The sequence below is a fragment of the Peromyscus leucopus genome, chromosome 2 (assembly GCF_004664715.2).
Source record: "Peromyscus leucopus breed LL Stock chromosome 2, UCI_PerLeu_2.1, whole genome shotgun sequence".
NCBI classification, from domain to species: domain Eukaryota; kingdom Metazoa; phylum Chordata; class Mammalia; order Rodentia; family Cricetidae; genus Peromyscus; species Peromyscus leucopus.
The window spans coordinates 15,646,524-15,718,612 of NC_051064.1; the positions used below are offsets into that span (position 1 = coordinate 15,646,524).

The 72,089-nt window shown below is 41.0% G+C and overlaps 1 protein-coding gene across 2 annotated transcripts; it reads right to left on the reverse strand.

The window, feature by feature from the left end:
- Positions 1-7,990: 7,990 nt before the first annotated feature.
- Positions 7,991-57,595, reverse strand: Tmem64 (transmembrane protein 64). 2 transcript variants are annotated; one of them, XM_037202387.1, is made up of 4 exons: positions 56,642-57,595; positions 41,822-41,977; positions 39,178-39,349; positions 7,991-8,106 (listed from the first exon to the last, which is right to left on the reverse strand). In XM_037202387.1, the coding sequence occupies exons 1-4, from the start codon at positions 57,431-57,433 to the stop codon at positions 8,060-8,062; spliced, it is 1,167 nt and encodes a 388-aa protein (XP_037058282.1). In that variant the 5' UTR covers positions 57,434-57,595; the 3' UTR covers positions 7,991-8,059. The 2 variants fall into 2 exon arrangements, with proteins under 2 accessions (XP_037058282.1, XP_028727454.1); XM_028871621.2 differs by lacking the exon at positions 7,991-8,106 and having other exon boundaries at positions 35,306-39,349.
- Between the last annotated feature and the right edge of the window lie 14,494 nt (positions 57,596-72,089).

A 72,089-nucleotide genomic window follows, 5' to 3' on the forward strand; every position in this document is an offset into this window, starting at 1 on the left:
ACTAGTTCATATTTAATTCCTGGCCAAATCTCTTATTACCCACTCATTAGTAAAAAAGTCTTACTACTAAAAGCTCATGAGTTAGACTCTATGTGAGACACACAATTATTTCCCTATCCAAACTGTGCCTCAATATCTCACAGCTGCTTGGAAACTTCTCAATGTACTGGATGTTATCAGATGTCTGCCACTAGACCATGTGAATGATCAACACAGCTATACCCATGCGCAGGCGGTGACTCCACCTCATGACCCACTATGCATGTCTGCAGGAAGAAACCAAGGTACTGCGGTGGGGGAAAAAGATTATCTGTTCCCTTCAGGGATTCTAGGGTTTTCCTTTCAGATGGAAAGTTGTTGTTTTTGTTTTTTTTGTTTTTTAAATGATGTGTGACTTCTGAAACAATTCTAAAACTAGAAAAAACATGACATAACAAGTGACAACTAAATAATAAATAAACATCCAACTAATGGGCAGATACATATAAGTGAAAAGGTGCATATCCCACAGTGGAGTGGCCAGCATCCCCAGAAGTGTGAAGCTATGGTGGCAACTCAAAGCCAGGCTGCTACCAGCTTCAGATGTTGCTTTCACACTGCTGCTGCTAATCTCAGTCCCACCATCATCACAGTCAACAAAGTGATCTTATTTTCATGGTCCAAAGATCTGCCTTGTAAAGACTGTGTTCATAGGAAGCCAGGTACTCCCTCGACCCGTCTGTACATCTGGTTAACCATTCAGACTCGGAATTTAAATAGGCCTTCAGTGAATCCTGCATCTACCACTTATTGATTCTGTGATTCTGTTAAAGTGTTTCCTGTGGTTCATTGCTGAATAACGATCCAAATAAGGTATCAACCAATTCATACCATCCTTAGATTCATGTCAGATTCATAGTGAACACCAGCATATTTCAAGAATTATTGCTTTAATCAGTAAAGGTGAAAGAATTATGCTAAGAAATCAATTTGTTAGAGAATTCTTTGGAACCTCTTAAATTTTAGTGTGTGTATGTGTGCATACATGCACACATATGTAAGTGTATGCTTGTTCGTATTAGTACACAGCTGTGCAGGCTTGTACCTGCATGTGGAAGCCAGAAGAGAACATCAGATATTCTTCTATGTCACTTTTTGCCTATCTTTTTGAGACAGAGTCTTTCCCTGAACCTGAAACTCACGGTTTCTAGGCTAAGCACCTGTCTCTGCCACTCTCAGATCTAGGGTTACAGGTATTCATGGACAAATGTTAGTTCTCGCGATTGTACAGTGAGTACTGTTAACAGCAGAGCCACCATTCTGGACAGTGTATTTTTTCTTTATATACATTTTTATTTTATGCCTGTATTTGTATGTGTGCTCAGGTGTATGTGCAGTGTGTGCAAGCATATGTGTTCAGGTACATTGTGAGTATGCACATGTGTGCCCATGTGTGCATGGAGGCCCAAAGTTGATGTTAGGTATCTTCTTCAATTGCTGTCCACTTTATTGTGGCAGGATCTCTTGCTGAATCTGAATCTCATCGATTTCAGCTGATCTAGCTAGCTAGCTTTTCGAGGGATCCCATGTCTCTGGCTCCCAAGTACTAGGATCACAGAAGGTCATCACATCTGCAGCTTTTATATGAGTGCTGAGGATCTGACCTAGTCTTCACACTTGTGTGGCAAATGTTGACCCATTGAGTCATCTCCTAGCCCTCATTAGGGAATTCTTTATTGGTATGAACTATTCTGACTTATTATAATAATGCCTCACTTTTAAAATAAATAAAAACAATTCTTGTATATATAATGAGAAAATTACATAGATGTCAGAATATTATATAAAAAGTAATATTAAAGTTTTGTGCACAATACTTCTAAATGGCAATGTGTTACATTAAGGTACTGTGTTTCTCTGGGGTGCTAGAGTGGAGTAGTACAGAGAATTTTAATGTGACATCTGTGCTCTGTTCCTACTGTCCTCACTTGTCTATCCTGGGCTGACAGTGGAGTTGAACTCTGACAGGGATTCTCAAGGCTGGAGATCACAGTCTGTGAACACAGCTTTCCCTATTTGCCTTGGCACCTCTGAAAGTTTCATCAAAAGAATATTTTTAACTTGACTTTGACTAATAATTTACAGTCATATGTTCTTTATCCAAAGACCAAATTATTGAACCCCGACAGAAGCTAATTTAGAAGAGAATCCTAAAGTTAATCCTCAAAGAGATATTCTTTTGTTACCTAAAAGTCCCTCAATTTGAAGCATTTACGCCACTGCCTTTCTTATCTGTGATTGATGCTTCTGTCTTTAGAAATGGCTTGAATAAACTGGCTAGTACTGAAAGTTTGTGGAAGAAATTGGGGGGAAGTGATATGATAAGGATAAGGAAAGATAAGAACTTGTTAATGGCTTCTCATAGAAGTTTTGAAGGTTCAAGATATAATTAGCTAAACATATGAGAACAAATAGGACAAGGCTAATGCTCAACCCCAAAAATATTAAAAAGGTTGAAGAAAAGACTAATTCCCTTGGCCTAATTTATTTCAAAGTGTGTTTCGATTATCAATAGGATCTTCATTGGTGCTCTTTGCAAAACCAAGTATAGCCTATTTTAGGTCAGCTTTATCCATTAATAGTCCTTTCATCCCAGACCATTTCTATCAGGAGAATGGTATTTGAGGCAGGAAAATTATTATTGAAGGCGTTCTAGAGCTTCATAATTAAAATGTTGTGACAGAAATGAAGACTAGAAATGCTTTTATATGGCTATGGAGATAGTTGGTGTGTGCTGTACAAGCATGGGGACCTGAGTTTGCTCTCTATTACCCAAGAACAAAGGCAGGACATGGTGGCACACGCTTGAAATCCCAGCTCTGGGGAGGTGGAGACAGGCAGATCTGTGACTCACTGGCTATTGAGCAATAACTAGTGAAGGAGCTCCAGGCTCACTGAGACACTCTGTCTTAAAAAACACAGAGAGAGATTAAAGAACACAAGAGGTCAACCTCTGGCTTCCATACACAAGTGCACTCACATGTACACACACACACACACACACACACACACACACACACACACACACGCTTGAAATCCCAGCTCTGGGGAGGTGGAGACAGGCAGATCTGTGACTCACTGGCTATTGAGCAATAACTAGTGAAGGAGCTCCAGGCTCACTGAGACACTCTGTCTTAAAAAACACAGAGAGAGATTAAAGAACACAAGAGGTCAACCTCTGGCTTCCATACACAAGTGCACTCACATGTACACACACACACACACACACACACACACGCACACACACACGCGCGCGCACTTACATGCACACACAGAAACACATACCCACACACACTTTTTAAAATAGTCTAGATTCTAAAACTCACTAGAACATGTGACTCCTTATCAACATCAAGTTGAAGTACCAGTGGAAGAAAGACAATCCGTTGAATGGAGACTGTAAAACTGGAAATGGCCTACTATAATTATATAGTTGGTTTCATTGATGGCATGGCTGCTCAGCATGAGGTCTCAGAGAAGCAAAGATAAAGCAAATACAAATGAGGAACTAAGTGAAACTTTCACTGACCATGACAGGAAGGCAATTATTGAAATTGCCTGGCGAGGTGCCTGGGTGCAGCCATGCATTGCTGTCATCAGACGCAAGTGCATGGCCCTGTGATCAAGTGGGTTAAAGGCAAAAGAGAACGCTTCATAGTGAGCCGCACCCTACAGCAGGCAGCACTGAGTAGTGCAGTTTGCACTGGCACAGCCGTCAGGGACTCTACGCCTGAGACCTGGAAGATTATACCATGCACACAAGTCACTTAACTGCAGTGAGCCTCAGGGTTGTCACCGAAGTGCCAGGAAGTCTGTGTTCTCAATTCACAGGACTTCCTACCGGGATTGAAGAACACTGAATATGTAAAAAGAGCACCGTAAACTATAAGACTCTGTAAAATTGTACTAAATACGTGTTTATTAGAGTTCATTTATAAATGAGCTTTGATATTTACCATCTTTTGTGTAATCCAGCAATGCTGTAATGCTATAGATAAAATGCAGTCCACCAATCCAATTTGCTTGTCAATTAACTTTTAAACTCCTCCTCAATAAAATGCCGACTCATGCTTCACACATGTTGTATCTTGCAGAATCAAATTTCACTTTTCTTCAGGGCTCTGAACCGGGCACTGCTGGCCCTTTGAGAATGTAATGCCAACTTCCTAATTTACTTTCAATTAGTGCTTAATTTACTTTAAAATGTGTTACCAATACTTCCCAGTCCTAAGAGTTTCCCAGAGCCACCGAGAGTATTGGGAACCCACCTCGTTTCTCTTTTGTGGAGCAGTAATAGGTCACATAAAATATTATCCTATTCTGAACAAACTATCAGAGAGAAAGCTCGAGGCTGCTGAAACCTCAACATCCTTCCGTGGCCAACCAAAAGCACTGATCATTTCCTCCTCGGCAACCTCGAGAAGGAGGAACTGAAGTATGTTTCAAAGCACTCAGGCTGGTTAGATAGGTAGCACTTTCTCACAACTGAATGTAAGCAATGAACTGTAAACAAACAAAAGATGCTTCCGCTTATATTCCCCCATCAGTCATTTGTACCTCAATTAAAGTAAATTATTAACATTTCCAGTAACATAACCAGTAGGATACTTACTTCTTCATTTAGAAATCCTTAAAAGGCATGTGATACCTTTAAATAAAAAAATCCACATTTTGGGCTGGAGAGATGGCTCTACAGTTAAGAGCACTGGCCACCCTGGCAGCTCTTTGAAAGGACCCAGGTTCAATTTCCAGCACCCACATGGCAGTTCACAATTGTCTGTAACTCCAGTTTGGGAAAATGTGGTATATTCTCACACAGACATACATGCAGGCAACCCCCCCCCTAACATTAAAAAAAAAAAAAATTATTTCCAGCCAGAATATTTTTCCTATTTGTTGCAAATCTAAACTAAATATCTGAATATTAAGAAGGTGCTGAACCTACTGTGCTTTGCTTTGTAAGGCACATTCCTAAGAAGACATTAAAGACAATAACAGCACTAGAGGCAACAGAAAAATGATGATAAAAATAAATCTTGAAGACGGTGCCTCTTTTAAGGCCTTCTGTCTGTTTTGTTTGAGTCTGTATGGGCAAAGAGAGTCACAGAAGGTCTGTAATACAGACCCACAAAAGAATCAGACATATCCAAGTATGCTTGAGTCAACTAACTGGAATAAGATGTGAATATGAATTTGCAATATAGAAAAATGGACAATGACTGGTTATAATACACGACCTGTTTTTGCAATTAAACAAAGTCAAGGCATAAACAAATAAGTTAGTAGTATTTTTGCATTTATAATCAAATGTTCTATTGAGAGCAGAATGTCTCTATCCCTTCTCTGGAATAAATGTAAAGACAGAGGCTTAGGTGTGAGGAAAGAGATCAGGAGCCAGGGAGAGGAGAGATAGGGAGCTGCCTCAGCGGTTAGGAGGACCTGCCGTGCAAGCCCGACACATCTCTAGAGAAGGACAAAGAGGAGAGGGTGGGATCCTGCAAGGTTACTATGGTCAGTGGCCAATGTACAATAACTATATGCCAATCACAAAATAATGGTAATGAATCAAGAATCCTGAGGGCCGGGGAGAAGGCTCAGTGCATAAGAGCACTGGCTACTTTTCCAAAAGACATCAGTTTGATTCCCAGCACCCACATGGCAGCTCATAAAGCTTGTAACTCCAGTTCCAGATGATCTAATGCCCTCTTCTGGCTTCCACAGGCACCAGGACCATGTGTATTATACAGACTTACATGCTGGCCAAACACTCAAACAATATGATAATAAAATAAGTATTTAAAAAGCACCAAATATCCTACCAAATCCTGTCTTAGCTAAAATTTGTTGGCCTTGCACAAGTCTCCCAGTGCCTTCCCACCCTGTGTTCAGTAGCACTCCCAGCTGCCACTTACTAGGTCAGTTTTGTGACGGTGCTCAGAAAACCAGTATTAGCAAGGCTAACAAACAGAAAAGATGGAAAGAGAAGGGGAAAGAAAAATAGGGTGAGAAAACAGTTAATTTAAGTGGTAATAGTGAAGTGCTTAAAATGGGCCACAGAGCTCCAAGTGTTGACAAGGGGAGGGGACAGAGCTACATAGATACCGCTGCGGCCGCCTCTACATAACCCACAAGGGAAGCCAGGCTGCAGTCATTCATTATTTCTCCACCTAAACATGGGTCTAGGGAATGGATATCAGCTATGACAAACTGGGGCTGGAAGACAGACATCAAAACAAGCAAGCGACATGGTGAAGGTTGAAAGAAAAGAGGCCAGGCTTCCATAAAGGGCACTGAGAAGCAGCTCTTACGAGCTGGAGGGAGCTAAACTACATCAGCTGAGACAGAACGTGTGCGTGAGGGAACGAGCGGGCCAGGCGAAGACTGGGGAATGAGCTCATCGGACAGAGTAAGTGGATTGGGTAACCATCTGTGGGGAAGAAGAGTGTTAGCACAGAAGTGAGGTACCTCAACCTTCGAGGAGGCAGTGGATGAAGAGGAGGGTGAACGGGACCCTCTGGACACTGGCAGGCCTAAGGGGTCTATGCATAGGCAGCAGGAGCCACTGAAATGATAACTAATTGAAACCACTTACCAATGACTGTCATTTACGTATACATTTACTTCTAAATGAGAAGCAATTGAGATAATTAGGACTAGAAGATAATTTAGACGTTTGCAAGGAGCCATGGACCCAGTTGTGGCTTCTAATCATCATTACCTTTCCGTGGAGATGAATCCAGCCTGTCCTGAAAAATGCTCTTTGAACTTAGTGACCTGGCAATGGTTCTATGGCTTAACCTTTCCTCATGGAAATGGCCTTCTAAAAAAAATTCTGAGCTGGGCAGCGGTGGCACCTGCCTTCAATCCCAGCACTCAGGAGGCAGAGCCCGGCGGATCTCTGTGAGTTCGAGGCCAGTCTGGTCTACAGAGCGAGATCCAGGACAGGCACCAAAACTACACAAAGAACTCCCCCCTCCAAAAAAAAACTTTTTGCAGGCTGGAGAATGGCAGATGTTGGGAGTGCTTATTGATCTTCCAAAGGACCCAAGTTCAGTTCCCATCACCCATATCCCATGATAACAACCTCCTGTAACTCCAGCTCCAGGGAACTGATGCCCACTTCTAGACTCCTGAGGCAGCCAAACACACATGGCATGCAGTCACACAAACACATAAATGAAATTAAAAATAAGCCTATTTTAGAAGGCTATTTTCAGCAGGTAACATGTGTGTGTGTGTATATACACAGGTATACATATATTTTATATGTATACAATGTTACAATACATAAATATATTATAGGCATAGTATTCTATATAAGTAATACCTTTTACTCATTTTAGAATATTTATGAATAGTTTATTTTATTGTATATGTATGGGTGTTTTGCCTGCATGTACATCTGTGAATCATTTGCATGCCGTGTGCCCTCTGAGGGCAGAAGAATACATCAGATTTCCTGGAACTGGAGTTACAAATGGTTGTGAGCTGAGATATGGGTGCTGGGAATTGAACCCAGGTCCTCTGGAAGAACAGCCAGTGCTCTTACTCACTGAACCATCTCTTAATTTTATATATATATATAAAGAATAATTAACAGTAGGGTTATTAAAATCAAAATTTTACCAGAACAGCAGCTTCTTAAAAGCTGCATGTTTACTCTTGGGACCATAGTGATGAGACTCATGGTATCTTCTAACAGGTGATCCCTATTGATTTCTTTTTCATTGTCAAGCTCTACATAGGAGGCATTTCATTTTTGATATGGAGAAATTAACACTGGGTGTGTTTTGTGTGTATGGTGCTGAGAATTTAACTTAGGGCCTCATGTGTACACTCCATCATTGAGTTATACAACCAGTTCTTTATCTCTTTATAGGTACATCTTCATATGGAGTTAATCAAATGTCCTTACTATATAGATCACAAAAGAAAAATCCCAATCACACAATTCACAGAGTCACCATTTATTCCTGCATGGATTCAACAGGTTATGCCGCTGTGTCCTTCACAAGGAATTTCAAACGTGTACAGTGGTGTGGCTTTCCCGAAGCCTTATGTTTCTCGCTGCAAGGAACACAAAAGAACAGGTAAGTTAGTATTTTAAAATTAACCCCAAGGGCTTTGGTGAGAGCAAAATTAAAAGGTTAAGAGGTTAAGATGTACAAGAAAAATAACCATCACTTTTACAGCACTCTGAACACCTCTGTAAAGGAATCCCACACTGTCATCTTTCCCAGATTGGGTAACTGTACCTGCACAGACCACTGAAGACCTTGTGTGGGAGGCTGAGTGTGGATGCTCAGGTTGGACAGGTTTTGACCTAGCTCTATCATTTACTGGAAGATGCTAGGTAATTACTCAACTTGGTTTTTATAAAATGTTTATGAACAGCATCAACAGTCTAGGATTCTTGGGCAAATTAAAAATGCATATATTGTTAATATTTAAATCTTTTTTTTTTGTTTGTTTTGTTTTTTTGTTTTTTCGAGACAGGGTTTCTCTGTGTAGCTTTGTGCCTCTCCTGGAACTCACTTGATAGCCCAGGCTGGCCTCGAACTCACAGAGATCCACCTGGCTCTGCCTCCCGAGTGCTGGGATTAAAGGTGTGCGCCACCATCACCCGGCTAATATTTAAATCTTATAAATACATTTAAATATAATGTATTTAGATTCCGATTTCTATGGTTCTCCATTGTCAGTATAGATGAACCCACCGTAAATACTCAAAGGAATAGAAGTGTGCAGGACCTTAATATCCCATCTTGTTGCAGAAAAGTGTAGATTAGAGCACAGCTTTTTCTTTCCCCCCCTTGTTGTATGTCTTATAGAATGTTTGTCTTCCCTGTTGACTACAGTTTCCTTTCAAGGTCTTTTTGAAGAGTCCTTGTCATTTCTCTTAAGAGTCAAAGCTGGTAAGAAGAGCTCTCAAACCTGCTCTGCAGTAGGAGGCAGAATCCGAAGGGCCAAGGATGAGGTTAAAAAAGCACAAATGAGTTGTGAGGTACTGGTTTCTACCAAAAGGTTTTGCTTAGGCCAGGCAGTGTGCTTGAGTCTGGTCTGGCCTTGCGAGCTGACAGTCTTTATCAGGAGGAGAGATCAGTTTCCTACTACAGAACCAACAAGTTGTGAAAGACATAAGCAGCCGTCTGAAGGGTGGAGAAGGTGGGAGAAAGAACAGCAACCCGCTCACACACTTCTTGGCTGAACTCAGTACAGGCCTGTCTGCCTTTCTTGCAGGCCACCCACCGTGCAGGCAGGCGCTTTTCGTCACATCCCTTTATCCTCATATTTTACAGATGAAGCTGTCAAGGTTCAGAAATCATAAACTGCTTATCTACGATTGCTGAAAGCACCACCATATAAGAGAACATTTGTTATTTTTGGTGAATTATCACAATCTGAGTCATGAGCACCAAAGAGAGGAGGTGCCAAGAAGTGAGCTAAGGGGAGAGTCGGACCCTGGATTTTTAAATGGCACATGCAGGACACTCCACTTGACCCATAGAGCCACGCTTGAGTTGAAAGTTCATTGTAATAAAGAAGTGAAAACCCTGAGGTGTTATGCAGGTGATCCATTACCACACAAACAAGTTCCACTGGTAGGTACTGGATTATTATCTGATCACTGTCCTTGCTTTGGTCCAGGACCTAACAGCACTGTGTGGTGCTGAGGAAACTTTCAGGGAAACAGCTCTCCGAGCTCAGATGCATGACAAAAAGAAACATTATACAATTATTATACATCTGCTAGAAGTTTATTTTAAACGGAGCTTTTCCTGAATAATCAATTCAATCTCTTGATTTTGTTTTCATAGCACACAAGAAACATTTGTGCCTCGTTGGCAGCAACTTTGTTTGCTTCCTGACCAAAAACTGTCTGGCACTTCGGGAGAGCAGAAAAGAGACTTAAGTAGGAAAAGCTGCTGTACTCAGACGGGGAATGCTGTCTTCATCCACAGTACAAGCACTGCAGACTTTAAGTTGTCTTCCCGAAAGGTTTTCTGACCATCTCTGCTCTCCTAAGAAACAAGCCAATAACACCAAAATACCACTTCAGGCTGACGGGTGGCTCATCCGGGGACGGTGCTTGCCTTACAGATGTGATAGCAGAGTGTGGCCTCCAGAACTGACTCCTGGAACTTCTCCTCCGACCTCCACACATGCTCCTCGGCATACGCATGCCTGCACTCACACATATCCACACACAAAATAAATACATATAAAACATAAACAACGAAGGAGGAGTAAATGTATTCTCTTTCCCTGTTGTTCGCTGTCATGCTACTTTAAGCACTGGATGGCATTTTTTAAAATGATCTCGAGACTGAACTTCCATTACAGTTTTGGGTTTGCCCCTGTGCCATATCCTGCTTCAGAAATTATGTGCTGTTCTCCCAAGTTGTCCCATGAGTGATCTACTCCTCTGGTAAGCAGAGGGCCCACCATGGACAAAATCACTCTGGAAGCGTGAAGATCAAATCTCTTGCCACCAAGGGAAAGCTTGCTTGACTAGGATTCCAGTTCCTGAAAAATCAGAGCCAAGACACAGACAGAGCTTCTGACCTTAAGAATGTTGGTCTTTGTTCTGGGAAGCCCTGGCACACAGGAAGCCTGATGTCCAGTGACCTGTTACTTGAAATGTCACGTCCCCACCAATTTATTAGAAGTTGACTACTGACAGGACAACATCTTTGTGTTCCACTTCTTATTTATTCAGTGAGTATTATGCAGCAAATGGCCCAAGGACCTGAATAATAGTGCCATACTTCTGTAAGTGGAGTGCTCAAGACAGAAACCATTATGGGAGCAATGGTCCAGACAGAAGATGTGAAGGGAGGTTCAAGGGGAGGGGTAGTTGGTGTGTTGAGAGCATCAGGTTGACCAGTTAGCTGATCTCTTGCTTCCTACATACCTATACATCAGCAAAGAGTTAGCTTATGCGCCCCATCTCTAATACACACTTCTGACTCCTCTTCCTGGTACTCTTTCCTTCACAATAGCCCATGGTTATCAAGACCTCGAGGCTCACAACCTCAGCAACAACTTTGTTTCCCCTTACAGGATATTTGGCCAGTACTTGGGGTGGCAGACCAAATGACCAACCATCAGAGGTGCTGAGATGGCCACTGGCAGAAAAGAAACTGGGTTGAACATGTTTAAATGAATAGCACTCTGATGAAATAAATCTATTGTAACGAGTTTTTTTTTTTAAATTTATTTACTTAATTATTTATTGCCTCTGACTTATCTACCACATGTTCTCCTCTTTATTAGGAAGCTTCTGTTAAGGTCAAAATCTGGAAAACCACAAACCATGCTTCCAGATGAGCTCCAGTAGTTTCTGCATTGCAAATAAATCATTTTTATCACAACAAAAAAACACTAGAGGGAAATGTTTGTGCGTCACTACACGTTTACTTAAACCACTTGAGATTGCCAGTTGGGTACCCCTGGGCTGTTCCTATGGTGCCCAGAGATTGCAAACTATTCTATCTTCCATCCTAGGTACCAAGGTGATGTGAGGTCCCTAACTTCTCTTTGAGCTACTCAAGGACTCTTAAGTAACCCAATTCATTTCTTATATGATTCTTTCCATCACGCTTGCCAGTACTACTTCTTTATAGGGCATTCCCTCATGAACCCTTGCAAACTTCAGGACTGAAACCTAAACACTTCTCAGTTCTGACTAACTAGGAAGCATTTGGTCACAAAATAGTAACATATATGTACGTATATAATCCCAGCTTTAGTAATATAATGACTCGAGTTGAAATCTAGCTAAGGTGTGTGTGTGTGTGTGTGTTGTGTATGTATGTGTGTAAAAGGCAAACAACTTCCTGATTATCAGTTAAGAATAACCAACATGCAATATAAACAAGATACCAATGGAAGAAATTATTACTCTCAGCTCTTGAGCCACATGTAATGTACACACGTAATTTCCATATGTAATACTTGTACAGGAGGAAAACAAAGAATGCTATAAGAATGAATGAAAGACATCCCTTGTTAGAGGATTGATGAATCTGAACATTTAATGTCAATGGCAGATTAGGAAACATGTTTCATGGATTTCTAAATGTTTTCTCCCTTCTAGCTGGACCCTTTCATATTGTGGCATAGGCACCTGTAGCATCTTTTAGATGTGTGATGCTACTCCCAGGCCTACGGCCCTGGGCTCTAGGTTCTCCCAGAAGGGCAGGCTGAGGAGACGTACTTGGAGATGTGTTTGCAGCACATTCAGGATTGAGAAGCTCTACCACGGGAAGCAGGAAAGCATGGAGGTCCTCAACTCAGCTTAAAGTACCTTCCAAAGCACTTCCTAGTTATGATGCTCACCATCCCTGTAAAGTACTTGCAGTTCTGCCTGAACCACAGTGGGAGCTTGAAACATGTTAGACATTACACCACATTCAAACCCCAGACCTATCTAAGCCAGACTCTCTTGAATAAGCCAGATCAGCTGCTGTGGAAGGAGGAATTCCTTTTCCCAGGAGATGAGGGGGGCAGCTGTCACTAGAGAAAACGCTGCACTGTTACCATGGAAATACCCGTGCCCTGCTCCTAAAGGCAGCTTCACAGCTACACACATACAATTTTCCAAAAATAATTCTAGAAATAAAACAAAATTCCAATGAGTAGACAGAATTTAGCTTACACAATTTACAGCACAGATGTCTATTACAGAAATGACTTCACTTTCTATATTCAAACTGCCCTTTAAATTATTATTTTAGCCACAGCAGCATTTTACATCATCAAAAAAGAACATGGGATTTGCATTACAATAACAAAATATGAAAAATGGTATCTTTTAATGTGAATTTAATTAGGTTAAAAGAAAATTTTACTTACAAATTAAACCGAATGCTTAATATTAATGCTAATATTTAATTAGTGGGAGCCTAATTGTCTAGGTGTTTATGACATAATTAACATTATTTAGTCAACCTGTATGTTCTATAGTAAGACAAGTTCAATTAGAAAATTACTTCCTACTAAATAAAATTGAAACATATATTTAATAGACAAATTCTATTGTGATTTGAGTTTACAATAGTTTTAAAAAGGAATTTGCCACAAAGGGATTTCATTATAATTTTACTCTATGATAATATAGAACTCAATAAATACAAAAGGAGATTCAAATGACAAATTTTCAACATTAATTTATAAAGGTACTTAGTCAAAAATATTTTAAAACTACATTTACAGTCAACATTTCTTTTTAAAACTTTTATATTTTTTTAAGGTACCATTATGACTTCTTCAACAAAGCATGTTTTTATGTTTCTTCTCCCTTCCATTTCCCCACCTCTCCTTTGTTGCTCCATACTGTTATTATTTATGGTGAAAGGTAGAAATAAATTCATGGACTTGAAGAAGGAGATAGTAAATGTTTAGTAGGATTAATCCAAATCTGCTTTGAGTGATTTACTCTACACATATGAGACAACTTTCCCCTCATCTTGCACAGTTTCATCTGGGAACATTAATATGTTGGTGTCATCTTAATCACAGACACCAAGCCAGAGTGCTTACACAGTAAGCATGACTTTAAGTTCTGTAAAATGCAAAGGTATGCATTTTATGTGAGTAATGTTTACCTGTCACAGAATTTCCTCCTTGCCCTGGTTTTTAAGTGATATATACATGCAAAAGTCTTAAAAATTAAAGAAGAGCACTTTAAATATGCAGAAATCAAACTGGAAGGACCAAAAGCTAATTTTAAACAGGTTTTTTCCCCCTGAATTCTTTTAACAGAAGGCAAAAATAGTAAGTGAAATATTTCTTATTTTAATAGTAGAACCAACAGACAATGTATAAATTATTAAGAGCTCAGTGTTTGCCTAGCTGGTATGAGGCCCAGGGTTAGTTAAATCACAAAAAGAAAGAAAAAGAAATCACTAACATATTCTGTATCAATTATGCAGCTCATTTATACAAATTCAGAAAACATTGAAGCAAATGTTTGATCGTTTGGAATTCATTAAAATAATCTGAACATCCAGTTCCATTAAGAGTGCTCAAGGTTTTAAAATACTGTTTGGTGAGATATTATAAGTGGTATGTTTTTTTCTCATTTAAAAAAAAATGTGTCCACATATCTAATATAAATCACTTGTTTGTGAACTGTAAAAATGTCTGGCCTGAAAGTAAATTTTCAAAAATAAGCACTTAAACTACTGAAAAATACAATCACATTTTTGTCTTTTCACATGTATGATGTGTCATGTGGGTGCATATGTATAGGCATTTTCGTGTGTGGGTAATGTGTATACGAGTTTGTGTGTGTGTGTGTGTGTGTGTGTGTGTGTGTGTGTGTGTGTGTGCAGATGCCTGAAATTGATCTGAAGTTGATGTGCAGAGTCTTTATTATTCTTCCACTTTATCCTCTGAGGCAGGGTATCTCAATCAAACCCACAGCTTGTTGATAGGGCTAGTCTCATTGGCAAGCTTGCTCCAGGGATCCCAACTCTGCCTTCCATGGCTGGAACTAGAGGCCTTCATGTCCACCCAGCATTTATGGAGTGGGATCTGAACTCCAGTCCTCTCGCTTGCATGGCAGGGTTTAACCACTGAGCTATCTCCACAGCTCCCTCAAAACATTAATTTTCACAGGTGGAAAGATGTCACAGGTGGAAAGTGGCAAAGAGCACTTGATGCTCTTGCAGAGAGCTGAGGTTTGGTTTCCAACACCCATGTGGCAACTCATGACCCTGTGGAACTCTAGTTCTAGACAATTCAACACCCTCTTCCAGCCTCTGAAGACACCAGGCATACACTTACACACAAACACAAAACACCCATACACATGAAATAAGACTACATTTTTAAAATTAAAACTTAATTTCTAAACCCTAATGAGCATATTCATTATACTGAATTCTAAAAGATCCCTTGTTGAGGTCATTAAAAATATCAGTTTCTAATATACTCAAAAGAAAATGATAAGGTTTTGCTTTTGGTAATACATAAAAAGCAATATCCTTAGTGTGGCATAGTTATTAGCATTAATTGACAGCTCCTGACATTTCCATCATATATAAAAAGTGAAAGTGATTTACTGTCAACATTTCTGAATGTTTACTAAATCATATTCTACTTATAGAAGGCGATATTAATTTCACCTCAGTAGGTCAGTCAATATTTCTAGTGTACCCACCAGGTACTGGTCATACAATGGTAGGCAAGAGAGTAAGACAAATGATTCAGAGAGAGAGCAAGGTGGGATATAATTGAGTATGCATTGGGGGTATCTCTTGAGATGCCATGAAACACTTCCATATATGTATGTCTCTGTCAAGCACTAGCTGGGGTCCACAGTTTCCAGCTACTGGCAAGGAAAGGTTTTGCCCAGGTGGCTTCTTTTGTTCTGCGTCATTGTAACTATAAATGTGGCTCACGTAACTGAGCACATGGCTAGCTAACACTGATTTCACTGTTAGCGTTTTGGAAGACTGGGGGACGAGAGTTCTGTGCACACTCACAGAGTTAAAGAATACAGACCAAGGGGGCTGCCCGGGCCAAGTCTGCTTAGTGAAGCCTCCACTCCTGAGTTCACAAGCAAGCTGAGCGAGATCACATTCTGCTGACCCAACAGACCATCTACAAGTCCTCAGGTCTGCTGATGTCAACTCTCCCTGGAACTCTCTGGACAGTCTTGGGTAGCAGTTACACAAAGGACACATCGTGCAGTGCAGAGAAACAGACCCTTTGTCACTAAGAATGTCAGTGGCAGCTTCTGCTTCCCCTCCTGCTGACGGGGTACCAGGTCATGAATCCCTACAGCCCTGGGAAGTGTCGTTTCCACACCTACTGAGTGTTTTCTACCCACCGGTTAATGTGGTACTGGCAATGGTCTGTCACCTTTATTTGTAGCATTTCAAGCTACCTTGATTTAACTCGTGTAGTGGCAAGCATAAAACATTTAAAAACAATGCACCTGTTTTGTATTTTTTTTAAGACACACATCACTTACAATTTTAAAAATAAGACTTTTGTGAAAGAAAACTCAAGTGGCCTCATACGTGTTGTACCCTTAAGAACAACATTCTCACAGCTCTGTTCATGATCACATGGATGGTTGGTAGGAGGAGAGTGTAGGAAGACTGCTTCTCCTTTTATGTATGTAATAAAGCAAATGGCTGCCTGTTTGTAACTCTAGGAAGCCTCTAATGAGCCTCCAGAGAAACAGTTAATTCCCAAAGCCCCTTCAAGGGCTGAGCCTATTTATGTGCACATTTAAAACCTGCTTAGAGCTTATCTTTGCTGTTCCAGCTGCCTGTGCTTCAGAGTAATTCAGGGATGGAGACAGGACTGGTCGGCCCCCCAGCCTGAGGGCCTCTGCACTGCTCAGAGAAACGGACAGACCCAGCACTGGCCGTTTCCCTTCCACTGTGCAGTCCCACTTCTCCAGCGCTGTAGAAGCCAGAGCTGGATGAGAATTCTTTAACTCTGTCTCTGCTTTGCCGCTTCTCAGCAACCTGCAAATGTTGAAGGTGGCCAGGGTCTGATGTGCAGGCTTCCGGCTCTAAGGGCTTAGGCTCCGAAATGTATACTTCCTAAGATTTTCATTCACGTCCAGACCCTTATTACTAGATGCCTACTAATATCTCCTCTTGGATGTCTAACAGACTTCTTCATTCTAACACCCCCAAACCAGAGCTGCTCGCTTTTCTCCCCAATTCATTCCTGTCTCCCTTACTAAATTGTGGGCACCCACTCGGTTGCTCAAGACAGGAACAAAAGCAAACACTATCTCCAGTCTTCACCCTTTCCCGAAATTCCATGTCCAGTTTGTTAAAGGTTTCTGTCAATTATTTCACTGGGATCTACGTACTTTGGAATTTCTTTTTGCTTACTCTAACGGCTGGCCTTTGCTCTCTTGTCTAGACACTGAAAATAGCCTTTTAACGGCTTGTCAGACATTTCTTTGTCCCCTTGTAATCCATCCATTCTCCACAGTCAACCAGAGTGACTTTTAACAAGATTTTCACATTGACAGTGAAGTTGCAATAATAGTGAGAGAAGTGTGGTTTTTCTGAGTCATTTCAAGCATGATAATCCCATCTTTGATCCTGAGTCTGTCAGTCTTTCTTCTGCCTTCAAATCCATAAATAAACACTAGTACATTATTGTTATTTAACACAAAGAGTCTGTCCAAGCTTTCCAGTCTTTTTTTTTTTTTTTTTTTTTTGGTTTTTTGAGACAGAGTTTCCCTGTGTAGCTTTGGAGCCTGTCCTGGAACTCACCCTGTAGCCCAGGCTGGCCTCGAACTCACAGAGATCTGCCTGCCTCTGCTTCCCAAGTGCTGGGATTAAAGGAGTGTGCCACCACCGCCTGGCATCTTAATAATGTCTCTTATGACTAAAGATTCTATTGGGGCCACATATTGTATTTAGATGTCATGACAGTCAGTTGTCATGTCTCTTTAGGATCCTTCAAGATGCAATGGTTTTTATTTTTATTTTAATGTCAAACTTGGCACTTTTAAACTACTGCCTTTTTATTTTCTATCACCATCTCAGTTTGTGCCTTGTATTTCTTCATGAAAATATTCATATTATACATTTTTTAGTAAAAAAAAAAAATCCACAAAGTGGTGCTTTTCCCCTCCTCACTGCATGCATCATATGGTTGTATCAGTTCAAGTCTTCAAGAAGTAGATGGTAAGGCGGCTTAAAGACCATGACAGGTTAGTTATGCATACATCTGTAAAGGATGGGGAGGAAGAAACAGGAAGGAGTAGGCAAGGAGAGTGCCACATGGCCTGTAATAAGAAGGAGGAAATAGACTGCAGCACAGTTCTGAGAAAGCTTCACACTGGCTGATGCGGCACCTCCAAGCAAAGCTGCCTGATAAAGAAATGCAGCAGGAATGGGTAGGCTCAGCGCCTGCTCCCTCAGCATGCTCAGAGATTGGCTGGAGCATCCTAGGAAAAGCATGACCTCAGAATTCATGGGGACAGACTGATGTGTCAAGCATCTATGGCTTCCACAACATATTCTGTTACCAGGTCATGTTCGTGGCCACCATACACTATTTCTGGCAATGTCCCTTTGATGGGCTGTGGTAAGAGCTCAGTTTCTCCATTATTGGATTGGTGGTGGCAGAAAAGTGAGCTGTGACTATCATCTTGCTGCTCAAATTGTCACAGATGAGATAGTGGCTCCTGTGTCTTTCTGAGGTGTCCTCAGCATTCTTTAAAAGCTTTTTACTATCAGTACAAAGCAGGTCCAGACTCCACTTGTTCTTTCTTTGCCCCAGCCCTAGGGTTACCCATTTCTTCAAAGACCACCAATTCCTTTTAGGTAAATGACATATTAAAACCAGCATCCGGATACGAAGTGTCATTATTGCTATTGTAGTATCTTTGCTCCCAGGCCCTGTCAATGAACGGGGCCTAAACAAAATCTATTATCTATCATCTATATCTATCTATATATTTACATATCTACCTATCTATGTATCCATCATCTATCTTGTATCTATTGTCTATCTTTAGAAACTAATGATATTAAAATTGTAAGCCAGCTGGCTCATTTTAAGTTTCCTGCTTTTCCTGTTTGTAACTCCTTTCCTCATAGTGAGAAACAGGCCTTCCTCTTTACTCGGTGTATTTCAGTCCACCTGCATAAGACAGTCGTGTGACCTCATCTGGACCCTAGCAATGTTGTGCCACTCCTTGACCAGCTCTCTGCCTTCACCTGGGACACAACTGCATCCCACCTCAAATCATCTTAGAAACACAGTTCTGAGACAACTCATCATTGCTGCAACAAATAGTCCAATAATGTTACCAAAATTGGGTTTAATGCTAACATATGAAGAACAAACAAAAAAAACCTAAGGAAAAGAATAACTAAGAGAAAAATGCCAGATAAGTGGAGAGGCATGGAAGATATTTGTTGACTGAAATATTTAGTACATAATTGCACAACATATATGTATTGAGTGCTGTCCTAGAAACAGGATATGAGGCAGTAAAAGGAAAAGAGACACAAACCCAAGAATAACAGAAGTGCTAAATAGAGAATTCATAGAAGCATAATTACTGATGAAATTATAGCAGGAGATACTTTTAGAGATATTAAAGAAAAAACAGATGAGACTTCATCCTGTTAGAGAAACAAGAAAATAAGCAGAAGTCAGGATTGAAGTATGTTGTGCACGATGGCACAAGCCTTTAGTCCCAGCACTCCGGAGGCAGAGGCAAGTAGATCTCTGTGAGTTCGAGACCAGCCTGGGCTACCTATCAAGTTACAGTAGGCCGGCAAGAGCTACATGGGGAGAACTTGTCTCTAAAACACACACGCACGCACGCACGCACGCACGCGCGCGCACACACACACACACACACACACACAGAGAGAGAGAGAGAGAGAGAGAGAGAGAGAGAGAGAGAGAGAGAGAGAACCAAATCACAATAACAGGTCAAAAATGTTATGTGAATATTATTAAATGTCAAGGATGGATCATAGAATTAAGTGGAAAACATACAACTATATAGACTTTTAGGGGAAAATGTAAGAAACTATTAATACACATAACAATTTCAGTGTGTATCAAAAAAACCACATATAGTGGACAAAAATTATTCCCCCAATATTGCATACTGTATCATGAAATTAACATAATATTCTCAAAGTAACAAATTGCAGAGTTAGAGAGTGAGTTCCTAAGTGCCAGGGATACAGGAGAGGTTGGAGACAGGAGTAGGCACACCTATCATAGCATCCTAGGGGGCTTTTCTTGTTGTTATACAGGTGTACTGTATCTCTTCTGTACCAAGGTCAGCATCCTGGCTTGGATGTGGTCCAGAAGTGCAGTAAGATGTTCCTGTTGAGGAACATTCTGTCTCTCTGCATGACTTATTACAACCACAAGCAAATTTACAAGGTTCTTAAAATTAAAAATTACATTAAGCATCTGTAGCTGTTAAGTAGGCAAAGTTAAAAGCATTTTATATTTGTAACCTTTAGTGCTGAAGTATATGCTATAAAAATTTCTAGCCTTGTCAAGGAAATTCTACCAACAAGATCAAGGGTGGGAGAGGATCTGAGAAGAGTTGGGGGAGGGAAAAGAATATGATCAAAGAATATGACCAAAGTATATTGTATGAAATGTCCAAAAAAATAAACACATAAAAAAGAGCTTCTAGACAGAAGCAGCTAAGTATTTATGTTAAGTATTGTGAAACTGAAAGATGAATAAAAACTCTGCAACTAGAATCTATATAATTACTGATAGAAACAAGTAATTACAAATATTCATAAATATTCATAGAAACACAAGGAAGGCTACTAATTACTAAATACGATTAAAAAAAAAACCAATGAGAAAAATGCTTCTAATTAACTAATGATGAAGAATGCAGGAACACAGAACATTGCCCAAGGTCCTGAGAGTATTTCCACTTCTTAAACAGGGGCTGGAGAAACGGGCCAGTGGTTAAGCACTTGTGCACACATGTGAACCACAGTTTGGATCCCAGAGTCCATGTAAATTCCTGGTGGCTGTGGCGGCTTACCTATAACTTCAGCCTCAGAAGGCAGAGACTGGATCCCCCAGAGAAAAGTGGCTAGCCATATTGATGAGCTCTGAGTTTGACTGGGAGACCGTGACTCAGTGAATACAGTGGAAGATCAGTCAGGAAGATATTCAACATCTACCTCAAGCTTTACATGTATGGGCACACATTTACATGTGAACCTCTCACACCTGTGCTCCACACATGCATACACATACACACATACATACTGCACATACACATACAAAAAATGAAAAAGAATAAAAGTAAAAAACAGTATAACCCCTCCCACATCCTTAACAAGTATATAATTTTAGTGTTACAAATAAATAATTTCAACATTATGAATATTTATGAATTAGCTCAGTTAATTAAAAATGTCAAAAGGACATTTACTTTTTAAGTTTATTAAAGCATAATACTAATATGAATATAATATATATCATATTTTTAACAATAAAGAGGAAGGTAACAATTTCTTAAATTACAAATTGAAAGTGTAAGAATACATGCAACAGGGCCAGTGAAATGGCTCAGCCAGTAAAAGCGTGTGTAAGGCTGTAACCTGCGTTCAATCCACTGAACCCATGAAAAAAGCCAGGTGTGACAGCCCGATCTGTATCCCTGCACTCCTACAGTGAGACAGGGGATGGAGTCAGGAGAGCCCAGATCTCCTGGTCTAGCTAGCCAGGAGTCCACAACAAAGCAAAAACAAAACCAGATCTGCCTCCACTATATAAAAGGACTAAAGTGACTCCTGGAAGTTGTCCTCTGACTGCCACACATGAGCAGTGGCACACACACACACACACACACACACACACACACACACACATCACACACACACATCACACACACACATCATACACACACATCACACACACACATCATACACACACATAATATACACACACATACACATTCACACAGAGAGAGACATACACACACATAAATTAAATAAATGTTAAAAAGACTACCCATAAATATATTAATAAAAATAACTAAAATTTCCGATGAACCATAAGATCCAATGGTATATTCTTGAAAACAAATAACTAAAATTAAAAAGATTTTTTAGGGCTAGGTGACAGTTCAGGTGGCAACATGTTTGACTTGCAAGCATGAGGAACAGGGTTGATCTCCAAATTCTTCATAAACAAAGACGGAGTGACGACAGACACTGTAATACCAGCTCTGGAGATGTGGAAACAAAGCAAGTCCTTGGAGCTCAAGAGCCAGCGAGCCTAAGCCAGGTGAGGCCCAAAGAGCCAATGAACTACCTTGTCTCAAAAAACTAAGCTAAATGCCTCTGAGTCTGACTTCTGGCCTCCACAGACAGGCACACACACACACACACACACACACACACACGCACGCACGCACGCACGCACGCACGCACGCACGCACGCACACGTGTACACTCACCATACGTGAGAACACACAGAGGCTTTTAAACACAATGTAGAAAGTCTTTACAATTTGATTTCTGAACAAAATCATAGAAGATCTCGTTTCACCTTGACAATGAGATGGTGTAACTTTTAAAGTCCATCCATTTTCATAATACATTGAAAAGAAAATGGTAATAGTTTATATAGCACTTAATGGAACAAATACATACCCACATTTCTATGCAGAAGAAAACCTTTCAAAGGCTTTTACACAAAGCACTGAATTATTTTATACTGCATTATGCAAAACACTTGTAAGGTAGATAAAGTAACTGTTTAGATGAAAACCGAAAGTGCTACATAGACCTAAGAAGATAATTACAGTATTTTAAAATAAGAAGATAGCCAGGCGGTGGTGGCGGCGCATGCCTTTAATCCCAGCACTCGGGAGGCAGAGCCAGGCAGATCTCCACGAGTTCAAGGTCAGCCTGGGCTACCAAGTGAGTTCCAGGAAAGGCACAAAGCTACACAGGGAAACCCTGTCTCGAAAAAAAAAAAAAAAGATAAAATATTCTAAAAATATTTTTAAATTTTAAATATAAAACATAAAACTCAATAAAAACAGTTCAGCATCGAGTAATACTTCTGGAAAAACTGGGAAAAAACACACAAGTGTTTTAGGGAAGTGGAATTAAGGGTTGGATGTTTAAATTAAAAATGTAAATTCGAGGGCTGGGGTGGGGCTCAGTGGTGGAGCACTTACCTAGCACAGTCCAGACCCCTAGTTTCCTCCCCAGCACCTCAAAAGACAGACAGAATGCAACCTAAAGTTCACCCAGGCCCCTTTATTTTGGTAGAAGCATCTTTAACCTTTTAACTTTTCCAGAAGAGAGTTTTGTGTTCCTAGTGCAATGCATTGCCATTGCCATTCTGTAGATGAGCAGGCACCAAAGCCTCTCTGCTCCTTTCCCTCCCTCTGTCTGTTCTGGTACAGGAAGTCCATTACTGTTTTTAACTATTTTCAAAACTTTTCAGGATAATTTCAACTACTTGTGGTTAGGTCTCAAACCCAGGACAAATGGCTGAGGTGCCTATTTAACATATCAAAGTGGACCTGGCCACCAGGTTCTCCCAGCATCTCCAGGTCACTATGTTTTTACAGGGTATAGCTGGCTTACTCTGCTCTCTCTCTGCCTTAAACTTCTCCAGCCCAGGGGCTAGCTGCCCTCCCCCAACTTCCTTCCTTATATAATCCAGACATATTAGTTACCTGGCCCTTATGTCTACCCTTTACTCTCCTGCCCCTCCCCTCTCCTCTCCCACATTTCTTCACAAGCAGGCTCAGGGTCATGTTCACTCTGAACTCTCCAAGATATCCCTGCCTCTGGCTGTGCTCTCTCTCATATCTATAAGCCTTCTCCTCTACCACACCTAGGAGCAGTCAAATCCTCCTCCTCTTCCTCCTCCTCCTCCTCCTCCTCCTCCTCCTCCTCCTCCCCTCCTCCTCCTCCTCTTCCTCCTCCTCCTCCTCCTCCTTCTCTCTCCTCTCTCTCTCTCTCTCTCTCTCTCTCTCTCTCTCTCTCTCTCTTCCCCTCTTCCCCCTCTCTCCCCTTCCCTCTCCTCTCTCTCCTTCTCTCCTCCCTCTCCCCTCCCCATTTATCTGGTACTGAACCCTGGGAGTTCCACCCAAGGAACTCAGCTGCCCTGGCAAGTCGCTGATCTGACTCTCCTAATGTATGTATGCATTATTTGTTTCCCTGGCTCCTGCCATCCATCAAATTTGACCCCAAATTCAAGAGTTCATCTTCTCAACTACTCCCCTCCATGTACTCTAACCAATCCTCTCCTTGTCTATGCCATAAGTGTCTCTCTGGCTCTGATAGAGGTCTTCATAATCCTAAGTCACTACCCTGAACGCCCATCTCGAATCTGGGCTCTGGCCTGTTACACCTGTCTGGGTGTCTCTACTAAAGACATTACAGTCCCCCTTTTCCCCAGCTCTCTCATCTCTCTCTACTGAGTAAGTGTCACCCGGAACTGCCCGCTTTGTCTACAAAAGCCACAAGGTGTGCCAGTTAGTTCCTCTCACCCTACTTGCACCTTGGTCACATGGGAAGGGAATCCTCTGTGATTCAGCACACTTCTCTGGACAAGTTTCCCATTCCCGTTGGGGATGCCCAGGCACTTCATCCACGGCTGCTTTCTCTCCCCCCGCCCCAGGGACTGCAGTTCCACTGTCTCTCAGTGAATGCCTGCAGTCCACAGCTTCCGTTCTCAGCTCCCTCCTAAAGTTTCCTCCCCGACTCCCAACCCCTGTGGCTTGCCCCTTGGTCTCTTCCTTAAGCCCTTCCAGGCGGAGGGGCGGGGCTCCTTCCGCAGCTTCTGTAAATCAGAGCTCATCTGGGCTACTACACACACTCCCTTAGCTCCTCTTAGAGTCTACGGGAATTCCCTCCAGCAGAGTTTCGTTTCTCCACCTTCTCTCTCTCAGCCTGGCCTCAGTACAAACCCATGGCCACAGACTGTGATACTTGATTTTCAAACTCTCTCATGCGTAACAACTTCCGCCACAGCACTAACAAGTGATCCAAGTCTCATATCTAAATTTCTGCCCTACACTTCCTCTACTTCCCACTCTTGAAAATCTTTTATCTCTACAATTTCTCAGTGCTCTGCTCTCAATCACTTAAGACTATGCTGTAAAGTCTATCTCATGATTTGTTAAGTTCACTGGGTATGGTTAAAAATCTATAAAATATGTAACAAAATTTGGCTTAAAACAAAAGGCTTATAATTAAAAATCTATATATGGGCAGTCTTAATTTGCTACAACTTACTATATATGTGATTCAACTCTTGTTTAGAATAAACTGTAGATGTAACTTGGATTCAACTCTTGTTTAAAAAAAATAGGTCTCCCCCCAAAACTAGGTCTATCAAAAAAAAAAAAAAGATATTTTAAATAACAGCCACATGACTGGCAGCCATGTTTACTAAGGTTAAAGGGTACATGCCATGTGACTTCACCGCCATCATGATTAAGATGTCCACATGGGATAAAACAAAAAGAAGTATAAGATGTCTCTGTCCTACTAAGGCCTCTGTTTATCATTGTATCTGCTTTTAGACTAAGGGAGCAACAGCAGGTTTCCAAAATGTCTTGGATTAGGATGGATTTTTATATGATGATAAATTCCTAAGGTTAAGGTAGACTCAGGTTAACAGAACCTAACTTAGAAATGTACATCTAACTACTTATGTCTTTGCTAAATCTGTTCAACATCAGGCTTTCCAAAAAATTAGGTAAGTAACAACATACATTGGATGAATAAGATTTATTAATCCCTGAGGTCTACTTGGGCTCACGGTAATATTTGTCTAGCTTCTTTGTCTTTACTCATTTTTTTAAGCTTCAGCTATTTGGATAAACTGAGTCATTCAAGAAACTGTAACATTCTGTAATTGTGCACTATAGAAAAGATCAGGAAAGCTCCCAGTCTTTCCCAATCTATGGACTGCATTTACAGTTTGAAGTTTATAGCATTTATGGTTTAAAGTTTTTGCCTGTTTGTTTGTTTGTTTGTTTGTTTTTACTGCTAAGGAGTCCTCATTTAAATACTCAACTCAAATTTTAAGGCTCAAACTTATCAGAAATAAAGCTGTAAAATCCTAATCTTATAAAAGCTACTAATTTATAAGCCATTATGTAATTCATTTAATGACAACTTTTATTTAGCCTCCTAAATGTGTTTTCAAGGTTAAACCTAAAGCTACTAAGTCAGGTATACTTACAGGTAAAGAACCTCAAACTCTTCAGAGATCTGATGAATATGGAATTTAAGATGTTTAATAAAAAAAAAAAAAGCTCCCCCATAACAGATATGCCAGATCCTACAGGGAATGGTATGTCTCCAAAGAAGACAAATGGGGCACAATGATTCCACCTGAATTGTGGTAACACTAACCACAGGGCAAAACTTCCCCATGCTTTGCCTGCCACCAGGGCTCTGCCCAAGCTCTGGACACTAGGGGTGATTGCCCTACTCTACCTGGTCAAAATAAGTCCAGTCCCCCAAAGTCCTTCTCCACAGGAAAACCTCTCAGACCTGGGTCTGGCTGCCGAAGGCAAATGCTGCTCTGTGTGGAAGCTGAAGCTGAAATGTCATCCTGTGCAGCAGCAGCAGCAGACTGACCACTGCCCCCATGAAGCCCCCGAGACCACAGGAGCCCAGAGCAACCAGAGGTAGTGGGGAAGTCTCCGTCATGTTAACTGATACACAGGCCATTTGGATTACACCTCCTGCTGTAATTTACCCTTCCTAGGTCTCTGATGATATTGACTAACTGTGTCTTTGTCAGGGTGACTGCAGCAGGCATACTAGCTCCTCCCACAATGCTATAGCTGCCTTCTCTTCCTATGTAAGTCAGGCCTCAGGCCTCACTTTCCTAGAGCTACTGGGTCTCCAGCTGAGGAAGACAAACAGTTCACCTTGCTACCAGACTCTGAAAGGGTTAATCTCATAGGTGCTTTTAACCCAAAATCATTTTTTATTTCCCAGGCTTTCACTATGACTCAAAGGCACCGGTCTACTGTTTTTTCTACAATGTGGATTTCAGTACAGGTTACAAACAGCAATGCTAACATATCTAAAACTTTTATCTTTTTATAAACTTAAGAAAAAAATCATGTAAGCTTCAGGGAGTCCACTTGGATCAACTTTCAGCAGGCAGACAGACTCCAGGTAAGTACTGCAAATCAACAGCCTATTTTCCCATCTGCCTAGTCTGCCTATTCCTGAGGGTGAGATCTCTTTCTCCCCTAGTCTTGGGACTCCCTCCCCTCAACTATCAGGATCATGGGCCCAGAGGTTTCAAATGTACAATCAAGATAAAAAATTTCCCCTAAACTCCTCAACTTTACCTTCTGTCCCCAATCTATCTGTCCCAGCAGATTCTGAATCAACTGCACACTACTCCAGCAACTTGCCAGCCCCAGGTGCCCCTTGGAATCTGCATCCCAGATGGCCAGGCTTGCTCTGATATGGTAAATAGGCACCTCAGCTAGCCATTTGTCATGGGCTGGAGACCTAATACTTATTGGAGATGATCTTTGCATCATTCTTGCACATTATAAAGCAGGGGAAATGCTTGGAGATAATTTTTTTTTTTTCGAGACAGGGTTTCTCTGTGTACCTTTGCGCCTTCCCTGGAACCACTTGGTAGCCCAGGCTGGCCTCGAACTCACAGAGATCCGCCTGCCTCTGCCTCCCGAGTGCTGGGATTAAAGGCGTGCACCACCACCGCCCGGCACTAAAAGGTTGTGTGTGCCAGTTACCTTGTTTTTTTTTTTTTGGGGGGGGGGTCTTTTTTGTTATTTTGTCTTTTTTTTTTTTTAACAGAGCTGAGGACCGAACCCAGGGCCTGGTGCTTGCTAGGCAAGCGCTCTACCACTGAGCTAAATCCCCAACCCCAGCTTGGAGATAATTATTGTAAGGTGGGACACTAGTTTGAAAGAATTCATGACTTGATCACGGGATTGGCAGGCTCTCCGGCTCACTCACATATTCCCAGGTGTAAGTCGTGACATTGCTGTAGCAAGTCCCAGAGGAAGAACAGTGGGGCTGAATCCCTCCTGTTTAATTCTGAGGAGGAATATGGAAGAACAAATCATAAGGCAAAAGGTGATTCTAACTCAATTAAACCTGATGTTAACCTTGGGACTTCACGTTCAAGTTAATTTGGGGCTCGTGTGTCACAAGTATCAGAGAAACCCAGTCTACTCCAGTGTTGCTACTCCACAGACCAACTCACAAGTCACCGTGAGGCTGTCTCTGGCACTTAACACTCGGCAGTGACATAATGCCAAAGGATTTGATGTCAGACCTGAGTGAAAATATCCGGGCCTTTCCCCCCCTTGTGGCCCGCAGAACTGGTAAAGAATCTGAGAGTAAATGAAGAGGGGCAGTGAGCACTCTCACTCCACATGTCCGTCGTGGTTTATGCCTTGCACCATTTCACAGCCTCTGCGGAGGATGCAGCCAAAGTACACATGAGAAACTGCACCAAGCATCACCTCCCATCTGCAACTAAGAGCCAACTGAGGTTGAACAAGTGGCAAAACATAGGTTTTAAAACATCAGAACCTTTCTGTAGAATTACAACTAAAATGTAAAAGGAAAACAGGTCCTTTGGATGTTTGAAAAAAAAAATAACCCCATTTTGGTTCTGACTCTAGCAAATCAATATGCTCAAAAGGTCCTCCAGCTAAGAAAACATCTAATGATTATGGATCTGCTCATTCTCTCCTCTCCCCTCCCCCATTCTCCTTTCCCCCTCTCTCCTCTTCCCTCCACAAAATACGTTGGGATGATGACCATCTGCAGAGGATTCATTGTCACGTCCTCAGCTTGAGTCTAACACTGGAGGGAACTACCCTTTGTCTGACCATATGCCACGCATAGCAGGCTAGGAGGGAAGAAATTGCTTGTAACTGAGACTTACAAATAATCTCCCTCCCTTTCAGTTATTTCTTATAAATGTCCCTGAATGTGCACAGATTTTGCTTCCTTTTTTTGCAGAGAAAAATCCTATCTTGCCATGTAACAAACTTTGGCATTATCTTAACTACACGATCATGTCTCTCCTCCCTCCCTCTCTGTCTCTCTTCTGTGTGTGTGTGTGTGTGTGTGTGTGTGTGTAGGTGTGTGTGTGTGTGTGTAGGTGTGTGTGTGTGTGTGTGTAGGTGTGTGTGTGTGTGTGTGTGTGTGTAGGTGTAGGCTACCTGACAATAAGCTTGAGTGTTGTCCCTCAGGTGTCATCCACCTTTCTTTTTTTATTTTTTTGAGGTCTCTTAGTCTTGGCTGGCCTGGAATTTGCTATGTAGACCAGGATGGCCTTGAACTCACAGAGATCTGCAGGCCTCTGCCTCCCACATGCTGGGATTAAAGATGTATGTCCCCACACCTATGCTGTCCATCCACCCTTTTGGGAGACACAATTTCTTGCTGGCCTAGAGCTTGCCAGGGAGGCTAGGCTGGTGGGCCAGGGAGCCCCAGGGATCCCTCAGTCTTCGGGTCCATGGATTTTTTTTCACATGAGTTCTGGTGATCACACTCTCCTACTTTACCAGCTGATCCATCTGCCCAGTCCCAAATCATTTTTCTTCATCTCAGAAATTTGAAACTTAAAAAAAAAAACAGATTTGCGTGTCAAAAGTCTTTGTAATTGTTATATGTTTTATAGGACTTGATATATTCAGAGACTTCTGCCTTAATCAAAATCTAGATTGAAGTGCAGGGGAATAATTTCACTAATTGAAGGTAATGGCCCCTGCTGTGACCAGCTCAGGGAGCAAGCTCTCACTGATGCCTAGGCTCCTGATGTTGTGTAGAAAGCATGAGGGGGCCAGAGGATGCTGTGCCACCCACTTCTTCTGATCTTAAGAAAATGACTTCCCTCCTGACGTGAGACATCAGCATTCTGCTTTAAAGATGGTTTCTTAAAACTGACCAAACTTTTCAATACATGTTTTTAAATTCATTTTTACGCATTCTGATGGGGTGAATGCAGCCAAAGTACACACGAGAAACTACAAATACTAACTATACAAATGTGAACAATGTGTAGTGATCGAGTCAGGATAAGAGGCATTGCCATGTCTTCACACATTGCTCGTTTTTATGTGTTGGGAATTATGTAGTCTTCCAGTTACTCTGAAGTAGATCATGGAGTGCTGTAACCAAATCCTGTTATAGAAACACTGAATCTGTTCCCCCTGATACTTCAGAGCTCTTATCTAACTTCCCTCTACCCCTCTCCCCACTCCCCTCTCATCTAATAGTGTTTAGTTCTAACCACTGAATAGGTGGTTATTATAATAATCTAGGTTATTCTCTGAGGTCAGTTTTTTAGTTTCCAAAATACAGTGGGAAGATGTGGTATTTGTTTTTCTGTGTCTGCCTTATTTCATGCTTAAAAAATCGCCACTGGACTATAAACATCGAGTAGAGGAAATTTTTAGACTGAGTTTAGTATAAATGGTATTAGATCTGCCTGCTCTTCTGAGTCTTTTGATATTCTTATTTCAGAGAGGGATAAAAAGAAAGTACTTAAAAGTCATCCTAGATCACTTAAATTTGGCATTGTATTTAATTACAGAAACAACTGGGCTACTCATTCTAGTCATGTTCCTTTGCAAGAAGAGAATTTTAAGTCAATTTCGTTGCTTTTAAAAAATTCTTGGGTATATTTTCAACCACTATTGCAGTTGATCATTGAAACATTAGCTAAATTAAAAGAATAAAACACATGAACAACGACTCCCTTTAAAATGAAATAGACATCAGGTAAAGGAGCAGTATGCTGTGGACACATTCTGCTGTAACAACATTATGTAGTTAATTGGCAACAGTCAGAAATATTTGTATTATGCCACAGCTTCCAGGCCAATGATCCATTGAGTCCATGCTCGTATCTTGTGAGAAAAGCTAAGACATAATCCAATGAGTTAATACATTAACTGAAGTTGTAGATGGCAATTTACCTCACTGCTTAAACAACCTCAGTCATCCCATCTTAACAGAAAGACCGTCGTTAGCAGTGAACATCAGAACTGGTTGAGGCTCTTGAAGAGGTGTGCACGCTGAAGACCTACTCAGAGATATTAGAACAAAAAGGTGAGAAGGGCCAGCGTGGCAAGTGCTTTGGTTTCCCAGATGACTTTAATGTGAAGAACCTAGTCCTGCCTCATCTTTTCCCTGCTCCCCAAGTGTGCTTTCTCTTCTCATTCAGTCTGTCTTTTGAAGTTTATACTGACACAGTAAATAGGTGTATTAACTGAAAAGACATGAGCAGTCAGAGGAAAGATACCAGGCCTGAGCGTACATGCCTGGAATCCTGGCTACTCAGGAGGCTGAAACAGGGTGACCTCAAGTATTGGGCCAGTCTGAGCAATTTAGTGAGACTCTTGTTTCAAAAAGAGTGACTAAGATCTCAGATTGGTAGAGTACTTGTCTAGTGTGATGGGTACCATTCTCAGTACCCCAGAGAAGAAAAGAAAAATTAGAGAAGGGCAGTCAGCAGTGTGCACCTCCTTGAAAAGCAGGTCTCCCTTCACTTCAGGGTCTTTCCTGTTATTCCTTCAGTTGCCATAGTTATTCAGAGACCTAATTTACAGCATCTATTTCCTCATCTCCAAGTCACACAGCACACCCCTTCAGGCTTCATACCTCCTGCTTCCATATACTGTCACCAAGACACCAACATCATCTTAATTGTTAAGCTCACTAAATACATTTGAGTGCTTTGTTTTTCTACTTTCTGAAGTAGTCAAACTGAGTTCTTTCTAGAACCTTCCATCTCACACTGCAGGTGGCTCTCCTCAGGCAGCACTACCAGGCTCAGACTCTTCTCATTCCCAGCTTTAATCCTGGTCACTATTATCCTCACTTGGTATCAAATCTACCACTACATGTTCTGTGTTTATTCCCAATCCTCTATCACAGCCCTATCCCTCAAGTTTCAGATCTATACCTACTTTGTCTATGTTTGTTGATCGCCATACCCTAGAAGCATTTCAACTGCCACCACCCTTTTAGCTATCTGGCCTTAAACTGCTTTTATTTATGCTACCATCCATTGCAGAAAGAGTAAGCCATCCCAGTGCCTTCCCCATATGCCAATCTGCATCCTACGCTTGCCAAATTTATTTTGCACATCTCCTTCCTATACTTATTGTTATGTCTGATTTCTGGTCTTTACTTCACCCTTGATTAATCCTTGGATTAATGGTTTTGGCATTCTTCAATTTCCTTAACTATTGTGTGCAATTGAAAATTCAGATACTCTTGCTACTTCAGTATTTTCTTATCCATAAATATAAAACTCATGCTTCCTGTATTATATATGAGTCCATTTGTGCATTTACAACACGAGCATCTTATGTATTACTCCAGCGTTGGTTTAATACTTTGCTTCCTGCCCTTCGTGTTCTCACTGTACTTAAATATTTATGATACTTTCTTGTGCTTTGAATTCCCATGTCCCTCCTCTTTCCTTAACAATCTGCATTTATTCTTCAGACTTCAATTCAGCAATCACTATGGTACACCTTCTAATCTTGGCCTATCCCCTGCAGTCCTACTCATCTCTCTCCTGTTCTCTTCTTTCTGCTTGGCCTTCCTCTACTCACCACAGGCCTGCTCAGGTTGCACAGCCACTGTTTCCACGCTCCACCTCCCTCATCAAGAGCGAGTTCACCTATTACTCTTATCGATATAACCCCAGGCCAAGCATATATCTAACCAATTTTCTCTTTTTACTGAAAAGAAAAAAAAGTGACTGGCTGAAATGAAAAATCAGAGAATTCAAAATTTCTTTTCCTCACTCAGAACTATATTGACATGATACAAAAGGTAGACTGGGATCATAAACAAGGGTGGATGAACTTGGTAGCCCCTGTGAAGAGTGCATAATGCAAAACCAGTAATCAATTCCAGTAAGTCTACATGATGCACCAGCTTAAGCAACTAAAGGCTGCTGGTGGAGGCAGCAGATAGCTGGGAAGGAAGTACTGACTTGGAAAGTCATCTGTCCAAGAAACAAACAAACAAACAACAAAAAAAGACGTTCCCTCCTCTCTAGGACACTCATCTTTTTGTCTTTTCAGCTAAGGGCTCCTTTGTTTTCACGACATGCAAAAACAATACAAAAAAACCAACCTCGCCGGGCGGCGGCGGTGGTGGTGGTGGTGGTGGTGGTGGTGGTGGTGGTGGTGGTGGTGCACGCCTTTAATCCCAGCACTCGGGAGGCAGAAGCAGGCGGATCTTTGTGAGTTCAAGGTCAGCCTGGGCTACCAAGTGAGTTCCAGGAAAGGCACAAAGCTACACAGAGAAACCCTGTCTCCAAAAAACTAAAAAAAAAAAAAAACAAAAAACCCAACCTCACCCAACTCAGTGACTTCTCTAAGCACTGCTTTCCTTACTCACACATTTTGTGCCAATGGGTTTTTATGTTGCTCTTTTATGCTGTATGAACCGTACAGGGTTTGTTTTTTATGTTGTGTCTGCAACTTCCCAGAACCATGTAGGAGTTTTAATGTTCTACTGCCCTTGCTCATTCTTCAGAGCTGAGGGACCCTTCCAGTCATCGAAGGCTTCTACATCCACCCAGTGGAAGGGTCTCTCAGCTCTGAAGAATAAGGTAGGTTTGGGAAGTAACAGCTTACTGTACTCTTAGTTCTCTCTCTCCACACAGCCTTTTAACTTCCCCAATACTATGAGGCAGACTATTACCTCCCAGGTAGTGAAACAGAAGAACAGAAACACTTTACTTCTTAACTGCTCAAGAACTTGCATTCAGGAATGATGGTGGACCTGGGATTTGAACAGGGCACTTGACCTTAAGTAGGTTCACTCTTCAGCAAAGCGCTGCATCACCTCAAGGCTTCAGGCAGGAAACCCATGATGGGCACACTTTAACTCAAGGATAACTTCTGCCACACCATTTTACTTTCACGTGTGACTCTTCTTCCCCTTCCTTTTCAGCTTTTGCTCTTCACTGTTCTTCATGCCATCCTGGGACACCAGCCGGTATGTTCTACTACCAGCTGAGGAACCCACATTAAACTAGTAAGCGTCCTTCTGCAATTTCACAACTACATTCGTCCCATGGGCGGATGCCCATGTTGCTATCACACACGTGTACACCAAGCAGTGGGACTTGGGAGTAAGATGTGCTGTTCTTAGAGTTGCAGCATTTGCCTCTTTCCGAAGTAACTTTTAGCTGCCTGGCATCGGCTAGGGCATCCTATCTGAGGTCTGGTGAATCTCCTATACTGGCTGCATCACTCCTCTAGGTGCTGCGCTGTTTCCAGAGGCCACGGGAACAATGATGTGATTAATAAGATGTCAGACATGCTCGTGGTGGGATGGGAAGCAGACGACGGGCAGCCCTTGGGAGAAGCTCCGCTGCATCTACTCTTCCAGAATTGTCCCCTCCTCCCAAAGCAGGGAACACTCAGGCCCATCAGCTCCTTTGCTGCGTGCTGTGCTGGGTGTCGCAGAGGATGGTAGTTTTTGGTAGGAACGACATCAAATTTCCTTTCAGAAGCTCACAGATTTGAAAGCCAGTATGTTCCCAGGATCTCTGGCTCTCTCTTTCCACCGACTGACACTAGCCAAGCAAGTACCACAGAAACCCCTACCCTGGGTTTTCTGCCAAGATGCCCACCAAAAAACAAAGCCTCATCTTGACCTGGCAGCCAAGGGCAGAGGAGGAGAAACAATGTGTCTGAGAGTCAGCACTCCTAGACCACGCCCAGACCACGCCCTTCTAATGAAAGGATGCTCTCCTATGGCCCAGAGCCACTGGTTCCACAGGAAGCGGGCCAGCTGCATGTTCACAATGGAAACGAGACATTGAAAAACCAGATAATTAACTTGAAATCAAAGTAATAAACTGAAAAACTGAGTGGAAAACTGTTTAGTACCCTACCACCCTTGACAAGGTATGCTTTGAACAAGACTACAAGAGACAAACAACAGACCAGGCTCCAAGTATTCATGCTGGCCATGAACTTTATGCGTGCTAAACATTTACATTAACGTGTTCCACTCTATAAGAATTTCAAAGTGTTTATTTTTGGTCTTATCCATATACAGCACACTTTTTCTATTCAATTTTGCTGCATATTTTGTGAATTTCCAAGTTTCCTATCTAGCACATTACCTTGAGGAATTCTGAGTCGTTTTTAAAGCAGTGGTAATTATCTGGTTATTACTAAACCTGGATAACGATGTTTGTTTAACCTGACAGGGTGATTCAATATAAATGTATCACATGCACATACCTTGTTTAACACTACAATACACACATTGCCATGCTTTAATATTTAACTCAGTTCAGCACATACTCTATTAATATACATTTTCCCAAGCTTAGGAGTGCTAAGATGTATTCTAGTATCAACAAGGAGGGCCATAGCCTGCTGGTGCATGACCTTGAACGACAGGCGCGCAACAGTGTGCTTGTCTGATGTGGGTACTGATGTTACACTCAGTCTTAAGCCTCTGCAATATATGATTATTCCCCGTGGCTTCTTTATTTTATTTTTGTTTTTGTTTTGTTTTGTTTTTGAGACAAGGTTATGCCATGTAATCCAGGCTGTCCTTGAACTCAGCTTCCAGGAGTGCGGGCATAATAGGCATACATCATCACACTTGGCTTCCTTTGTGGACTTTTTTTTTTTTTTTTTTTTTTTTATTCTAGAAGTCAATTTTGACAACAAGAGATGAAAAACAGGATTGGATCAGGTAAAAAGAAACAAGGGCAGGCATCATTCTGGATGCTAAGAAGATCATTTATGGTAGCTGCAATGTACTTTCCAGGAAACTGTCAGCGAAAATAGGTACAAAGGGACAGAAAATTAAATCAGGACAAGTTTTTGATTTTATGAAAAAGCATCAAGAAACTAACAATGTGTTAACAGATGGCATTTTCTGACACAGGAGCTAAAAAGCAAAGGCCAATATAAGAAATGAGCATCACCTGTCACAGCACCGCTCCTACAATCCTAATACCCAACATGAGATTGATCATCAGCATGACCACTGCTAGAAGCAGGATGCAGCCCCCCTCCCCCTGAACTGTTCTCTCCCATGAACACGTCTTTACAACCATAGAAAAGAAAGAGAAGAGAGAAGAAAAATAAAACATTTCCTTTTATTTTCTTAGGCACACAAGTGATGTGGGATACCAATTTTCAAGACATTGCACTGCTTCACTGTTAGAGCTCTCCACTGAAATCCCAACCACCTTTGAGAACAGCTTGCAGCGATCACTCTGCAGCTCAGACACGCCAGGTTATAATTCAGCTGCAAAGTCAACGGTGTCTGTTCAATATGTGGGTTTACTTGACCTCCTGAATTTTAAATATCCTATGAGAGTAATTCCTCTCCCCATTTAAATGGCTTTTCAGTTTGAAGCAATGACCTTTAAAAATATATATCCTAAATACCTTATCATAAGAGAAACCAGAAAAATCAAATCTGAGAAGCCTGACAGTATTACATGGAGTATCATTCACAGCCTAGGTGTAGCCTTTAGCTGAAACAAAATCTCAGCACCAAGGCCATCAATTACAATTGTTACAATTGTTCTCTAGCTTCACAGTAAACCTCTTCTTCTCGTCAAATGCTCCTTTTCTGTGAACGGCATGCACCTGCCACACAGTATGGATTTATTTGCACCAATGTGGCACACACCTAGCGGCTTTTAAGAACTGGAAAGACAGTCTCATGGACAACAAATTTAAGTCCTAGCAACTTCCCCAGGAAGAGTTCAGATTGCCACCACAGGTAAATACATATGCTGCTGGGGACAGGGGAGCACCTCTACTGCTTAATTCATTTACAGTGAGGGCAAACGAACCTGACCTTCACAGCTTCGCAGGGAGGAAACTGTCTGACAGTCCAGTAAGTGAGCACTGGGGAAAACCATCGTGGAACATTAGCGGCTGGTTACAGTGCATCAACGATGAGTATGGCTGGCCCTGAATAAATCCAGTCACTTCCGAATATAAACTCAAAGTGAGCATTCTAATGACAGAGACTTGATGATATGATTGTTTATCAAGAGTATGGACTTCAATAATTCACAAATCAGATGATCAAATAAAAAAGACATAAAAACACAGTAAGTATAAACATGGTTTTAAAAAGAGGTAATGCAAATTTGCCAAAGTGGAAATCTTAAAGAAAACAGGACGAAACTTTCACCAGATTTGAAAACTAGGTGGGCTCTAAATGAATATAAAGCAACTTTAGACTGTAGCTAACTGGTGTGAAAGAATGCTGTGCATCTCATTTCTGTGAATATGCATTTCATAAACACATATGGCTGGAGGCGACATGTGCCCAAATGAAAGCATTGCCTGGCAACTGCTGCTGCCCTAAGTCTAGGTTGCAGGGTTAGAGACAGTGAACATGGCATAGCTACGCTGCACATTACGGTGAGTGTGAATGTAACCTAGACACCAGCCACCAGATGCGCCTATCAAATAACACGGCGATAATGGACTGCTGTTTCCTGGGACCCTGGAAAAGTACAGCTAAATTTGTATTTTAGAAATGGTCAATCCATACTATTATAAAAGTTGATGATTTATTATATAAAATTATGATTGGCAGAATACAGAAAATTATTTTTTACCTTTACATATTTAGTACAAATACCAGGGAAAGTGTTAACATCTGGAAGAACTCATTACAAACTACCAACAGATACTCGTTTGGTGAAGTTGTTCGTCACAAATACTAAGTAATAGAATGCACTTCAAAATACATGAACTTTAAAACAAGTATGAAAATATGGATCTTAAATAAAGATTCCTTTAACAAAAAAATAATGAGAAACACGAGAAAAATGTTGCCAAGTCATACGGAAAAGAATAAATCAAATATTTCCTTTATTTGGATGGTTAAACTAAAATAAAATTTAAAACTAAATAGCAATGGGGACTCAAAGTATATATAGTTATTTTTCTACCAATAACAGAAAGATCTGGAGGCCATCATGCGCTGTAGACCAAATGCTTTTCATCATAGTTCTCTGGTTTTCTACTGCTACTCAAAGGCAAAGGAACTTATGTATCAGTGAGGGAAGGGAAACAACCGGAACAGGGCAAAAATCGTGGATATGAACATGATCGAATTCATCTCTAGTGGAAGACTAGAAAAATCTGCTTGTAAAGGATTACTCTGTGGGTCAGCAGTAACCAGGGCAAAGGTTTTACTGCAAGGAAAAGGCAGAAGAGAGAGCTTTGATACGTTGGAAAAGTCAGAAAAATGAAGTACTTAACAGAAAATGTTACCATATTTCTACAATCTCATTCTTAACAAAATCAACTAGCCATTAAGTTTGTAATTAAACTATTTTAAAAGAAAAGCTGATTAATGAGTGCGCGCCATATGAATCATGTTGGATGACTGTATTCTACAGCCCTAAGTGCTGCTAGTAAACACTCACGCTACAAGACAAAGAACTGAGGCAGTTTCACATTTCAGAATTCCTGAGTCTTCCCAGGGAAAAGGAATACCAAAGCCCCAAACAAAGCAGCAATAACAGAACAGATAACACAAACATGGGCATTTAGTTAATATTATGTTTATAATTTTAAAGCTGAAGACTATGGGGACAAATATATAAGTACTTTAATGGAACTATAAACATGATTTTAAAGCTTGGTTCTTTTTAACAAGGCGTTTTGACTAAACAAGGCCACCTGAAAGACAATTTCAAAGATGGTAAGCCCACCATTTTATAGGAATGGTATACTTATTTCAAAGCCTAATTGTTAATATAAAAAGGGAAAATGGTTTAGTAAGAATGCTATCAGACAGCCCTTTGATGAGGTCTAAAGGGTGAAACCAATATAATAAAATAAGAATGTGGGTTCTACTTTTGAGCCACCAACCCCTGAATAATTTCCCTTTTGCTTTGCATATTACACAGTGAAAATAAAAAGGAATCTTAAGAGCACTTCAGTCCCACAATGTAGGATTTAAGCTTGTATGAAAAGGTGTAAAAGGCCCACAAAGACATAATGCTTGATAACATACATTCAACTGAAGTATATCTATTTTCTTACAAGCAAAGAAAATGAAGCAAAGTTGTCCTACTTAAAACAGACAAGGGAACAACAATAAAAACAAAAACAAAAACAAAACAAAACAACAACAACAAAAAAAACCAAACCTGAAAAACAAACAGTTTACTCCTTCTGGAAAGACTACCTAAGCAAAGAACATCCAGCAATGATACATTTAGAACTGCATACTTTTACTCATCTTTAAAGACAGATGTACAAAACTATTCATGAGCTTTATAAATAAGGATACTAAACAGAAAAAATATTTGGGTTATTTCTCTGTCCATAAGTCCCAGCAATAAAACCATTCAACAACACTAAAGTGCACACCTCTAGGCATTTCAGGTATAACAAGGGGCAGCCAAAGCTGCGTCCACATTTACATTTACAGACTCAGAAAATGGTTCTTGCTTTTAGAAAATTGTGCAATTTAAAAACTAGTCAGTTTTGTTTGTGCCATAATGCAACAGCACTCGTGTCTGCCACTGGGCAAGTGACTGCTAGGCCTGTACAGCATACTAGGCTCTTGACAACAGTTTGTAAGACTCATACAATATTGATTCCACCTCCAGAAAACGTGAGGGTCCTCTTGTTGTAGAAGGGAGAGCCACTGGGATCTGGCTGACTGCCTTTAACCAGAGAGGTTTTCAGTTCCATCTCACAAGCTACGATAGCTGCATTCAGTTCCACTTGAGCTCGATGGACTACATAAAACATGAGGCCTATGCTTATAACAATCTGTGAATAAAAACAAAACACTAGTTACCAACACATATAAAAGTAAAGGCCATGAATTCAATAAATACGTGGCGTAAAGAAGCTGCTTCACATGGACAGTACTTAAAAGCGGGAGGTGGCAAGCTGCACTTTTGTAACAGCTATTGCCATTAACTGAGCAGCCACTGTTCAATAAGTTGCTAATCTGGGCATTAGAAAAGTGGGGTTCTAAAGACTGCAACTGTTTTATTTCTTCCAAAGAAATATATTTTCTGGAAACAAAGTTTGATACCTTTCATTAGACTATAATGCCATGTAAAGATATGGAGACAGTGTTAGGAGAATCTGTGCTACAGGCTGTGTAAGATGCTAAATCTGTTTGAGTCACACTGAATTTGCGGTCCTACTATACACAGAAGCTCTGGGAAGGGCTAAGCTAAATGTGCAGGGTAGGAGACACATACTTGGCACTGGCTTCCGCAGCATGCATCATTCGCTTTCTTCCTTAGCCTCATGAAGTATAAAAGGAAAAAGGAAAGACACAAACAGGATGTATAAGCAACTCTCTGAAGTGTCTCTATTTAAATGAAAGGAGGCCAGAGGAACAAGCCTTCTGCAGAAACACAAGGGTCTCTTCCACCATTGGCTGGAAAGCAGGCTGGAGCACAGGCAGAAGATTAAGGAGAACAGATCTTAGATAAGCTGAGGGTTTCCTACATGGAAGCTTCCGATTATTAAGGAAAAAGAGAACAGTGTACTGAGGACACAGAGGGAGGTTGGGAAAGGTGCGGGGGCCCGTTCTCAGGTTCCTCATGGCTTTACCCAGCAGGTCCGAATAGAGGATGATCAGGACCACGGGCCTGAGTGCAGATGTCTGAGATGGTCTGCACTTGGCTGTGCTGGGGGAGGAGGTCTTTTGCTCCACCCCTTGGTGTCTCTATAAAAACCCTGGGGCAGAGACAGTTGAGGCTGTTGGAATAGGTTCCAGGCCCTCTTGAGGCTATCCTTTATTTTCTATCTGTTTATCTCTGCAATATTCTCCACTATAAATCCTTCTATCTAATATTTCCTGCTGCTTACACTCAAGAAAACTCTGGGAAGCTGTGGGGTTAGTGGGTAAAACGCCCCACAGAAAGGACAAGTAAGACAGCTTGAGTGTCTTCAAGCCAACAGGAGAAGAGAAGAGGACAGTGGAGCGGTGGAGTGTGGGGGAGAGCTGGAACACTGGGGAAAGTCTGGACCCACGAACTGCAATGTTACCCATCTGCATCCTGGGACCTTTGACCCATAACACATACAGAGCAGATCAAACTTGGACTTAAGTGGGACTGGAGTTCTGGAAAGTGGGACTAGAAACATACAGAACATGAAAAAGCAGAGATAGATGCTGGATGTCTATACAAGAAATGTTTCAATTTTCCAATGAGCAGGCTCTCCTGGGGCTGTAGGCTGTAAGACCCAGAAAGCAAATAATCTGTGGCTCATTTCTAGCATGGAAAGACCTGGCAAGTGTATTCGCTCTATTAACCGTACCCTATGCTTGGCCTTTCCTTGCCAACGTCACCTTCAGGACCACTCCCTCACTACCATTTTATAAACCAGCAGCATTAGATCCTTTCCGAAACAACTTGAGCTGTAACTAACATCAACAGGCCGGACCAAAGCACTGCTTCCATTTTTCTATAAATGCTTGAGCTAAGAGTTATGTGTCTTTTCCTTCCTGCGATGCATTTCAAATTTAAACACGCCAGCTCAAACAAAGGGGTTAACAAATTACTGGAAAAGAGATGATTCTAGTTTAACGAAGCACTAATGATTGCAGTTGAGTAATTTACAAAGATGGCACAAAAATATAAAATTTTAATAGTGGAAATACTGTGAGAAAGTCTAATAAAACACACTAATTTTATAAAGATATTTCAGACAGATTTCTAATTTCTAGAAAAGAGAAAATAACACATACTTAATCATCTTAAGAAACCTTAGGAATACATTATATGCCAAAATCTTCAATGTATTTTGAAATGGATATGGAATAAGTTACACATAATACATGTAGGCACAATACATACAAAATTTAATATTATGTGATTAGCGTGCTTAGTCACATAAATAAAGCAAGCAAAACAAAAATTCTAAACTTAGATAAAAACCAACTCCTTGAATGTCAAATATTACAAAATTTTTTGAAGGCAAAGCTTTCACACAAAGTCCTAATACAGCATTTGACTTGTAATGATTTTAAGAATAATCCCTGTGAAAAAAATTGTATTTTTATGGTTCTTTTTTCTAATTTTAAAGAGGATATTCAATGCATCTGACAAAATCCATATATTTTTAGGTATCCACAAATTAAAACTATTATCCAAATATAAAACAGTATTGAAACAGCTATCTAAAATGGAACAATTCTTCAACCATGATAAGGAAACACTAGGTTTAAACCATCAGTACAGAAGGGTAGGGCTGGACAACTCTTGGCCTCACACTCACCTGTAAACAAAAGACAAAATATCCACTAACACTTTGTTCTGCGATGACATCTTCCATTGTCCGCAGGGTGGTACCCAGGTAAGAGTTGAGAAGCTGAGTGGGAAGCAGTCCAACCGAAGATGCCATGAGATAGTTGGGTAAGGAAAGGTCAGCAATCTAGGAAGAAGATTGAAGGTAATGATTTGTCATAAGTCAAGTCACAACATAGCCTCTCTAAGTTTTATCACTGCTTTCTCTTCAGAGCAGGGAGCTGAGTATAGATCATAACTTATGAACTTATGAACAATTATCAATGTTCATACAAGCAAATTATACATGCAAATTATAGATTTAGAATAAAATTAAAGTTTAAACAAAAATCTGCTATTCTATTCTACTACTATTAAAAAGGACATTTAGTAACCAATTTTTCTTACCTATAAGTAAAACCCACATACAGATCGCTATGTAAAAACTTTTGAGTCTCTCTCATCTTATTAAATAAGATATCTTATTCTTATTCAATATCCTTAAGTGGCAATGGGATATTATACTCTGAAGCCAAGGAATGCTGGAACAATATACTGTAGGGTTGAGAGCCCAAGGAATTACTGTCTCCATCACTCTCGATGCAGAAACAGCAGCATTGTGTATTTCTTGGCGTCTGTGATAATTTTTGTTTTCTTGCTATTAAAAAATAAATCCACAAAGCTGTTGTGGAATATTTGTTTAACTAGGCAAAGATGTGTGACATTTGTTTATGTTGTGGAATATTACTTTAACTATGTAATGATGTGCTACATCTGTTCATTTGTTTACTTACGTAAAGATGTGCTACATTTGTTTCACCTTGCCTACCTAAGGCACTTGATTGGTCTAATAAAAAGGTGAACAGCCAGTAGCAGGGGAGGCACAGGCGGGGCTGGCGGGCAGAGAGAATAAGTAGGAGGAGAAATCTAGGCAAAAGGAGAGAAGAGAGAAGAGAAAAAGAGGGAGACACCTGGAGCCAGAAGCCAGGCAGCCATCAACCAACCACACACCAGAACACGAGAAGCAGGAAAGTAGGTGAGAAAGTGAGAGAGCGAGAGCGAGAGAGCGAGAGAGCGAGAGCGAGAGCGAGAGCGAGAGAGAGAGAGAGAGAGAGAGAAAGAGAGAGAAAGGTATAAAAAGCCCCAAGACAAATGTAGATAAAGAGAAACAGATTAAAATAAGAGCTAAGATAAGGCTGAGCACTCATAACTAATAAAGAAGTCTCCAGATCATGATTTGGGAGCTGGCTGGTGGCCTAAAAGAAAGCCTGCTACACAAAGCCATAGTGAACAAATTTGTATATTAACAAGTGCAAGTCAGCACACGCCCAAGAATCTAATTTCTAGTGTTCATGGCCTGGGCAATCCTTTCCTCAAACATGGGCTGCATTCTGCTCACTTCTTAGCAAACACACTCTAGCAGACAAAATGAGAAATCACTTCTAAGATAAGATTATGAAGAGAAGGTTTCCCGCTACCCACCCACACTGGCCAGCTGCTGTATTGCAGAAGCAGCTCTGGAGAGACCTGTGTGAAAGGAACTGATCTCTGTAGCCAGAGGTAGCAAAGGCTCCAATCGGCCAACAGCCACAAGATGGCTAGAGGCCTGGCTCACACTTCACTGTAGAACTATGAAAGAGCAAATCGCATGCTCCTAACTGCAGATTCCTCACCCACTGACAACATTACTACGTTCTGAAGTGATCTGTTAAACAGTAATATGCATCTCAGTTATTTCAGGATAGATCACTAGGACAGCAACTACTTACTGAAACAAAACTTGACACTACATACCAAATCAATCACAGTGATTGGCATACTGCAAGTAATAATGTGTCCATTATGCTCACTGGCTTTAATAAATGTCAATATTGTAGCCTGGTAAGGTAAAAATTGCATCTTACCAGGATACCACCTGCACTGTGTTTCATTTATACTGTTACTCGGTTTTGACAATTTTTAATTTTCAATTGTGGTTTTATTTATTCATACTTGCCTCGTGCTCTCAGAATTTTTTCTTATTCACAGTGTACTTTACATAGTGAGGGCATGCTTTCATCTATTTTACTTATCACACATTTTCCTATGGTACTGTCCCCAGACCCTAAATTTTGAGACATGGTGTCACTATGTTGTCCAGGTGGGCCTCAAATGCCTGAGTTTCAGCTGTCCTCCCATCGCAGGCCTTCCGAAGGAGTTGGCACCACAGTGCCTGCTTCATGTTCATCTTACAGAAACAGAAACATATAACTGAAAACCATTGTGAGAAAACTCAATTTCTTTTACTTTTATGAAGTCTTTTTTGCTTCTTAATTTTTTTTCTGATTAGTCTTCCTTTTTAATATTTGCCAGTATGTAAATCTGGGATTTATTCACATTAAAGGTAATGATGTTGATTTATTCCTTTCCTTTCCCAGTAGCTAATTTGGCTAGCATTACACACTAGTTAATCAATAGCTTCTCTATTTGTTTGTGGTTTTATTATGAACGCCCCCACTTCCTTCAAATCCTATTCATCACTCTTAAGAATTACCATGTCCATTCTCAATGCTTATTCTTACAGATTATCCTATCATTGAAAGAACTAAGTTAAATTTTATAATGAATTCAGATATAGATAAAAGATCTACACATTCAGTATCCTTATCCAGAACTGTTTGTATAAGTACTCAAATCTTTAACATGTTTTACTGAAGTTTGGCTAATTAATTCATGTGTCATGCATTTATTAGTCAAATTCTAATCTTCTATATATACTGTGAGAGTAACTTCACCATACCCCCACTTAAATATTCTTGTTACATAAAAAAGTTACCACTCCATTAAACTTTTTAAGATTACTTTTAAGATCTAGTATTTTAGCTACAGACAGTTGCTCTATGACTATCATACAATAATTGTGTAAATTATAATTTCCTTACAACTGAATTAATCTGTAGTTATAAATGAACAGGAGATGCAGCAGTGGGTTGGAAAGAATATTACTGCAATGAGTTGCTAATTCATTTCATCTATCACTGAGCCGGTAACTGGCCCTGCAAGATGCTCTGATATTTGCTGAAAAAGACACAGAATAAGACACAGCAATTATCCTTAAAGGAAATCACACACAGCACACAACAACCTCAGACACAGAAAATGAGTCTTGAGAATGACAAAGTGCAGAACACTGAAGAGTAGAGAGGAATCAAAATCAGCTATGGGAGTCTAGGCCAAGGGGCAACTTTGTAGAAAAGGAGGCAGTGAGGATGGACACAAAAATCTAAGCGTGGGTTTAGCAGGCAAAATGGGTACCCTAAGGAAGACAGGTGTTCTGGGAGAAGCACATACAGATACTGTGGGAGGGGAAGTACAGACACACTAAGGAAGTTGCCAGTACATTCTGGATTGATTGTTTAGACTCAGGAGAGGGAATCTTGAACACCAAAGACAGTAAGAGTCACTAAAATCAAACCTGTTAGCAGGCTTGAAAAGAACCAGGGAGTTTATTCACAGAAAAGGGTCCTTCTTTAGAATACATGTGTTAAATGCACACAATGAAAAAACGTGGGAAAATGGGTGAAAAAATCCTGTGTGATGCTTTACATGAAATTTATCAAAATTATATTTAAAATAAATATTGAGGAGGCTGGAGAGGAAGTCAGCAGTTAAGAGTATTTGCTGCTCTTCCAAGGGACCCAAGTTTGGTTCCCAAAAGCCTGTAACTCCACTTTCTGGGCATGAGCACCCACATATATACTTAGCATACAGACACACCCACATACACATATATAAAAATAAAAATTGGGGGGCAGGGTGGAGAGATAGTTCAGTGGTCTAGAGTATGTATTGCTCTTGCAGAGGACCCAAGTTTGGTTTCCATCACCCACACTGGGCAGCTCAGGAATCCAAAGCCCTCTCTGATCCTCCACAGGTACCTGCACTTATGTGTAAATACCAGTGTGCACATACACGCGCGCGCATGCATGCATACACACACACACACACACACACACACACACACACACACACACAATTTATAAGATAAATCTTAAAAATACTGATGTTACATTCCAAAAATGTTCTAATATAAACCTTCAGTCCACAGTCTTAAATGTAATGGAACGTCTCTTAGCAGAATCCATAAGTGATATTCAAAGGGCATCAAAAATATTCAAGTGAGAATGGAAACAGATTTCAGAAACCTGAACAGATTTGGACACTCAAATCTTTAACCTGATTACTGCTCAATATTAAGTCAAAGTTCATCAAAATGTTCAGGATGAAACCGCATCGTGGGGAAAAACTGCCACCACCTCCATGTATTGTATCTATAGTTATCTATGAGAAGCAAATGGCAAACGTCAGATAATCACTCTCAACAGCTCTGCTAGAGGGAACATAACAAATCAGTTCCCAAGCTATTAATAACATTACTGAAGATAAGAATCCAACTTATTTTAATGTAGCATTTCCGACAAGCCCAAACCCTAGTCAGATCCTGCATTTCGATTCAATCTTTGACAAATACAACTTCCTACAGAGATCTCCCCAACTTCCTCTCCCACAGTCTTGGCCCACAGAATTTTAAATGTCTGTCCACTTTCAAAGATAAAAATCCACCGAGGGCAATGCCACTGAGATGGCCTCCTAGATTACCCTGGTTGTGGAGTTTTCCTCCAAATCCAAAGAACCTATGGAAATGTCAATCTAAACATAAGCATTAGCTAGACAGTTGCTATGGTATACAACCTATCTAGTGACAGAGATTATGAGTGCCACCTGATAGACACATATGTATAAGCATATTGTACGTAAATAATACATACAGTAAAATATTTGTTTTTATTTTACATGTATGTGTGTGCATGAGTGCCTGAGTATATGTGTGTGAAGTTTAAGTATACAGGTGCCTGAAAGGGTCAGGAAAGGGTATCAGGTTTAAACTGGAGTCTCAGGCAGCTGCACACTGCCCAGTGTGGGCACTGGGAACCAGGACATCTTTAAGAGCAGCCAGTGCCATTTGTCCACACTGACGATACATACTCTCATCTCCAGAGTTCCTGTGACTCACCTGGAGAGCACTGGGAACCCGCGTTCTTCTCAGGCGGGGTGTAAAATACAATTCCTGGGGAATTCTGCTCCAGAAATAAGCTCATTTTTAAGTTTACCATTCTCACATAGGGTTTTACGAACTCTACTTCAAAACACCAAAACTTGATCATTTTACATAGAATAACCTGACATAGAATTACTGAAGATCATAAAGGCAATGTGTTCAAAGACCTCACATTGTACCCCTAACTCTGTAAGTCCAACGTTGGCTTGGGCAAGTCACACACCTTCACGCGTGAGGTGCACTTCATGGTCTGTGCATCTGCAGTGTTGTTCACTGTCAGTAACTACTAAGGTTTCACATAAACTATAAGTACAATATATTCAATGGGACAGAGGAAAATCACGAATCTCTACAAAGACAAAGGAAACTAAAGGGACTATAGTTTCTTCTTTTCACGTACTTCTGGATATAGTACGTGCTATTCCTGCATACCCCCCCCCCCCCAAATACTTGCTGTCAATGTTTCAGAAAGGTTAGCGAAGAGGGAGAAAGAGTTCAAAGAAGTAGGTCGTTTTCACTCTTAGGAAAATATTCCAATTAGCTTAAGGGACCGGGGGTGTAGCTCAGTTAGTAGAATGCTCACGTAGAATGCATGAAGCTCTGGTATCAGCCATACAAAGGCATAAACTGACTTTGGTCTGCACCTGTCATCCTAGCATGGGTGAGGCAGAGGCCTGAGGCCCTCAGGTCATGGCCATCTTCCACTACATAATGAATTCAAGACAAATGTCTGATACAGGAGATCCGGTCTCAAAAACCAAAACAAACCCCACAGAAAACAAACAAAGAAAACGCCAGGTGTCATTCCCTCTTCCGCAGACCCTCCTCCAAACCTGTCCTTCGTTCCCAGTCTCAGCGGCCCATGTTCAAAACCTCAGAAGTCCGTCGTGCAGTAACATCCCCATCCCTCACTCTGTCTATTACAACTTGTTAAATGGCACCCACCACCTGTTCAGATTCCCCCTACTCAGTGTCTTCTTTCTAGTAAAGACTGAATCCTACAGAAAGCTCTTTAAAATGCAGACCTAGTCCTCAGGCAGTTCTGGCCCGTGGCTCTCAAAAGGGAGAGATTCCTCAGTGTCATCTCCGTCTTTCTTATCTTGAAAGTCTAGACTTTGACCATCTAATGCTTCAGGTCACAGGGCTCCAGCCGTATCTAAATGCTCTTAGCTCCTAGTACACCCTTTGCCCTTGGAAAGAGTGCTCGGGTTTCTTCCCACTCCCTTGACTAGGGCAACTGTCATTCACTGCACAAAGATTCCTCTAGGAGACTCTGATACCCAAAGACAACATTTAAGAAGTGTTTCCAGCAGGTGTGATGGATGGTCCTTGTCCCCTCCCACTGGACAACAACGCAACTGAAGGTCTCACAACTTGTTTGTCCCTAGCCCAGATTAAATATTGTGAGTGAAGGAACCCATCTATCTTGTTTTCTTTATGCTCCTAGACCAGTATGCAAAATATCTAATACATATTAGCTGTAAATAAATGCTGATTGAAGGCTAATTGTATCAACCTCAAAACTGGTTTGTTTACAAATATGGAAACAATAAAGTTGATATTTACAAACAGCCTAAGATTTTTAAAAAAAGTCTACTTGTAATGGACTATTGAGAAACTCTTGCCTAGCATACAGAAAACATTTTACCTAAAAACTTCCCACCAACAGAATTTATACCATATTCCTAGAATGCGTGTTCTCCACCATATGCCTAGAGTGTGTGTTCATGTCTCAGGATATTAGGTTTTGACTTATTCACAGCTATTTATGTGCAGCATCTGGAACAGCAGTGAGTACACAGTAGGTACCTACTAATTACCTGCTGGATAGAAACTAAAAGTATTTCCAGTAACTTCTGTGTCAGAACTGAGATACTCTGGTTAAGTGGCAATTCTGATATTCCTGAGAAAAATGTTGTTACTAGAAAAAGGTAGGACTCTGGAGCACCCCACTCTACCAGCTAGAGAGAGCTTCAGGACAAAGGGGATCTACTGACAGAAATGACTTGGTCATCGGATGCCAAATCCACCTTCACGTGCAAACTTCACCAGCCCCACATCCCTAAATTAGGAACTGCTCCTAATGGTTCCCAAGTAATTTGGAGACCAGTGGTCCATTTGAGAACTTGATCTACACATAACACTACTCTCCCTGAGGGATGGGGAAGGATGCATCCTTACTAATTATAACCTCTAGAATACAAGTTGAAAATTCTTAATATGGTTTGATGAATTATAGGTTTACTTTTCCTATTCATTCAACAAAAATTGGTCGAACACGTTTAGTACATAAGGTCTAGCACTAAACTGGAATTTAAATAGAGACAAGTATCGCTGTGTGGTCATTAAAAGTCATGTGGCTGTACACTGAGCGTAAGAGGGTCACAAAAATCATTTATAACATTAACGCGTGTTAGAAAAACATCGATTAATAACTACAAAGTGAAGAAAAGTAAGCACAAAAAACCGTTAAGCACTGTTTTCTTGACTTGTGCTTTTTAAGTTCTTTTAACAAATACACTTTGTAAAGTGAGAGAGAGAGAGAAAACCACGTTAAGATAGCTTTCAGACCTCTTTACTTTGATTTTTCATCTTTAGTCCAGGAAGAGTTATTAAGACACTCCACACACTGCTGAGCTACAGATAAAGATGTGTGAAACTTAAGCCAACATATGACAGAGACACCAGAGAAGCAGATTAGGTAACTGGAGAGCATGAAAGGAGAAGAGAGCTTCAACGAAAGCATGAACAGCCAGCTGTGTTCAGGGAAACAGGCAGGTCTGAGGATGTGGGCTAAGATACTATCTATGTGTCGATTTGCTCACCCTATCCAGCCCTTCGGAGTTGATACCAACTCCTCCAAAGTGGACTAGCTCCCCTATTTCTGTTCTGCATTCCATGTGCAACAAATCAGTATATTTTCATAGAAAAACAAATGATGATTTGATACATTATCTCAGGATAAGTATCATAATCTATTGTCTTTATTCCCGTCTATAACTGTATTCATAGAACAGAACAAGAATTTAAGGAAATGAAGACAGTTTTTATAAAACATGCTCTCACTAAAATTCTTTAGAAGAATAAAAATGGTACTGTTAAGTCACTGCTTTTAAAAAAGCAGACTCTGAGACCTTGCCTACTCTTGACCAATTACAAAAAGACAACTGGATGCCAGGTTCATCAATGACTTCATCGTGAACACACAGTAGCCAGCACACAACAAGTCCCCAGAGTCCCCAGGTTATGGTGTTATCACATTTATGGCTTTAGATGGACTTGCCAAACATTTTTAATAAATTAGTTGTAATAAATGAAAGTTCAACTGTGAATAAAATTACTAAAAGAAACTCTTCTTGATAAGTCAAATTCTAGGGAAATGTATTCAAGGGTAGTTCTGTCTGCTTTAAGTTATAATGACATCTTTGGCTGTCGGTATTCTGGTCAGTACAGGCTCCCTGGTCTTTCACTCAGAATAAATAAAATAAACAAGCAAAGTCCTTCTTGGCTGCTTCCAACCTTCTAAGAGTCCACACAAACAGTAATGAAAAGCTGAGCAGTGTACAATTCTTGAAGGTATTCCACATTAGACATAGTACTAATGCTTTGTACTTTTACATTTACTTATTTTTATTTTGTTTCACTTTACACACAATACATACCATCTCTGCTGAAATTGTTTTGTCTTGAAAAGATGAGATATATTTGAGAACTCAAAGGCCTTTTTCCAACTGCAACATCAGTAACTGAGGCTTAGTGGGTATTTTGTTGCACTAAATATAAAGCAGCAATGGCTAAACTCTTTCCGTGAAGTGTGAAGTAATAAATATTTTAGGCTGTGCAGGCATAGGTCTATCTCAACAACTGAACTTTGCTCTCTTTTCTCAAAAAGAAAAAAAAAAGACAGAAAAGAAAGAAGACTAAAAAGAACACATGTATGATGCACAGATGCACGAATCTGAGTTTCACAGAATGTTCATGTGCATGAAATACTATGCACCACACACACTGTGGTATAGTTTGCTGGCCCTTGGTCTGACAGCTGACTCACTGCTGCAAAGCCCTGTACAACATCTGCCAGGCAGGAGGTCCAAGATGCTTGATGGACAGGGTTCATAGGACAGCAGACCTCTGAGAAAGTCAGTTTTCCTTGCACCAAAACTGAAACAGGCACTAGCAAAGGGCAAGGTGCTTTACCACTCTGTGCTTCAAAGGTCTCAATTCTAAGACGATGACGACGATCAATGTGAATATGAAATAAGTAATGTGTACACCAGAGAACGGTGCCTGGTCTTTCCTAAAGACAACAGAGATATTGGTAAACATTTAAAAATAAGCTCCATTGTTGTGGGATATTAGTTAAGGATGTGTTACATTTGTTTATGCTGTGAAACACTTGTTTAATGATACAAACATGTGTTGCATTCCTTTATGTTGCATTTGTTTAACTCTGTGAAGCTGTGTTACTTTGCCTGTTTGAAACACTGGATTGGTCTAATAAAGAGCAGAACAGCCAAAAGGTAGGCAAGATAGGGATAGGCAGAGCTGCCAGGCAGAGGGAATAAATAGAAGGAGAAAAAAGAGGGAGGAGCGGAAAAAAGGAGGAGGAGAGGAGGATGCCGGGGACCAGCCACATAGCCACACAGGGAATAAGAAGGAAAGAAAAGATAGACAAAAATAGAGAAAAGTAAAAGCCAGAGGCAAAAGGTAGATGGGATAATTTAAGTTAAGACAAGCTGACTAGAAATAAGCCAAGCTAAGACTAGGCATTCATAAGAAAGAATAAAACTCCCTGTGACTATTTGGGAGCTGGGTGGCAGACCCCCAAAGAATAAAGAGTAATTCTGAGGATGTAGACAACAGAAAGAAATAGTAAATGATGAGCAAACTGTAACATATCACAGCTTTGTAGTAGATATTATTAAACATGACTTACAACACAAAGCATGTCTCAAAAGAGTAACTATAACTTCCTCAGGATGACTAACTAAATGTTAGAGCCAACTCTGGTTTAAGATTGTGACATCTGCCCTTTAAAACACTGCCTCTTACGATCAACGTCTCAGACAACTGCTGTGATGAAAACTAAGGGATATCATATATGTAAATCGGCTCTGTATGTGGGAGGGGCACCCAGCATGTGAGTAAGACATCTTGTACACTAGAGTTTGTTTCTTCTAATATTTAAGGTAAATGAATATGTTTCAAGTACTTAAGGTTAATGAAAATAAACTTCCCAGGTACATTTGTTTGAGGGAAGGAATCTACAGGAGTTTTTGACTTTGTATTTTTTTCTCTGACTACAGTAGAAAAGACTTTTAGGAACTCCTGTGGCATGGCTTTACATCGGACCCACTTGGTTTGAAAATACAATTATGGATTTCATTACCCATACAATCCACAATCATGGGGTCTTTTGGGATCAGGAACACCATTTTACTGGAAATAACTTTAAAATGCATGTCTCCAAGGGGGTCTCACATAGTGGATATTATGAGGACAGTTCAGTGTTTATTAAGTGCAGGGTAAGACAGTCACAATGAATTTCTCAAAGCATTTCTTCTAGATTTTACTCTTTAAGAATTTTGTCTCCTATACCTATTATCAACAGTCTCTCTTTACTGATCTGAGTTCCTTTTCACTGCAAACTGAGAAAAGTGAAACCTGAAGTTTCTAGTAGAGGCAGGATTTCATTTGCTAAATTTACATACTGTCTGCTTCCACGGGTGCTGAGGATTAAATAAATGACGACATCAAAAGGGGCACAGCAACTAACTAACTCTAGATGGTAAAGAGAAGAACTAGTCCAAGGGTAGAGATGGAATTCATCCTCGGGGGAAAAAGAACACTTACTGAAGAACTCACAGATGGTAATAACCAGATCACATTTGTATTGCAGTTATTTTTGGATAAAGATAGGAGGATGGGAGCCGGAAGCCGGAAGCAGGGATACCTGGTATGAGGTAGAGGTTCCTTAATCAGAGCAGAGGCAGTAGGTTGGACCGAAGTGTCAGGAGGCAAACCCCCCAGGACTCAGACAATAATGCCTAAGGTATAGAAGGTGTGCTATGTACCAGGGGCCTCACGACGTAACTAGGCACGCCAATCCTCTCTCCTGCCACACATCCACTACTCCTGTAAGGTTAGCTATGACCACGCCAGGAAAACGAGATCCACTACAAAGAACACTTGAATGTCCAGAGTCCAGAATTAATTCACTATTCTCGGCAACCATGCCCAAGGCAATGGAACTTATATTTGGACCTAGTCATTTTTCAAAGTCCTGGCACAACTATCATAAAGTTGGTCAAAATTTATGTTCATAGTTCACACTGAAAAGTTGAAGGGCTGAGTACCTGGGAATCTCAGTGTGAACTCCAGTTTAGAATCATCAAACGTGGGAAACTCAGCCATTCAGTCAGTCCCTTTAAAAGTGAAGTCAAAGTTGGGTATGGGGACTCACACAATCCAACAGGTAACTTGCTCATGTCCATGACCATGTAACTTGTTCAGGCTAGGGAAAAGTAAGATCCACTCCAAGGACATGTAAAGTACAAAATGCAGTTCCAGAGTCACAGCAGCCAAGTACAAGGCAATGGCTCTGCCAGACCAAATCCCAGAGACAAAACAATGTAAAGCTGTGGGTCCCTCCTCAAAGTGGAGTTCCATCTACGCCTGTATAAAGCAGAATAAGCAAACCTTTGCTTTTAGCCTACTGAGAAATGGAGGTTGTCAATGCAGTCTAATTTAGCCTACCATGAACAATCTAGTAAGAAAGGTGTAGTCATCTCAGATGTGTGTCCAGTCAGGAATCGTACTTAGCAACACACAAACTGTAAGTTCAGAGATTCACTACATTGTGCAGCAAGACCTGCAGATACAAGATTTCACCAAGATGTTGTGAGGAGGGAGACACTTCACCTGTTTCTGAGAATAAATGATGGGAGAAAAAAAAATGTAAATACAGACTTGAAGAATTGTATTTCTGATAGCTTAAGCATCAATACTATAAAGTGCTGTTTTCTATTTTGAGAATTTCAAATGTTGTGTATCAGCTTGCTAATCTCTTTCTAGCACATGAGGAGAATTAAAGAATCAGGGTTAGTAACTAGAAGCAAAGGGAGCCCCTTTTCGTCTTCTATATACTCAACTTTTACGACTGGCTTCTGCCTCTAAAATAAAACTACCTTGACCACCAGCAATTGTATGGGCCAGGTAAAATAATATCTTTGAAGCACTAGCTTAATAGACACTCATGACTCTATAGTATGTTACAAATGAGGAAGCATGGAGTTCACACAGCAGGAACCAAGCGAAGACTATTTCAAAACCTGTGCTTTGCACGACCTTTACACCTAACTTCCTCTTTGAGCTAAATATTGTATTCATGGTCATTGAGTAAATGAGAAAATAACTTCAAGTTGGGGGGGGGGTGTTCCAGGGTTCAATAGGAGTAAAGTAGAAACCAAAGAAGTGTGCCGGGGTAAATGTGATGGGTATGAGGCCAGAGGGTGGAGGCAGAATGAAGGTCTAGAAGGCAAAAGGAAAAATCAGGTTAAAGCCAACATCACCCTACCCTTTGTCTTCCTGAGTAAACACAACAGAAGGCCTCTCCTGCTAGAAACCAGCTTAGAGGATGAATTAACAGACCTTGTCCAGTGGCTTCCTGACCCATCCTGCTTGTCTGCGTTTGAATTGTACAGCAGCACACACAACAGCTGACTGCATGTTTAAACTGAAGCTCCACCTCTCGCAGCTGACTCTACACGGTCCAGGAGAAGGGAGGCTTCGTTTCTTCCTTTAGAAAACGGTAACAATGCCCTCTTCAGTAGAAATCTGTTGTCTTCTTTTTCTCCTGATCCAGTAATGCCAAAACTACATATTGAGTCATCTTAAACTGTTTCCAATAGTAAAGTACTTCTTATAAGTTTAATATGTAAGAGACATTAGGACAGGAAAAAGTAACACTGTACATCAATAAATATTTTCCTCAATATACACGACTTGATTAGGGACTAAAGAGTCCATGAAGAAACAGAGAGGGCCATAGGTTGAGGCTCTATCTAGGTGACAGTTCAAAGTCTGACTCGACCACTCACTTCCACGTCCTGTTACTGTGGACAGTAACAGCAGAGAGAGCAAACAGTGGACAGACAAAATCCAACTTGTGCTTGCAAGCCCGACTGGGTTGCTTATATTTACCTTATGTAATAATCCCAGTAGCCTATCAAACACGGTCATTTACAAACAGAAATGGAGGTGCAGAAAGAACAGACAAGTCAGCCAAGGCCAGCACACACTTAAGACAGCGGGACTGCAGAGCATCAGCCCAGTGTTCTCAGCTGTTGTAGGCAACAACTATTAGATGTGTGCAGTCACTTCTACCAGCGGAAGAAAGGCAGACACCTGGAAAGTCTAGAACAGCAGTTAGCACATTCTGTATGGATAAGAAAGATGCAGGCTGTGCTGGAGACAGAGCACACTACCAGAGTGAAACCATGCACATTCCTGGGCCCCGTCACTGTTCTCAAAGTCTTGGTACAGCAGTACCTGTACCGGATCGATTATAAATTGAAGAAAACTTATGTTCATATTTTACAATGTGAAACAGTAAAAGTGGAAAGGCCGAGGCCAAATTACTGCTGGATCTCAATACTTCAGGCAGTTGCCTTTTAGCTGAAGGGCTGAATACCTGGGGATCTCAGGTGTAAACGCTGGCTTAGAATACACGGGAAACTCAGGCATCTATGTAGTCCCTTTACTGTAGAAGTGAAGTCAAAGCTGGATTCGGGATTCAGGCTTCTAATCCAGCACTCCTCAACTAAGGAGGTTGAGGCAGGAGAATCATTGCCAGTCTGGGGCCAGCCTGAGCTACTAGTGAGTTCTAGGACAGCCTGGGCTAGAGTTACACAGTATCTTAAAGCAAAACAAAGTCAGATAGGTTTAATAGTACTTTCTAAAGCCATACAGTTTCCCATAAAGTGGTCACTACCTCACCAGCAGAGTTTGTACCTCAAACCAGGTGCACGCTAGCTACAGAAACCTACAGAATAGGCAGAAAATACGAATACAAGGGCAGAGAAGGAAGAGTCTTTAGACGGTGTAAGAAAAGTGGATGTTAATTCTGCTTAATTAATCACCTGAATGACTTCAAATTAGAATTCTAAAGAAAGACAAGCAGGATTCTTAGCTTTTACACAGTATTACAGCAAACTACCTTTAAGAAATTCATTACAAACCTAGGAAACTCCAAGAACTGGAGTCTACTGCTGCCTCCTCCACTGTTAAAATAAAAGCGGCCCTCAGTCCCATGTAACCAGATACTTGAATCAAAACGTGGATAACAGGGCACAGTAAGCTAGGGAGGTCAAGTGATAAAGCCTTATTGCCCAAGAGCTGCCAAAACTGCTTTAGACGCACAACGACACACTTACCTTTGCCCGTCTCCCACGGCCCAAGTGAAAAGGATACATTTTTTTTTTTTTTATCAAACTCAAAAACAAGCACATGCATCCAGAAAAGTAGTTCTTTATCGAGTCTTCCGAGGGGCCGTGTTCTATGCATTTGTAGGATAAATTTCTCAGGTTATCATGAAAACGTCAATGACTCCTCTGCTAGGTATCTATCTATCTGATGGAACGCCTCCCAGGGTGGTGAGAAGGCCGCTAAAAGACAGACTTGGGGAGAGAGCCGGGCCGGCGGGACCCCACTTACCGAAAACACTGCATTCTGAAGCCCAAAAGGTATGGGAGTCAGCCGGGCCAGCGCCACCACCTTCAGGCCGCTTCCTCCCTCCACGACGCGGATAACGGCGCTCAGCTTGTCGCTGCTCTGGATCCTGGCGGCCACCCAGGCGGTGAGCAGCCGCTTGCAAACCACATGAGCGATGAAGGTGCCGATGAGGACGCCCACCACCATGAGCCCCATGCCTAGCACGAAGCCGTACAGGTAGCCGGCCGCCACGTTGAGCACGATGTAGCCCCAGCCGCAGGGGAAGGAGACCACGATGAAGCCCACGACGAAGAGCAGGACCCCGAGCAGCGAGTCGAGGCTCTCCACCCAGAGCAGGAGATGCTGCAGGTAGCGGCGGACCAGGGCCAGGGAAGCGAAGCACAGGGCGGCCAGCACGCACACCAGCACGAGGCTCCGGCACCAACAGGTGCTGCCGAGGCAGCAGCACCGCCAGTTTCTCACCTCGGCCACCCCGACCACCACGCCGCCGCCGCTCCCGGGGCCGCCCGCCAACGCCCCGGCAGGCGCCGGCAAGTCCGAGGCCGCGGGCGGACCGTGGCGCTCCAGATAGGCGCCGAGCAGGGCGCCGGAGGCCGCCGCCGCCGCTGCAGCCGCGCCGGCCCCGCCCCCGCGGGGAAGGCGGTCCTCGGGGCAGTCCCCGCCCACCGTCCGCTCGGGTGCCCAGCGGCCGGGCTGCTCCGCGCCGCCCAGCCGACCGGCGTGCTGCAAGGCCCGGGGCAGGGTGTGGAGCAGGCTCCCGCCGGGACTCCACATGCCTCGGCCTCAGCCGGTCAGTGTCTCCGCTCCCGCCGCCTCCGCCTGCCTGCGGCCTTCCATGGCACCCTGCACGCCGGGCCTCAGCTCCCTGCGTCCGCCGGCGGGGACGGGACGGCCGGGGAAGGGCGGCGAGCGGCCGTCGCGAAGCGGTCCCACCGGGAGTCTGTCGCGTCTGGCCGGACCCCGCGCCCGCTGAGCCAGCCCCCTTGGGCCCGAGGGGCGGGGCGCGCGCAGGGGGGCGGAGCCATAGCTGGCCGGTCGGCCACGCCTCCGTGACGCCCTGCCTGGGCCGCGTTGAGGGGCGCGGTATCCAGGTCTCCGGGGCAACGGAGGCCGCCGCTGCCGGGGCCGACGTGAGCCGGAGGGAGGCCACGGGAAGCGGAAAGGGGGCCCCGGGCTGCGCGTTCCCCGCGCCCACGGGCGCGCGCGTGCCTGCGTGTCCGAGACCCTTGGCCGCGGCCGCTGGCACGCTAGCCGATTGCTTCCCTAGCGGTTTCCAAAGTGACTTCTGCGAGCCCCCGCAGCGCCGTCGCTGACGTCCAAGGCTGTCTGGGGACTTTAGGGCAGGAGTTCCTGTTCTGTCCCGAGGGTAGATAGACGTGCCTTCCCAGGGAGCAAGGTCTCCCCATGTGTCCTAGGCAACTTGGCCGTTTAGGAGCCCAGGGAACGGGTTGTGAAGTGCCACTCTACAGAGGATGCGCTTCTCGGTCCCTAGTTCTTTACTGAGTGCCAAGAACCGTGCTGGGGATAGTGGAGAAGACCCTCGGAGGACCTTTGTTAAGGGCTCCTGTTGCCAGGCGGCCCCTTTTCCCTGGCTATAGACTAATGGCTGACGCAGTGCTAGAACAAGGTAAGGAGTCAAGGATACTACCTAGAGTTCTTATTGGAGGCAGTAGATAGGGAGCCATTGACCAAAGGAAAATATTACACAAGAAAAAAAAAAGAAACATGAGGTTGATACATGAGAGTTGAGATACCCAAAGTACTGCCCAAATGTGGCATTCCAGTAGATGGTTGAAAATGCGAATTTGGCATTGACATGGGTTATCACTCTTAGGAGTGTCGACATTGCTATACAGGCAGCAGTTAAAACCATAGTTATGGATGAGTGAATGGTGGGGGATGTACCAAATATTCCGTTTTCTTCTCAGTACATGGTAGGCTGGCTTGTCTGTCCAGGCCTTATGTTTGGGTCAATCTTCATGATTTTTGCCAGGGAATTGTGGCTAGTTTCTAGATCCTTTCACTATGTGCCATGTCAGCTATCAAAGTCCCGGAGACTGAGCTCTGTGATGCTTCATCTTGGGAAGGAAGATAGCGCAGAATCGAATCTCAATCACTTCATGACCGAGAAGAAAAAGCACTGACGTGAGAGTGTTGTTACCAAGACAGGTGTTTTTCACTTCTGACTGGTGTGACTGAGAACAGTTCTAAGAAATGAAGCCTTGAGACAGTTTCATTTCATTATGCTTCTTAGAGTCGTGTAAGGAGAATCTGGAAGACTGCCTCAATATTATTCTATTCTATTATTATTATTATTATTATTATTATTATTATTATTATTATTAGGAACCCCTACTTCCCACTGTGTTTCTGTCTCTATCTCTGCTTTACTCCACACCACCAACTCCATAAATAAGCCTTGTGTTAGTCTCCAGGTCACATTGCAGAAGACTATAATCCAGATGCAGAGCCCTTAGTTCTGAACCAGCTCATGGGCTGCCAGCCAGCCTGGATGGGCCAATCCTGGATCCTGAGTCCTTCTCTGTCTACACAGTGCCCTGCCTATCCGAGAGATTAACTGTCTCCCTGGAGCACAGGGCTTTGGCCACCGCAGTGTAAACTGCAATGGAATGTTTCCACTCTTGTCCCACTGTAATTTATTTGTCATAGAATTGTGAAAACTGTATTTTACAACTAGAAATGAGGCATGCCTTGGTCTACATGCAGCAGCCCATCATGGTCAACCTAAACCCCTTCTGGGAACATATTAAACCTTTACCTGGCCTACAAAGGTGTTTATGACATCACTGCCTGATGCCACCCCTACCTCATCACCCCTTGCCCTTCCACATACTAGCAATCTGGCCTCCTCTCTCACTCTCTCATGGGCAAGTTTCCCACTTCACACCGATCCCCTTCTGTCCCTGCTGATCTCTCTTGGGTCAACAATCTTCCCTTGTCTCTTAGAAAGCCCAGTTTCCGTGTTTGGTTTTATTTATTATTTTTTTTGACTCACTTTAAGCTCTGCTGACCTCTCCCCAGAGATGGCATCCCTGATGACTTTTATCTGAAGGACAAGTCTGCCAACAAAGAATTGGGTGCTCCCCAATTTCCTCCTAGCACAATCCCTACCCGACATTGCCTTGTGTGTTTAATTCACTGTCCATCCCTCCAAAGTGAAGACACCGTGAAAGTTGCCATTTTTACTGTCTTGTGAGACCCAATAACCCAGCTTTCCAGAATACCTGATGGAATTTTTGTCTTTAATTAAGTTTATTTAGTTTATTTATTGTCATTAATTAAGTTAATATGGCATCCAGAGAATGTGCTTCATTATGGAATTTTAATAAATTTGTTTCCATTTGCCACCTCTCCTAGTCTTCCTCTGCCCCCTGACCTACTCTTAATAGTCACCTTACCTGCCACCCCTTAATAATTTCTTCCTGCATTCATGTAACAATTTATATATTCTATACTCACCTCTCTCTTACCCCTCCCTGCTTCCCTCAGACCTCTCAGTTTAGTTCCATCACACACGCACGCACGCACGCACGCACGCGCACACTTGTTTTGTATATGTCAGTACATGCAGTATATTTCTTTGAGTCTGGCTTATTTTGCTTTGCACGCAATGTGTTCCATCTTTCCTTTTTTCTGTAAAGTCATAACTTCAGCTTTCATTAGAGCCGGAAAAAAAAATCCCTTATGTATATGTATCACATATGTATCACATTTTCTTTATCCATTCATTTGTTGGTAGGTATCTAGGGTGGTCCCATTTCTTAGCAGCCGTAACACGAGTTTCCCAGTGCCTCCGGGTCCTTTGGGTACATACACCCAGGAGTTTTTTCCTTTCTTGTTTATAGTATAAAGGTTTTTTGTTTACTTGGTTGTGTTTTTTGTTTGGTTAGTTTGGTTTGGGGTTTTTGTTGTTTTCTGTTTTGTTTTGAGTTTTGGAGAACCCTCCTTCCTGATTTCCATAGTGACTGGCAGCACTCTAGCAGCTCACCCACCAGCAGTGAGGAAGGATTCCACAAGTATTCCTCTTCCCTGTGTCCTCACCAGCGTTTGTTCTCCATCGATGGTCACCGTTCTGACTGGGGTGAGAGGAACTCTGAGTGGTTCTAATTGACATTTCACCAACAGCAAAGGAATTCACTGGCCACTTGCACTTCTTAGAGAATTGTCCATTCAAATCATTAATGCATGTAATGATCAGATGATTTGGGAATGTTTAATTTTTCAGTTATGTGTTCTAGAGATTAACCTTTGAGTGGCACACAGTTGGCAGTGATATTTCCCCCCCTTTCTATAGGATTTCTTTTCATTCAGTTTTCCTTTTCTTTACCTTTTGCATTATCCCATTTGTCAGTTCTTAGAGTTACTTCCTATGCTGCTTGGGGTCCTTTTCAGAGAGTTCTTGCCTATGCTTATATATTCAGATGTTTTCCCCTAGCAGTTCCAAAGCTTCTGATAGTATGTGAAGGACGATTTTTCATCCATTTTGAACTGAGTTTTCTGCAGGGTAAGAAATATGGATCTAATTTCATATCCAGTTTTCTTGGCACCATTTATTGAATAGGTTGTCATTTTTCCAGTGTATGTTCTTGGCACTTTATTAAAAATAGGTGGGTATAGCTATGTATGTGTGTGTTTGCATATAGATCCTCTATTCTGTTTTTTATTCTGCATAGCTGGTGTGTGTTTGTGTGTGTGTGTGTGTGTGTGTGTGTGTGTGCATGTGCATGTATGTGTGCACGCACATGCACTAGGCTATGCAGTTTGAATTGCCATATGTCTGCATCGTGATTTGCTATATTATTAGTTAGTTAGATATTGTGACACTCTCATTGGCAATGGAACACATCTCCACACCACAGTAGCAGCTATCTAAAGTTCTCTTCAAAAACCTCTACTCATGCAAAACCTAGATCGATGGTTCTATAAAAAAGTAGATTTCAAGGCAACCAAAATATGAAGCAAAATTGAAATTATTAAGAATAGAAGGTTCTCCAAGAACGAAAGAGTAAGTACACTCAATAGGACAAGTATAGGCTTCTCTAAGAAAAAGTCACAATTGGGTTTTAATACAATGGGTATATGTTCTGGGATATTTGATCACACTATGAAACCCGAGACTGTGTTAATAAAATCAACTTTGGCTCAGGTGGCAGAGCCAGCAAGTAGTTGACAGGAATTAGCCATAGAGAGTACAGAAGTCCCAGGAAGATGGATAGAGAGACACACTGGAAGGAGTAGAGAGGGACTTGGAGTTTTGCAGGCTTTTTTGGCTTGGGGTGGCTGGAGAGACGCTCTCTTGCTGGATCTCTGGCCAAAAAGGAGGTCAGTTTGGCCTCTCTGAGCTGGCAGGTTTTTATCTCAACATCTGACTCCCGAGTCTTTATTGGTAAATACAAAGATAGAGACTTAATTAAAAACTACATTTGGTGGCAGTGGCAGAGCCAGTACTGGCAGGACCAGAAGTCCAGCCAGGCCACGACCTGAGAGGCTGGGTGCTGACGCTGGAGACTCGGGGCTACAGACAGTAGTTAAAATATTAGTAGATTCAGGTGGAGCCACTAAGCCAACCAAAAACATCATATATATATATATATATATATATATATATATATATATATATATATTTGGGATTTGGGTGACTCTCAAGTTACATTTCTAAAGATTGCTAAGAAAGACCCCTCCCCCATTTCTAACATTCTCCTAAGAGTGTAATTTGTAGTAAAATGAAAGGGTAAAGAAGTGTTCTCAGTAAACAAAGTTGTCAGGTGGATTTATGGAGGCATTATTTAGTTCTAGGGAGTGAGTGTTAGGAATATAAGATTACACATCATGTTAGCCCTATGTACGTCTAGCTTTATTTCCTTGATTGAGATATCTCTAAGATTTTGCCTTAAATGAGAGCAATTTATTTATTGTCTTTGACAAAATGTTTCTAGAAAACACATTTGGTCTCTGAAGACCATTATGTCCTTACCAGTGAATGTAGCTAGTCTTTCTCTGTCCCACCAGCCAACTCTCAAATAACCAAATGGAGACTTATTATTAATTATGAAAATTTGGTTGATAGCTTGCTTAGGCTTGTTTCTCACTAGGCCTTATAACTTAAATTAACCCATTTCTATTCATCTATGTGCTGCCACATGGCTTGTGGCTGTTACCTCTCTTCATGCATGTCTTACTTGTTCTCCATCTCTTGGTATCTCTGCCTTCTTCCCAGCATTCTCTCTACCCTGAAAATACTGTCTAGCTATTGGCCATCTACCTTTTTATTAAACCAGTCTGAGTGACATATCTTCACAGTGTACAGAAAGATTTCCCCTTTTTGTCTAAATAAAAAGGAAAGGTTTTAACTCTAACATAGTAAAACTATATACAATAAGAACAATTATCAGGTAAGAATTACATGTACACCATCTAGTCTATTTGTATTTGGCAAATTTAGAAAAAATACTCCATTATCTATCCTCTCTTAATGAGTCCAAAGTTTTATACCTAGTTTATCTTCTATCATAACTAAAGAAAACTATTACTATCTAATCTTCAACTCCATTAAAGATCCCAGAAGGATATAATATTACCTGGCTAAACAAGAAGTGCCATGCAAGCCACTTCCAAAACTAAGAAACAACAGAGACATCTAGCTGCCTAGACAGTCACCCCAAGTTTTCTGCAACATTTGGGGAATCCATCTTCAGCCTATACACCTAGAATATCTGGTAGATTTTTCTATAAAGCAAGCATTTTGAAAGACTGTCTCATCTAGTCTTGGCAAAGTTCAGCAGTCACTTTCCTGTATGTCCTGGAGAATGTCTGGCAGACTTCTATGAAGCAGGAATTTTAAAGAACTTTCCTGCCTTGTTTTGGCAAAGTTCAGCAGTCTTTTTCCTTTATATCCTGCTTGTCAGTTTGTACAGCATACTGTCAGCTCTCAAGGCAAGAATAGTTTCTTGGTCAAATAGCTAGCTTTGGCACAGTGGAAGCAAATTCCATATGGAGGTTCTTCCATGCCCATAATCCTTTTATGAAGTAGATTGGTGCTGCCAGGAACAGATGTGCCTCACTGTCATGAAAAGCCTTAGGTTAACAGAACATTTTAAATTTTATATTTTGTAGATCTTTAAAGTGTTTGAAGACTATCTATCTAAAATATATCCCTGTATGATCTGGAAAACATACCTAACATAACTACAGGTTTGATTGTTATGGATGACTAACTACTAATTTGCATCTTTAATTATCCTAAATGATTTATAATAACAGCTTTCAAAGACTAGAACTTTACCTTACATGTTTAAATGAACTGCATAGGTACAATACCTTAAGCAAGAGTGGAAACATACATTCAGTATAACAAAAATAACCTTAAATTTGTATCAGTGTGCAAAAATCCACACCAATGGAAAATATTTAAGACTAGTAGTTGCTTTTTCAGTTTAAAAGTAGATTCAATAATGTACCCTTTATTCCTATCATTCCTATACCCCCTTTTTCTTTTCAGAATGAGATCCCTGAATCTAATCTCCTTTGTTTAGCTTTTTTCCTGACCATAACCAATAACAGCTTATAGCCACCCCCACCCCCAACAATGACAAACATCCATAACTCACTGAATTACGAGAAACCACCCACCCTGTGGGAGCCTGTTTTCAGGTTCCTCATCGCTTTATGCAGGTCTGCATAGAGAGGGTGATTGGACCACGGGCCTGAGTGCAGGTGTCTGAGATGGTCTGCACTTGGCTGTGCTGTGGGGAGGTCCTTTGCTCCACCCCCTTGACATTTCTATAAATACCTTAGGGCAGAGACAGGGCCCATTGGAATAGGTTCCAGGCCCTCTTGAGGCTAACCTGTATTTTCTATCTGTTTATCTCCACATTCCAAATCCTTCTATCTAATATTTCCTGCTGCTCTCACTCAAGAAAACTCTGGGGAGCTGTGAGGGTTGGTGGGTAAACACCCTGCAGAATGGTGCAATGAATGGGGACTAAAGACAAAGGAATAGGGACTAAAGACAAAAAAATAGGAACTAAAGACAAAGGAAAATAGTAGTTTTATACAGAGTTTTTGGCGAAAGTGTTGAGTCAGATCCTGCCAGTGGAAAAAAGGGATATGTCCAGTGTTGTAGTTTATCACTGGAAGGATGTCCGATGCTGGCAAAAATCTCCTCTATACAGATTTCTATCTTCTATCTTTTTCTCAATTTCTATCTGTGAAAAATAAATATAAGGTATAGTGTAGTAATATACTGTAGGAAAAACTTAGAAATGTAAGATCGTATAGAAAAAATTATTTAAGATAAGTAAGGCAACTAGACAGAAAAACTCTTTAATTTTCTAACTTTGGAGGCTACGAATGCAAACTGGGGGGAAAATCTTTCTTTGAACTTTACAAGTAGCAAAAAGGCTCTTCTTTGAGCTTATTGGGCAGAAAAAAGTTTCCTATGGAAGCTTTTGGCCTGGGGACAGCTGAAATACTAAGTCCAAGCCGCAGGAGAAAATGATTTCCCCCTGAGGCAAAAATGTGGGTGTAAGAGGCCAAAAAGTTTAAAGTTCAGAAGTTTTGAGAAAAGTTGGCCTTTTTCTCTCTTGGGAAAAAAAATCTTTCTCTTAAACTAAAAGGCTTTTCATGGAGGGAAAAAATTTTGTCCCTCTCAGAAGGACAAAAATTAGAATCACCTGAGATTAACTCTAAGGGAAAACAACAAACCTCTTAAGACAGCAAAACCTAAGTTCTGTCTTTCTTTCAAGCTTTAAAAATCCTCCCTGCAATGCAGGAGGCAAGGACAAGTTCCTAAAAACCTCTTCTAAGCTCAGTCTCTTCAAGCTAGCAAAAGACAAAGTGTCAAAGTCCCCTGAGGGAAACCCTTGGGAGAGTGTTGCTGAAGAGCCATAAAGAGTCCAAAAGGGCAGGAAACTGTTTACCTGGGAAAAGCAAAAAAGCCAAGCCTTTCAGTTACAGCTGAGCTGAGGCATCAAGGGTTTTGTTTCTGAGTGAGAGTCTAACAGCATGAAAGGGTGCTCCTAATTGCCCCAATGCAAAGATCCCCTGAAGTGATTAGCTGAAACCCTTTCTGTTAGCCTAACCAACAACTGAGAAACAAGCGTACCTCCAAGTTAGAGTGCCGTCCGGTCCGGGATACTCGAGTTCCTACAGTTGTGAACAATTTCCTGGAACGTAGAGCTGAGGCAGGAAGGTGCAGTACCCAGGGGAAAACTGCTAAAGGTAGTTTTTCCACTGAAGATGGCAAAAGTGCCCTGAAAGACTTTTGTCAGCTCGAAAATACGTTCATAGTAAACTTAAAATACAGCTGTTAAAAGAATAAAGAGGAGGAAAATCATCTAGAGTTTCTTGAATGTTAGTTCCAAGGAAAGACTGTAAGAATACAAAACTCAGCTCTGCTGCTTTTTGGCTTTACCAGCTCCTTGAGAAAATAGCTTATTTACCCTAATAGCTGTGCAAATTTTTATGGTAGTTGGATGACAAAAAGCTACCTATAAGAGCAAACAAGCCACTTTAAAATCCTTAAGAAAGCAAGAGAAAGCAGTTTATAAACTGAACATTTTTTTAGATATGAAGAAACTTATGTGAAAATTAAAAGTTCTTTGTCTTTTGTGCAAACAACCTGCAATGAATGATTCCTTTGCCAATCTAATAAGGAGACAAAGAAACGAGCATTCAAAAAAAATGACTGCTGTGTAGATGGGAAACAAACTTCAGAAAATCTGTCTTAAAAAATAGTTGTTTCATCCGGGCGGTGGTGGCGCATGCCTTTAATTCCAGCACTCAGGAGGCAGAGCCAGGCAGATCTCTTTGAGTTCGAGGCCAGCCTGGGCTAACAAGTGAGTTCCAGGAAAGGCGCAAAGCTACACAGAGAAACCCTGTCTCGAAAAACAAAAAAACAAACAAACAAAAAAAAAATTGTTTCACACCTGAAAGTTCCTTATAAGAAATCAACTCTAAATATCACAGCTGCTAATAATGATAACATCAGGAGTTAAAGCTAATGAAATGAAAATACTAAATCATGAAAATGCTTTTCCTCAGAGTAAGCTAATGAAGGATATATATGTTTTGTGAAAGAACGTCTATGTTCTTGACTCCTTTGAATAGTAGCAGTTTTGGTGAAAATATTGGGCTAATTAAAAATCTATCAGAAACATCAGCAGGGTTAAAGAATTCATGGCAAACACAGCTTTAAAAAAATTAAGAAGGGAGAAAATTGTATCAGTTTGGTGATGAGTAAAAAGCAGCTAAATCAATTTTCCTGATATTAAGGTTCCATCCTGCAGTCTGGGAATAGTAGGAGTATAAAGAGGCTTCCAGACTCATGAGGAGTTTGAGATAATTGTAACTAAGTTTCAGCAATGTTTTCAGACCTGTTGAAAGCTGCAGGTCTGGAACCCCACTCCAATTTAGACAACTATCTCCTGTTGGGAAATTGACTGTTGAGTTAAGCAATCAGAAACAGAATATTCCTTACAAGGTTTTTCTTTTCTCTTTTCTTTCTTTTTGGGTTTGCTGTAAACAGAGATAGCTCTTAATAGAGTTGTTATAAAACATCTGAAATGCATAACAACAGAAGTCACTAAGTCCCAGAGTTAAGATAGAGCCATTAAAGAATTAAACTCTTGTTTCTCAAGAACTTTCAGAACGATAAGCTCTGAACTTTAGAAATGATTTGCATACTTCCTATCTAATTAAGAGAATCTTTCTAATAAGAGATAGTGATAATAATTAAGAGTAAGAAGTAGAAAATTACTGTCTTGTTGGAAGATAATGTAGATGTTAAGAAATCTTTAGGTGTTTGCTAAGTTAGATATATGCTAATGGTAGCCCTGTAGAGTTTGCTTAATAGTTCTTAAGAATATAAGTTTGTAACATTTATAGAATTTCTTTAAGAATATAAGCTTGCAATAAGTATCTAAGGTAGTCCTAAGACATGTAGTAATAAGCTTGTAAGAAGTAAAAGTGCTGGGTGTTAAATAAAAACACAGGAAGTAAATAAGTAAAGATGCTAGTTGTAAAAGAATATAAGATGAATATAAGAAGTAAATAAGAAATATATTTGCTAAAGTAGTCTTATAGTTTCCTTAAGAAGTATAAATAAGTAGATGTTAATATGTTATTTGAGTATGTAAAAATGTGTGAATGTTTGAATGTGAGTCTAAATGCTTTGCAAGATATGTTGAATACAAGTTTCTAAAGAAAAATATAAATGTTAAGTGTGAGTTTATGCTTTAATCATATGTTATATGTGAGTTTGCAAAGTATAAATGTTGAGTGTCAGCCTATGCTTAATGTATATGGTGAAGGAACCTGAGACACAGAAGGTAGTGTCCTAGTAGACTGCAAAGCAGGCAGTCTGAATGGTTTCAAAAGCTCCAGAAGCCACTAAGAAGCTAAGAATGGCGGACGCCAGAACCAGCACAACAAGGCATCTGTAGTTGAGATCCGTGAAAAATCAATGCAACACAGAAAAACCTGAGCTAACAGCAAAAAACGGTGTAGTTTTTAAAATACTACTGTAACTAAAAGGTCTCTGTCTTGAGAACGAAAGTTGCAGAGACACTTGTTTGAACTAAAATTGATAACTGTAAAAAGTTTTGGTTGTAAAATGTCTCTGCATATTTGGAAGTGGAAGTCTGATACCAGAATTTAGTTTTGTTTTTTTTTGAACTTTTTGAACTTAAATGAGATAAAACTACAAAAAGGTTTTTGTAATGGATTTCTTCATATTTAGAAGGCTAGTACCAGAATATATTTGAACTTTGGGACTTAAGAAATGAACAATAGTGATTTCATTGCTATGGGACAATTTTGAATGTACTTATAGTAATGACCTAGGAACCGTTTTCTGGAATTATTTGTGTTAAAAATGGAACTGTTTAAATGAAGAAATTTATGGTTTCTACCTAGATTCAAGATGCAGTTTTGTGTATGCATATATGCTGGTGATTCATGAACTGTTTTGTGTTAAAAATGGAACTGTTTATGTAAAAAATGGAATTACTTATGGAACTGGTTTTGTGTTACAAATTGGAACTGTTTAAGTGGAAAAGTTTGGGTGTTTTAACTAGGCTTGAGATTTTGTTTAAAAAAATTATAAAGAAAAGGGAGAAATAATATTCCTTAGTGTATTTAATTTAAAAAATATTTTCTTATTTGACTGGATTAATGTTATGTTTTGTTAGTAAGAAATGCAAATGGGTATACTAAGATTATTTTAAAGTGTGAAGTGTTTTATTATGAAACTGCTATTGGATGTTTTGCTAAAAGTTTTCAAAGTATTAATGATTAGATTGAGAATATTGCTTTTAAATATGGGCTTGTAGAAATTGTGAAAGTTTGGGTTTTATTCTTACTAGGTTTGAGATTTTGTTTTAAAAAATTATAAAGAAAAGGAGGAATTATGAGTGAATTAAGGTTAAATGTATGTTTGCAGAAGATATTAATGTGCCCTGGTTTGAAGTTAAGGAAATATTTAAGTTTTATGTAAAAGCATCAGAAGTTTTTCCTATAATCTGTTAGCAAGAAATTCAAATGGTTCTATTAAGAGTTTAAGTTGTAAGACTGAGAAATTAGTAACTATGTATAGCGATATTTATGTTAACCTGTTACTGGTAATCATGAACTAAGGGATTCTTTAGGTTTGCAATTGCATTAATAGTTTTTGGTTTAGAAAGGGCTTGAGGCAGCTAAGACTGCTGTAGTCACCTTGGACCTAATCCAAAAAAGAAATGCCATCTTTATCATCCTCTACTCCCATACTGGGAGGTGTAACAGCTATGGAGATTGCTGTGAGCTCTTAATAATGAGTTATTTTTATATATTAAGAAAGGGGGACCTGTGGGAGCCCGTTTTCAGGTTCCTTGTGGCTTTACCCAGCAGGTCTGCTAGAGAGGATGATTGAACCACTGGCCTGAGTGCAGGTATCTGAGGTGGTCTGCACTTGGCTGTGCTGGGGGGAGGTCTTTTGTTCCACCCCCTTGGCATTTCTATAAATACCCTGGGGCAGAGACAGTCAGAGCTCATTGGAATAGGTTCCAGGCCCTCTTGAGGCTATCCTTTATTTTCTATCTGTTTATCTCCACATTCCAAATCCTTCTTCTAATATTTCCTGCTGCTCTCACTCAAGAAAACTCTGGGAAACTTTGGGGTTGGTGGGTAAATGGGAAACCTGAGAAAATTAGGATAATGGTCAAGTCCTGGCCAGAATAGTCTATGAGACTGAACCACCTCAGCCAGCAACCTTGAAGCTGTCCTGGATATAGAAATCTGAAGAAACTGCAACAGAGAGGCACTCGGAGAAGTTGGATCACCTGGGCCACCCAGTCTCCTTGGTGTCTGGCCCCTTGCTCTGAAAACACACAAACTTTTAAAGTTAACATACATATATGTATTAATACAAGTATGGGCTGTATGTTGTGTACAAGCCAGCCAAAGATGATATTTTGTTTTATGTTTGAGCAGGCAAAATATACCTAATCTGTCTTGTAGTTTTTCTAGATTTATTTCTTTATGTTTATAGCCAGGATTTTCAGGGGGTCTTCCCTGATCAAATCTGATCTCTATCAATCTTGAAAGAATCCACAGCCTTTTGTTTTCTATGAAAACAAAAGCATAACTGTAGACGAATTTCTAAACAGTCTTATTAAATAAGAAACACAGAGCCAAATACAGGGTGCAAGTCATAGAGATCAGAGCAATAATGATAGCTGCCAAACTAATGTTAGCTTACTACGCCACTGTCACTTCCCAAGGGAGCCTCTTCCTGTCTAACCTGCATCTTCATTGCCTTCCTGTTCTGCCTTGTCATTGGCTCTAAGCCCAGCCACATCACTTCCTCATCACTGTCTGTCTATACAGACCTCCAGGTCTGTATGGTCGGTACTGGGATTAAAGGCATGTGTCACCACACTTGGCTGTGTCCTTGAACACACAGAGACTCTGCCTGCCGTGTGATTGGATTAAGGGCATGTACTACCACCATCTGACTTCTGTTTTTGACTGACTATGACCTCTGATCTCCAGGCAAACTTTATTTATTAACATACAAATAAAATATCACATTTCAGCACAAATAAAATATCACCACACATAACCTCTTTCCCAACTCAGTTTTTTACTTCCATTTTGAAGCTAAGACATTTTAAAAATATATAGGTTGGTTTAATTTAGCAGTTTCTATAATCCAGTGTGTCTCAGCAGCTGTTGTTCACTCATCAGCAATCAAAAAATTTAAAGTCAACACAACACCATACAGGATTCAGACTCCCTGTGTATTTCCCAATTCTACATGGCTTACGGTTTTTATACTTGATTTTCTCTTTAAAGACTTATTATTTATAAACTATTTTTATATGTTTGTCTATATCCACATGTTGACTTCTTACTACTTATGAAAGCTTGGCCAATGGCTTAGGCTTATTTCTAGCTAGCTCTTATAACTTAAATTAACCCATTTCTATTAATCTGTGTGCTGCCACATGGATCATGACTGTTACCTCTCCTCATGCATGTCTTGCTTGTTCCTTGTCTTTTGTCTCTGTCTTCTTTTTCTCAATGCTTTCTCTGCCCCTAAAATCCTGCCTAGCTATTGTGTGTTTAGCTTTTTATTAAACCAAAACAGTGGCATATCTTCACAGTGTTCAAAAAGATTATTCCACAACAAGTGAGTACCCTAGCTTTCTCAGCAGTAAAATCAGATCAGGTCTGGGAAACAGTGTGTCCTTCCCTCTTTTCTTTCCATGTAGCCGCAATTTTCTATCTTCCTAGTCTGACTCTATAATTCTATCATCACTCTTTCTGTTGAAAGTTGCTTTTGGATATTAAAGATCTTTTTGTTCTTCCTTGTGAACTAAAATTTTTTTCTGGTTCTATGAAGAATATCATTGGAATTTTGATAAAATAGCCTTGAATCTGTAGATCATTTTTGGTATAGCCTTTTCAAAATACTAATCCTCCACCATTGTCTGCCTTTATATGCCCATTAGTAGGTGGATCTCTAGCGCATCAACCAACCTCTAATTTGAAGTCAGTTTCCACATAGGTTTGAGTAGTGATCAGCATTAGCAGAAGATAGGACAGGAGATATGAAAGGTAATCTGGATGCATATCTCCTCCTAATCAGTTTTCTCTGTGATTTTGGCATTAGCTGTGTTCTTACCTGGAAAGAACTCCTATTGCCTAAGTTTCCAGTTCCTTCCCAACTCTGATAATGATTTCCTGATGTTTTTCCATTCCGTGTTCTACTACTTTGATTAGTCTGTTGTATTTGTCAGGAGTCTCTGGAGGAACAGAACCAATAGAATATGTAATTATGAAGAGCTGTATTAGAAGTGATTTATGTAACCAGAGGCTAACAAGTCCCTGCCTGTATGCTGGGAAAGACTGGAGAGTCAGGGCCAGCCAT

Coding starts and splice junctions, on each gene's coding strand:
- Tmem64 (XM_037202387.1), bottom strand. CDS start 57,433: ATGTGGAGTCCCGGCGGGAGCCTGCTCCACACCCTGCCCCGGGCCTTG. Junction 41,978..56,641: donor TTCAGAATGCAGTGTTTTCG/GTAAGTGGGGTC, acceptor TCTTCTTCCTAG/ATTGCTGACCTTTCCTTACC. Junction 39,350..41,821: donor ATTTTGTCTTTTGTTTACAG/GTGAGTGTGAGG, acceptor TTTTATTCACAG/ATTGTTATAAGCATAGGCCT.